The sequence below is a fragment of the Oreochromis niloticus genome, linkage group LG10 (assembly GCF_001858045.2).
Source record: "Oreochromis niloticus isolate F11D_XX linkage group LG10, O_niloticus_UMD_NMBU, whole genome shotgun sequence".
NCBI classification, from domain to species: domain Eukaryota; kingdom Metazoa; phylum Chordata; class Actinopteri; order Cichliformes; family Cichlidae; genus Oreochromis; species Oreochromis niloticus.
This window is the reverse complement of record NC_031975.2, coordinates 520,793-592,881: the sequence shown is the minus strand read 5'-3', so window position 1 is coordinate 592,881 and position 72,089 is coordinate 520,793. Positions and strand designations below refer to the sequence as shown.

Below are 72,089 nucleotides of genomic sequence, written 5' to 3'. Positions count from 1 at the left end.
ATATAAAACGAAGTGGTGGCCGCCATTGTTCACTCTGTAGAGGCGTGCTATGAATTGTGGGATATGGAGTTTTCAACACAAGGATAAAATCTTTTCGGCTGTACTACTCCCGGTATACCACTAGAGAGAGCCAAGACACCACAAATGAAGTCTGTTTCTATGGTGCCAAAAGCAGAATCTTTCTCAGGAGCCTAGAAATTGGCCTAAATTTGCACTAAAATCTAAATATTTCAAAAACTATAAAAGTTATAAACACCAAAAGTCACACCATACTAGCCCAGCTCCAGCCGCACAAAATGATGTAACATATGTACCCCTATTGTCAAAACTGTTTGGCAGAGGAGCGCGGGAAAATTTTTACTAAAATATTAATATTTAAAAAACTATAATATTCATAAACACCAAAAGTCATAGCACACCATTCCAGATCCAGCCGCACAAAATGAGGTAACATATATGAAGCTTGTCCAAAAACTGCGGGTCGAGATACACTGCAAAATTTCAGGCGGAAAAAGGAAAATAATAATAATAATAAGAAGAAGAAGAATAATAAATCCGAGGAATAGTAATATGTGTGCCTCTTGGCATAGGCACACATAATAATAATAAATCCGACGAATAGTAATATGTGTGCCTCTTGGCATAGGCACACATAATAATAATAAATCCGACGAATAGTAATATGTGTGCCTCTTGGCATAGGCACACATAATAATAATAAATCCGACGAATAGTAATATGTGTGCCTCTTTCCATAGGCACACATAATAATAAATCCGAGGAATAGTAATATGTGTGCCTCTTGGCATAGGCACACATAATAAAGAGAAACAGGAACTCAATAGTGTGGAAGCCCTTTAGGGCATCCACACAACTAGAAAAATTTGCATTTCCTGCGAAAATGCAGTGTGGATGCCTTAATGCTGAAGCTGTCTGCTCAAAAACTGAAAAAGATGAAAAGTTGCAAAAAGTGGTATGGTGGTGAAAAAAAAAAAACCATGTCGCCCTGAGCAGGATTTGAACCTGGCCCTCCTGGTCTCAAGGCAGCTATTCATCTCACTGAGCTAAACTCATTCTCACAATGAAAAGGTGGAGAGACTGACAATTTTGCTGAAATGAGCAGAAGCGGCTGAGAATTGTGCTGATAAGAGGTGAAAAGGCTGAAAACTTTGCAGAAAAGAGGTGAATCAGCAGAATTTCTGCTGAAAAGAGGTAAAGAAGCAGAAAGTTCCACTGAAAAGAGATGAATCAGCAGAATTTCTCCTCAAAAGTTTTTTCTGAAAACAGCTGAGATTTGTGCTAATAAGAGGTGAAAAGGCTGAAAATTTTGCAGAAGAGGTGAATAAGCAGAATTTGGGCTGAAAAGAAGTGAAAATTCTGCTGAAAAGAGTTCAATCAGCAGAACTTCTGCTGAAAAGAGGTGAATGAGCAGAATTCTGCTGAAAAGATGTTTTTGCTGAAAACAGCTGAAAAAGCTGGTATTTGTGCTGAAAAGTGGTGAAAAAACTGAAAATTTTGCTGAAAAGGGGTGAAAAAGCTGAAATTGAGTTAAAAAAAGTTTAACTGTTAACTGAAAGAAATGTTGCCATAAGCGGGATTTGAACCCGGGCCTCCCAGTCTGAGAACGGATGCTCATCTCACTGAGCTAAAACACAGGTCAACCCGGCAAGGAAAATCAGTGAGGCCACTGATGATATGGCAGAAATGGGCAAAAAATATTGCAAAAAAAATTCAATATCTCAAAAAGTATAGAAGTTATGAGCACCAAAAGTCATAGCCGGCATTAGCAGAAATAGCAGAATTTTTTAAAGTTTTAATGGCGAAAATCGGATAAAAACTGTGGAAGTAGTTAAGTGCCAAAAAACGTACGGAAGCAACTAGATTATAGTGGAATAAAGAATAAAGAGAAACAGGAACTCAATAGTGTGGATGCCTTTCAGGGCATCCACACAATAAAGAGAAACAGGAAAACAATAGTGTGGCAGCCCTTGAGGGCATCCACACAATAAAGAGAAACAGGAACTCAATAGTGTGGAAGCCCTTTGAGGGCATCCACACAATAAAGAACTAGAAAAATTTGCATTTCCTGCGAAAATGCTGTGTGGATGCCTTAACGCTGAAGCTGTCTGCTGAAAAGCTGAAAAATATGAAAAGTTGCAAAAAGTCGTATGGTGGTGAAAAAAAAATGTCACCCTGAGCAGGATTCAAACCTGGACCTGCTGGGCGCAAGGCGACTACTCATCTCACTGTGCCAAATTCACTCTCACGAGGTAAGAGATGGAGAGACTGACAATTATGGTGAAATGAGCAGAAACTGCCGAGAATTGCGCTGATAAGAGGTGAAATGGTTGAAAATTTTGTAGAAAAGAGGTGAATCAGCAGAATTTCTGCAGAAAAGAGGCAAAGAAGCAGAACGTTGCGCTGAATAGAGGTGTATCAGCAGAATTTCTGCTGAAAAGATGCAAAACAACCTGTTTCTGCTCAAATTCACCAATCAGAGGTACTGCCTCTGTCTGCTTCATCAGGTGGGTACTTGTATGTATTTCTGCCATGGAGCGTTAACAAGAATCTGAGGTCCATATTAGAAAAGCTGCTAAAATCATAAAAGTTGCGCTGAAAAGAGATGAATCAGCAGAGTTTCTGCTGAAAAGAGTTTTTTTTTTCTGAAAACAGCCAAAAAAGCTGGAATTTGTGCTGAAAAGGGGTGAAAAAAAAATGAAAATTTTGCTGAAAAGGGGTGAAGAATCTAAAGTATACCAAATCAAAGTATTTGTGCCAAAACATAGTGTTTCTGCCATATTGTGGTACTACTACATTACAACATGAATACGGATTAAAGATGAAAGAAACTGGCAACAAATTCCTCCACTACAAACCAGTCTGATACCACTTCTTTGCAGTGTTCACGTTTACTAAGGCACTCCCCAAAAGGCGCCACAAGAGGGCACTCCAACACAACAGATGACCTATGTACACTGATGCACTTAGTAACAGTCAGCCTCCTTGAATTGGCAGAAATACTGTGATTTAGTAGTAATACTATAACATAACAGAGGTGTGTGGTCGCCTGCAGTGCCACCACCTGCGGCTCCCACGCCGTCACCTGCAGTGCCATCACCTGCGGCTCCCACGCCGTCGTCTGGTCCAGCTTCAGCGTCGCCTGCAGCGTCACCCTCACCCGGTCCGGCCTCCGAGTCTTCGCCTTCGTCTGGTCTGGCCTCGGCTACAGCTTCGCTTGGTCCTGCCTCGGCCACGCCGACGTCCGGACCACATCCTGCACCTCTACAGCGCCGGCCTCCTTCCAGGCCTCTGATTACACGTCCTGGGCCTGCTCGTCCTGTCCGGCCTGCTCGTCCTGTCCGGCCTGCTCGTCCTGTCCGTCCTGCTCGTCCTGCTCGTCCTGTCCGTCCTGCTCGTCCTGCACGTCCTGTCCGGCTTGCTCGTCCTTTCTGGCCGCTTTCCAAGCCGATGATTGGGCGTCCTCGCCGTCGTGGACGGCCTCCTTCCGGGCCGATGATTGGGCATCCTCGCCGTCGTGGACGGCCTCCTGACCTGCTCCGTCGCCGCCGGTGCCTCCCGCCCGGCCGGCCTCCTGAACTTTTTTCTGGACTCTTGGGTCGTCGTCCTCCGGGCCGGCCCCCTGAACTTTGTGTGAATTGTTTTTCCTGGCCGCCTGTGTGTTTTGTTATGTTGCTTTCTGGGCTCCGTTGTTTGCGCTTTTTTTTTGTTTCTGGCTCCTTGTTTGGTTTGTTTCGAGCCCTCCGAAACTGTGATGTTGCAGACATAGTATGTTTTTGCATTACTCATTTGTAGTGAAAAAAATTAGCAATATAAATTACAGGTCTGTGATAGTGTCTAAATTTGTAGTGAAAAAAAAAAAACATGTGGACCAAGGTGGGATTGAACCCACGACCTGTGAGCTGCAGAGCCGTGTCATTACTGATTGCGCCACCTGGACAGGGGGTGGCTGTCTGAAAAACAGATTGATGACCAGTCACAATTAGATCGCGGCAGGGGCGATTTTAGCCCATTTTTGGGGGTGCTTCAGCACCCCCAAAATGAATCAAAGCACCCCCAAAGATTTCTTACTTTTTTTGGACAATATTTGCTGTCTGTGTGACACACTGCTAAAAATATAAAAACCATACAGTACTTGGTTGAAACATAACATTTTAACAACAAAAGTATAGATAACACCCCCCCTCCCAAAATGGTTTGTTCCAGCTCGGCTCTCCCTTACTCTGGCTCTAGCTCTGTTGCTGCCAGAGCGGCAGCAGACGCAGCGGAGCGGAGGTGTAAGTGCCTGGCTTAAAACAGGACATATTAGCTGCATTTAACCTTCAGTTACTCTTTATATAGTTAGGTAGGAGTCAGGCCATGTTTCTTTTTAGCTGAAAAACATTACACCAGGTAACCTGCAGTGTTGAAAACATGTTTTCCGACAATGTTTGCTACCCTACAATCCGTCCTACTCTGTAGTAAAATCAGCGACATTTGACCGTCCTGTTGCTCCCATTGAAATTTATATAGCATATTTAAAATCTAAAACTAAAAATTGTCCGTAGCCTACTGTTGTTACCACTGTCCTGTTTGAAATGGATACTAACTAGCTAACTGACTGGATGCCCATTAACCTTAAAACTACGGTTGTGTGTGTGTGTGTGTGTATGTGTTTGTGTACAGAGAGACAGCCAGGTTCATAAGGGATATAAGGAAGTTTTTTCAAAAAAAGGAGCAACATTCAGGTAAAAGTGTAAGAACAAATGATCCATTAATAAAGGATAATGTTGGATCAGTGTTTCAATATTTATATCTTTTATTAGATGTTCATGTGGTTTGGTTATTTGCCTTTTGGTTGAAAGTACACTGAGAGAGGACTTTTTGTTAGTGATCTTAATAGTATTTTTTCATATTAATGTAATTTTTCATCTAATTGAATCCAATCTATTTGTGTATGATTGTCAGTCCAAAGAGGGAGAGAGGAAAGAGGGAACGTCAGGAGAAAGTACAAGGTCAGGAAGAAGCAGGTAAGAAAACAGACAGGGAACAAAACAGAAACTATTAAACTGACAAAGAGAAAAAACCTGATTTTACTCACACAATCAGGAAGTTGTGTCTCCCTATATTAAAGCTGCTATACAGAAGCTGCAAAACAAACTGGGTTGAAACATTTTTGACCCTCTTTAACAACATTCCAACATTATCATTGATTGGGGAGATTAAAATTAATGATCTATTTTTATGTGGTTCAGCCACAACTCTACTAAAACCTCAGCCAGTAATAGGTGGGCCAACTTTTGGACTGTCCAGTTGTCTGTATGACTGCTGCAGTACAGTATCAGAAAGTGCCAAACAGCCCTGGTGGAGTGAGGAGCTGTAAAGAGAAGCAGATGCTCTGTTTATATTCTAAAAGTGTTTTAAGCTTGTTTCAAAGATTCTGTACAGCAGCTTTAAATGTTTTCCAAAAGCACACATGCACTTATCAGTGTTTCTCAAACTTTTTACAGTGTGTACCACCTGAGAAAAATGTCAAGCTCTCCCAAGCACCACTATGAAAGCATGAAACTCATAAATCTTACAACACAAAATTAGTATTATTAAATTAGTAAAATTAGTATCTGCAGTAAAGATTTTTATTTGTAATAATTTATTCTGTTTTGGGAGTGTTTTTTATGTATCTGTATTATATTATACATACACATTAAAAGTGAATCTCTGTCCAAATGCACTCAGTTTACTTCTTACTCACTATGAGCATCATTCATTATTCTCCCCCAGTAATTAATGTTAGGATATGTATTTTTTTTTATCCCAATCCATTCTTCTTTTGCAGCATTTAAATAACCTTGATCAGATTTGATGGTTTTGTTACAGACTTTTCAAAAAAAGTGTTTTGCCTTTCTTTCTCAAATGTGGGATTAAATTGTGTTAAAATGTACAAAACAGTGATGTCATGTTTTGTGACGAGGACCCAGGCACAGAGAGACTTGTTGAATTTAAGAATCTTGTGATTTAAGAAAGAAATTTGCAGACTTGCACAGAGATGGTAAATTATGATGACTGATAACGGAGATGAAGACAACAGACGATGAGGACAGGGAGGAACAGGGGTTTAAATGCACCAAGGAGACAGTCAGAGAGAACTCGGGACAACTGGAGACATTTAAGGATGCAGGGACTGACAGAGACAGGGAAGAAGTCTCATCGTGACGTGTAAAGTTTATCTTGCCTGGCTGGGCAGCTCTCTGGGTGCTCAGCACCCCCAAAGCTCTAATCCTAGAATCGCCCCTGGATCGCGGTGAGAGGCGAAAAACGCCGTTTTTTGGAGTTACAAAACGTCGTGTAACTCAAAAACTAGGAGGGCTAGCAGCATAATTCTTGTACTGGGTGAATCAACGGACTTTGGTGTACTTTGACTGCGATTTTCATTGCTCTTTGTACCTCCGTCGCGGAGATATGACGAGAGACGAAAAGGCTTCATTTTCGGAGTTTGAAAACTGAGAGGAGGACAGATTTCCACCCCTCAAACAAACGTAATTCATTGCTCAACGGTAAGATAATTGTAAAAACTGCTTCCACTGTGAGTGTCAGCAGTGTCTGAAGATATATTGGCACAAGCCTCATGTCCTAACTTTGCTTTGTTAAAGAGATATGGCGATTTGAAAATGCCTCCCGTTACAGAATTTCAGCTCTGAATTTCAAAACCTCCCCATAGACTTTGAATGGGGAGTTGTCAGACCTTGTGTCACTCCGAGGCAAACTGCGAAAAAACGGTAAATCTCACAATAAAGATAGTGACATTGTCTGAAAGCCAGCAAAAATACCTACGTTTTGATGTATAATTTGTGGGGGTTGAGTGGAAATTGAGCGAGTAGCAAGAAGTTGTTTAGACATGAAGAGAAAATTCAGAACAGACCAGCACTCACTCTGACTTAATTGCATAGCAACCATAGCAACGCATGTATTTTCTGAAAAATCACAATTTTGCAACTGAAAACTTAAAAGAGAGATCAGATTAAAACGGTAGAAGATCTGAAAAAGCTGAATCAGACAGGAATAGCCCAATAAGTTGAGAACATTTTAAAGTTTCAATGGAGTTTCTAGGTGAAAGTATGAGGAAGTAGTTAAGTTTCAAAAACAAACAAGTTTTAGCAGAATTGTGGAAGTTTCCCATTCGTTTCAATGGGACAAATTAAAGGAAAAAAGTGTAATATTTTAAAAAGTATAATAGTAATAAACACCAAAAGTCATAGCTGGAATTAGCAGAAATAGCAGAACAGTTTAGAGTTTGAACTGAGAAAATCGGCTGAAAACTGAGGGAGTAGTTAAGTGCCGAAAAACGGGGGAGCAACTTGAAGAATAAAGTTTAAAGAGAAACAGGAACTCAATAGTGTGGATGCCTCCAGCATCCACACAATAAAGAGAAACAGGAACTCAATAGTGTGGAAGCCCTTTTAGGGCATCCACACAATAACTGTCTGATTTTAATTGTAAGAATATCTCACTGGAACATATGTGTGTAGATTGATAAAAAATCGGTGCATTGATCATTTATTACTTTGACATCAATTTGTTGTTGGCCTTTTTTCACACTGGTGTGATGAAAAGAAGCATGAACGTAAACACATGTTAAACATCTGGTTACAAACACAAACCCTACAACCTGCCCTGTGTGAAAACATTACCTGCGGTGTATCACATCTTTAGAAAGCCGAATAGCCACACCCAGACGTGATTATTACCACACCTGTGCTCAATCAAGAAATCACTTACATAAGAGCTGCCTGACAAAGTGCAATAGACCAAAAAATCCTCAGAAGTCAGACTTGCTGCTGTGATTCAAGAAAATTCAGGAACAAATGAGAAACAAAGTACCTGAGCTCTCTCAGTCTAGGAAAGGTTATACAGCCATTTCTAAAGCTGTAATAATAATATACAATATATAATAATATAATATATATATAATAATAAAATAGAAAAATAAAGATTACAACAACAATACTGTGAATGCTTTTCAAGCATTCACACTAACTAGAAAGTGCATTTTCTGAAGAAACTGCAGTGTGAATGCTTGAATCTGAATGTATGCACTGAAATGAATTAATTGCTGAATTCTAAGTTAAAAAGTTTCAATGAGATAAAAAGAAACAGAATTTAATCTGAAAACAAAAGTGCTGATGTGCTAAAAGCTGAAGTTTACACAGAAGAACAAGTTGGAAAAAAGCTGAAAATGTTTTAATTGTAAATTAGAAAAACCTTAGAAATGAGAAAAGAAAATTTAGAGTCAGAAAACATCTGAATGAATATTAAAAGTTCATATTCTTTGAATCACTTAATAACTAAAATGTGATCCCTCCACTTGGATCCACACAGTTTAAAAATTTTAAATGTCTGAGCTTTGAAAGACATGGTGTTGGAAAGAGAACAACGATGGTGACGTTTTGAGGGTAAAATGATGGCTGTAGAGCAAACACTGTGGACACAGCAGCAGTTGAAAGAGAAGTGTTTAAGATGAATCTTGGCAGAGTGAGAGACAGAGCTCATTAGGCAGGCAGGTGTGAGCCTGGTTGCTATAGTGACTGCACCCACTGGCTCCATACACACGCGCACAGACATGCACCTCACTTTTGCTGCTTAAAATGAACAGAAAAGTCAGGCCGAAACAAATCGCTCCCAAATGAAAAGTACAGGTCCTATTGACAAAATTCTTTCACCGTGAGTGACAGCAAGGTCCAGTCTACCTAATTCTCAGTTTTCATGCTTGTGGAGTTTATTATATGGACGTGGTGACAGTGTAAAGACAGCCTGTACTTCTGGTTTTCAAACGAACCTTCTGAGCCATTTTAACATTAGAGTCTATGGAGGAGTTGGAGGGAGGAGGCTGTGCATTGGTGACATTTATGAAAGAACCACAACACCTAGTACAATAGTAAACACATTGGATGAAAGAGGACAGCGATGGCTACGTTTTGAGGGTAAAATCATACCTGTAGACCAAGCACCGTGGACACAGCAGCAGTTTTAAAAAAGATTTTTAGATTAATTTTTTTGCTCCTCTCACTCTAGCAGTTGAGCTGTCTCACTCTAGCCCCAACATTCCGTCCCATACACACCCATTATAAACTCTGAAACGGGTGAAAAATCATCATGAAACCTAAACTGGAACTGAAGAAAAAGTATAATAGATATTGAAAAGATAAATACAAGTTGAATAGTTGAATGTCTTGTCTTCGTTTTAAAGTTTGAATGGTGGCTCTATGTCAATGTATGTGGAAGTAGATACAGTTTAAAGAGGAGTAAGTTGAAGGAGAATTTGAAGGGTCTCCCCATTGAAATACATGGGAAATTTTTGTTGAAAAAAGTTGAATAAAATTAAAAATATAAATGTTAAAAATGAGAAAAATAGAAGCAGTCATGTCCAAAAGAAGAGGAATCTAATGGTGTTTGAATGGTTTTTCAAAGTTGAACGGTTTTGAAGGAGATAGACTACAAAAAACGTACGGAATAGATAATAAAATAGAAGAACTAGAAAGTGCATTTTCTGAAGAAACTGCAGTGTGAATGCTTGAATCTGAATGTATGCACTCAAATGAATTAATTGCTGAATATTAAGCCAAAAATGTTGAATGAGCTGGAGAATACAGAGTTTTTAACCTGAAAACAACAGTGCAGAACTTTTGAAAGCTTATGTTCACACAGAAGAAGCAGGAAAATAGCTGAAAATGTTTTAAATGTAAATTAGAAAAACCTAAGTAATGAGAAAAGAAAATTTAGAGTCAGAAAACATCTGAATGAATATTAAAAGTTCATATTCTTTGAATGACTGAATGACTAAAATGTGATCCCTCCACTTGGATCCACACAGTTTAAAAAGTTTAAATCTCTGAGCTTTGAAAGATATGGTGTTGGAAAGAGAACAACGATGGCTTCGTTTTGAGGGTAAAATGATGGCTGTAGAGCAAACAGTGTGGACACAGCATTAGTTGAAAGAGAAGTGTTTAAGATGATTCTTGGCACAGTGAGAGACAGAGCTCGTTGGGCAGGCAGGTGTGAGCCTGGTTGCTATAGTGACTGCACCCATTGGCTCCATACACACGCACACAGACATGCACCTCACTTTTGCTGCTTAAAATGAACAGAAAAGTCAGGCCGAAACAAATCGTTCCCAAATGAAAAGTACAGGTCCTATTGACGAAATTCTTTCACCGTGAGTGGCAGCAATGTCCAGTCTACCTAATTCTCAGTTTTCATGCCTGTGGAGTTTATTATATGGACGTGGTGACAGTGTAAAAACACCATGCTCTTCTGATTTTCAAACGAACCTTCTGATCCATTTTAACATTAGAGTCTATGGAGGAGTTGGAGGGAGGAGGCTGTGCTTTGGTGACATTTATGAAAGAACCATAACACCTAGTACAATAGTAAACACATTGGATGAAAGAGGACAGCGATGGCTACGTTTTGAGGGTAAAATCATACCTGTAGACGAAACGCTGCGGACACAGCAGCAGTTTTAAAAAAGATTTTAAGATTAATTTTTTCGCTCCTCTCACTCTAGCAGTTGAGCTGTCTCACTCTAGCCCCAACATTCCGTCCCATACACACCCATTATAAACGCTGAAACGGCTGAAAAAACATCATGAAACTTAAACTGGAACTGAAGAAAAAGTATAACAGATATTGAAAAGATAAATACAAGTTGAATAGTTGAATGTCTTGTCTTCGTTTTAAAGTTTGAATGGTGGCTCTATGTCAACGTATGTTGAAGTAGATACAGTTTGAAAATGAGTAAGTTGAATGAGGATTTGAAGGGTCTCCCCATTGAAATACATGGGAATTTTTTGTTGAAAAAAGTTGAATAAAATTAAAAATATAAATGTTAGAAATGAGAAAAATAGAAGCAGTCATGTCCAAAAGAAGAGGAATCTAATGGTGTTTGAATGGTTTTTCTAAGTTGAACGGTTTTGAAGGAGATACAGTACAAAAAACGTACGGAAGAATAAAATATAATAATAACTAGAAAGTGCATTTTCTGAAGAAACTGCAGTGTGAATGCTTGAATCTGAATATATGCACTGAAAAGAATTAATTGCTGAATTTTAAGTTAAAAATGTTGAATGAGATGAAAAATACAGAAATTTTCACCTGAAAACAAAAGTGCTGAACTGCTAAAAGCTGAAATCCACACAGAAGAAGTTGGAAAAGAGCTGAAAATGTTTTAAATGTAAATTAGAAAAACCTAAGTAATGAGAAAAGACTATTTAGAGTCAGAAAACATCTGAATGAATATTAAAAGTTCATATTCTTTGAATCACTGAATGACTAAAATATGATCACTCCACTTGGATCCACACAGTTTTAAAGGTTTACATCTCTGAGCTTTGAAAGACACGCTGTTGGAAAGAGAAGAACGATGGCTTCATTTTGAGGGTAAAATGATGGCTGTAGGGCAAATACTGTGGACACAGCAGCTGTTGAAAGAGAAGTGTTCAAGATGAATCTTGGCAGAGTGAGAGAGAGCTCGTTAGGCAGGCAGGTGTGAGCCTGGTTGCTATAGTGACTGAGCCAGGGGCTCCATACACACGCACACAGACATGCACCTCACTTTTGCTGCTTAAAATCAACAGAAAAGTCAGGCCGAAACAAATCGCTCCCAAATGAAAAGTACAGGTCCTATTGACGAAATTCTTTCACCGTGAGCGGCAGCAATGTCCAGTCTACCTAATTCTCAGTTTTCATGCCTGTGGAGTTTATTATATGGACGTGGTGACAGTGTAAAAACACCATGCTCTTCTGATTTTCAAACGAACCTTCTGAGCCATTTTAACATTAGAGTCTATGGAGGAGTTGGAGGGAGGAGGCTGTGCTTTGGTGACATTTATGAAAGAACCATAACACCTAGTACAATAGTAAACACATTGGATGAAAGAGGACAGCGATGGCTACGTTTTGAGGGTAAAATCATACCTGTAGACCAAACACCGTGGACACAGCAGCAGTTTTAAAAAATATTTTCAGATTAATTTTTTCGCTCCTCTCACTCTAGCAGTTGAGCCTTCTCACTCTAGCCCCAACATTCCGTCCCATACACACCCATTATAAACTCTGAAACGGCTGAAAAAACATCATGAAACTTAAACTGGAACTGAAGAAAAAGTATAACAGATATTGAAAAGATAAATACAAGTTGAATAGTTGAATGTCTTGGCTTCGTTTTAAAGTTTGAATGGTGGCTCTATGTCAACCTATGTTGAAGTAGATACAGTTTGAAAATGAGTAAGTTGAATGAGGATTTGAAGGGTCTCCCCATTGAAATACATGGGAAATTTTTGTTGAAAAAAGTTGAATAAAATTAAAAATATAAATGTTAAAAATGAGAAAAATAGAAGCAGTCATGTCCAAAAGAAGAGGAATCTAACGGTGTTTGAATGGTTTTTCTAAGTTGAACGGTTTTGAAGGAGATACAGTACAAAAAACGTACGGAATATATAATAAAATATAATAATAATAATAATAATAAAGATTAGAAGAACAATACTGTGAATGCTTTTACAAGCATTCACACTAATAATAAAGATTAGAAGAACAATACTGTGAATGCTTTTACAAGCATTCACACTAATAATAATAAAGATTAGAAGAACAATACTGTGAATGCTTTTACAAGCATTCACACTAATAATAACTAGAAAGTGCATTTTCTGAAGAAACTGCAGTGTGAATGCTTGAATCTGAATGTATGCACTGAAATAAATTAATTGCTGAATTATAAGTTAAAAATGTTGAATGAGCTGGAAAATACAGAGTTTTTAACCTGAAAACAAAAGTGCAGAACTTTTGAAAGCTGATGTTCACACAGAAGAAGTTGGAAAATAGCTGAAAAGTTTTTAAATTAAAATTAGAAAAACCTAAGAAATGAGAAAAGAAAATTTAGAGTCAGAAAACATCTGAATGAATATTAAAAGTTCATATTCTTTGAATAACTGAATGACTAAAATGTGATCCCTCCACTTGGATGCACACAGTTTTAAAGGTTTACATCTCTGAACTTTTAAAGACATGCTGTTGGAAAGAGAAGAACGATGGCTTCGTTTTGAGGGTAAAATGATGGCTGTAGAGCAAACACTGTGGACACAGCAGCAGTTTTAAAAAAGATTTTAAGATTAATTTTTTTGCTCCTCTCACTCTAGCAGTTGAGCTGTCTCACTCTAGCTGTCTCACTCTAGCCCCAACATTCCGTCCTATACACACAGAAGAAGTTGGAAAATAGCTGAAAAGTTTTTAAATTAAAATTAGAAAAACCTAAGAAATGAGAAAAGAAAATTTAGAGTCAGAAAACATCTGAATGAATATTAAAAGTTCATATTCTTTGAATAACTGAATGACTAAAATGTGATCCCTCCACTTGGATGCACACAGTTTTAAAGGTTTACATCTCTGAACTTTTAAAGACATGCTGTTGGAAAGAGAAGAACGATGGCTTCGTTTTGAGGGTAAAATGATGGCTGTAGAGCAAACACTGTGGACACAGCAGCAGTTGAAAGAGAAGTGTTCAAGATGAATCTTGGCACAGTGAGAGAGAGAGCTCGTTAGGCAGGCAGGCAGGTGTGAGCCTGGTTGCTATAGTGACTGCACCCACTGGCTCCATACACACGCGCACAGACATGCACCTCACTTTTGCTGCTTAAAATGAACAGAAAAGTCAGGTCGAAACAAATCGCTCCCAAATGAAAAGTACAGGTCCTATTGACAAAATTCTTTCACCGTGAGCGACAGCAATGTCCAGTCTACCTAATTCTCAGTTTTCATGCTTGTGGAGTTTATTATATGGACGTGGTGACAGTGTAAAGACAGCCTGTACTTCTGGTTTTCAAACGAACCTTCTGAGCCATTTTAACATTAGAGTCTATGGAGGAGTTGGAGGGAGGAGGCTGTGCATGGGTGACATTTATGAAAGAACCATAACACCTAGTACAATAGTAAACACATTGGATGAAAGAGGACAGCGATGGCTATGTTTTGAGGGTAAAATCATACCTGTAGAGCAAACGCTGCGGACACAGCAGCAGTTTTAAAAAATATTTTAAGATTAATTTTTTCGCTCCTCTCACTCTAGCAGTTGAGCTGTCTCACTCTAGCCCCAACATTCCGTCCCATACACACCCATTATAAACGCTGAAACGGCTGAAAAAACATCATGAAACTTAAACTGGAACTGAAGAAAAAGTATAACAGATATTGAAAAGATAAATACAAGTTGAATAGTTGAATGTCTTGTCTTCGTTTTAAAGTTTGAATGGTGGCTCTATGTCACCATATGTGGAAGTAGATACAGTTTAAAGAGGAGTGAGTTGAATGAGAATTTGAAGGGTCTCTCCATTGAAATACATGGGAAATTTTTGTTGAAAAAAGTTGAATAATTTTAAAAATATAAATGTTATAAATGAGAAAAATAGAAGCAGTCATGTCCAAAAGAAGAGGAATCTAATGGTGTTTGAATGGTTTTTCTAAGTTGAACGGTTTTGAAGGAGATAGAGTACAAAAAACGTACGGAATCTATAATAATAAAATAGAATAATAAAGATTACAACAACAATACTGTGAATGCTTTTACAAGCATTCACACTAATAAAGATTAGAAGAACAATACTGTGAATGCTTTTACAAGCATTCACACTAATAAAGATTAGAAGAACAATACTGTGAATGCTTTTACAAGCATTCACACTAATAAAGATTAGAAGAACAATACTGTGAATGCTTTTACAAGCATTCACACTAATAATAATAAAGATTAGAAGAACAATACTGTGAATGCTTCCAGCATTCACACTAATAAAGATTACAACAACAATACTGTGAATGCTTTTACAAGCATTCACACTAACTAGAAAGTGCATTTTCTGAAGAAACTGCAGTGTGAATGCTTGAATCTGAATATATGCACTGAAAAGAATTAATTGCTGAATTTTAAGTTAAAAATGTTGAATGAGATGAAAAATACAGAAATTTTCACCTGAAAACAAAAGTGCTGAACTGCTAAAAGCTGAAATCCACACAGAAGAAGTTGGAAAAGAGCTGAAAATGTTTTAAATGTAAATTAGAAAAACCTAAGTAATGAGAAAAGAAAATTTAGAGTCAGAAAACATCTCAATGAATATTAAAAATTCATATTCTTTGAATCACTGAATGACTGAAATGTGTGATCCCTCCACTTGTATCCACACAGTTTAAAAGGTTTACATTTCTGAGCTTTGAAAGACACGCTGTTGGAAAGAGAAGAACGATGGCTTCGTTTTGAGGGTAAAATGATGGCTGTAGGGAGAACACTGTGGACACAGCAGCAGTTGAAAGAGAAGTGTTCAAGATGAATCTTGGCAGAGTGAGAGAGAGCTCGTTAAGCAGGCAGGTGTGAGCCTGGTTGCTATAGTGACTGAGCCAGGGGCTCCATACACACGCACACAGACATGCACCTCACTTTTGCTGCTTAAAATGAACAGAAAAGTCAGCCCCAAACAAATCGCTCCCAAATGAAAAGTACATGTCGTATTGACAAAATTCTTTCACCGTGAGCGACAGCAATGTCTAGTCTACTTAATTCTCAGTTTTCATGCCTGTGGAGTTTATTATATGGACGTGGTGACAGTGTAAAGCCAGCCTGCTCTTCTGATTTTCAAAGGAACTTTCTGAGCCATTTTAACATTGGAGTCTATGGAAGAGTTGGAGGGAGGAGGCTGTGCATTGGTGACATTTATGACAGAACCATAACACCTACAATAATAAACACATTGGATGAAAGAGGACAGCGATGGCTACGTTTTGAGGGTAAAATCATACCGCTAGAGTAAACGCTGTGGACACAGCAGCAGTTTTAAAAAAAGATTTTAAGATTAATTTTCGACCTGCTTCCACTCTAGCAGTTGAGCTGTTTCACTCTAGCGGCAACATTCCGTCCCATACACACCCAGACAGCTACAGGTACCTTGGTGTTCATCTGAACAACAAACTGGACTGGACTCATAACTCAGACGCCCTCTACAGGAAAGGGCAGAGCAGGCTGTACCTGCTTCGGAGACTCAGGTCGTTTGGAGTGGAGGGCCCACTCCTGAAGACCTTCTATGACTCTGTGGTGGCCTCAGCCATCTTTTATGGTGTGGTCTGCTGGGGGGGCAGCATCTCTGCTGGGGACAGGAAGAGACTGAACAGGCTGATCCGAAGGGCCATCTCTGTTCTAGGATGCCCTCTTGAGCCAGTGGAGGTGGTGAGTGACAGGAGAATGGCGGCTAAGCTGTCATCCCTGTTGGACAACATCTCCCACCCCATGCATGAGACTGTGACAGCACTGAGCAGCTCCTTCAGTGGGAGACTGCGGCACCCACGGTGTGGGACGGAGAGATTTCGCAGGTCTTTCCTCCCCACTGCTGTCAGACTCTACAATAAAGACTTTTGCAGCTGATCAAACACACAAACCCACACATGTGCAATAAGACTGCTATACGTGCAATTCTTCTTCTGACGAAGTTGTTTTTGTATTTTCCTACTCAGTTGTATATAGTATTTGTATTTCTATTTTATTCTATTGTATATATTATTCTATTCTATTTTATTCTATTGTATATAGTATTTTATTTTATTTTATTGTATTTTATTGCATTCCAGTGTTTTCTAATTTCTGCTACATAACTTTGCACTTTTGCTGTAACAAAACAAATTTCCCACCTGTGGGACTAATAAAGGCCATCTTATCTTATCTTATCTTATAAACTCTGAAATGGCTGTAAAAAAGGATGAAACTTAAACTGGAACTGAAGAAAAAGTATAATAAATATTGGAAAGATAAATACAAGTTGAATAGTTGAATGTCTTGTCTTCATTTTAAAGTTTGAATGGTGGCTCTACGTCAATGTATGTGGAAGTAGATACAGTTTAAAGAGGAGTGAGTTGAATGAGAATTTGAAGGGTCTCTCCATTGAAATACATGGGAAATTTTTGTTGAAAAAAGTTGAATAAAATTAAAAATATAAATGTTATAAATGAGAAAAATACAAGCAGTCATGTCCAAAAGAAGAGGAATCTAACGGTGTTTGAATGGTATTTCTAAGTTGAACGGTTTTGAAGGAGAGAGTACAAAAAACGTACGGAACATAAAATAGAATAAAGATTACAACAACAATACTGTGAATGCTTTGACAAGCATTCACACTAATAAAGATTAGAAGAGCAATACTGTGAATGCTTTTCAAGCATTCACACTAATAAAGAGAAACAGAAGAACAATACTGTGAATGCTTTTCAAGCATTCACACTAATCAGACCATTTAGAAACAGCATTTTGTTTACTTGTGTTCTCTTTGTCTAATATTTACATTTGTTTGATGATCTGAAACATTGAAGTGTGACAAACACACAAGAATGAGGAAATCAGGAAGGAGGGGCACACTTTCACGCCAGTGAACTCATAATGTATATACAAATAAAGTTAATAACTTTATTAAAATAAAGTTATTAATAAATATTATTGTTCATACATGACACTGTAACCAAAGCATTTTAACATGAACTTGGATTTATGGTAAATGGACTGATTCTTATATAGCGCTTTTCTACTCTCCCAAAGTACTCAAAGCGCTGTATACAACATGCCTCATTCACACCCACTCATGCAAGCACTTCTAAACGCAAGTGCAAACTAATCTACATTCACACTCTGATGGATGCATCAGAGGGCAACTTGGGGTTAGTATCTTGCCTAAGGATACTTGGCATACAGACTGGGGAAGTCGAGGATCGAACCACCAACCTTCCAGTCAGCAGCTGATCTGCTCTACCACCTGAGCCACAGCCACCCCAATGAATGACAAACGGCTTTGATTTGTTGATGTATTTCTTCATCAAAGAATAGGAAGCATTTATTGAACCTAACTTTCTTCATATAACTACAATCTTTGTCTGTGGTGTGATGTGCACAAAATAACCAAAAATGTTTCACATTTCATTTAATTGGTATCATTGCCAACTATTTTGCATGGCTGACAACAAAGATTGAGTTGCATTTCTAGTAAAAGTCTAACAATTCAACGATTTGTGGTGAAAAAATATAGTGTTAAAATTAATTTCCCATGAAATAACAGTGTCACATGGGACTGGTGCCTGTCCAGCTGTAACATGGTGACAGGTACATCCTGGACATGTCACCAGTCTGTGTAACATAACTGGATGGAAAATGTAGATGGCACCATTTTTATGGTTTTGTTACTACATTTCTTGACTTTTTTTTTTTTTTTTAAATTAAACGCCAAAGGAGACATTTCCAAAAACAGTGACTTTTAGTTCCAACTAATCTTTTCTGAAATAACACTTTTATGCTAATTGTATGCATGTATTTGGATGTACGGGAATATCTCGCTCTCTCCCTCCTTCATTAACAACTTCAGCTTCCTTCCTTCTCTCACTCTTCTGTGCAGAGATCACAAGTTTAATTTTCTAAAAGTATTCAAACATCACCAGCTTTTGCAGTGCGAGTGGAAATGGGAGAATCTGACACAGACGAGTTTTATTGGAAACAGCAGGGCACAACCTGCTGCTGCACATCACAGCTCTCTGGACAGTCATTCAGCTCCAACGATACAAGTCTGCATCAACAATGGTGATTGAACCATCATATGTTGTGTTCATCATATTGACGCAGACCGCGTGCACACTGATCATCGGTCGGCTTCATCACGTCCTCCTTACAGCAGCTGATGGACCACGACAGCTTCAGCATAGCCGCTGGTAGCTTGTTAGCACGATGAAGCATGACATATGGAAGGACATGGACAGGACAGAGTCACTTGCGTAAAAGCTGGCAGGAGAATATGAAGAACCTGAACACTCACTGTGAATGACTGACTTTATTTAAGGACTGTAAACAAACGCGACACCGAGACGTTCAAACTGGATGTAAACAATGCTCCATTAGATCACCTGGATTATAATTAATGCAGTCATCCCGTCGGACAGCTGGCAAAATGCAAAAACCCGAAGAGGAAACCGAGATGATTTTCGCATAGATGGCGGTAATGCGCCCCGCCGCTTGTTGCTACCTACCACTAAAACCAAAGAAGAAGAGCTGTAGCGTTAGCTTCACGGCTGTGGACGCATATAGCAGCGATGCTTCCGAGTTGGTTTCAGTTGAGGAGCCACCATGGGCGCTCGGTGCGCAGCCTAACATGCTCATAACGCTGTGCTACGTCTACATGTGGGTGCGCTTTCACAGGTGCTACTCTGCGCTGATCCGGAGCAGTCTGTCCCGGCTGAACAGCAGCAGCTTCAGCTTCAGCCTGTGCTCGCGCCGCGCCACGCGCGCGCGTTCAGGCTCGCTTCAGCTCGAGGACAACGTGTTTCTTCAGCGGGGAGATAAGGCCGTGTATGTTAGCGAGCCTCAGGTTGGTCACCGGACACACGCTTACGTCATACCGTGGCGAGCGAGTACTTCCTGAACGCTTTAAAATCCTACTAACGGCAGGTTGACGTGTGTGTGTGTGTGTGTGTGTGTGTGTGTGCGCGCGCGCGCGTGTGCGGTGGGCTGTCACACGCGCAGGTCCCCACGGAGCCTGACCTGAACAGCACGCTGAACACCTTTCTGAAGCTGTGCCGCAGCTAAACGGATGGAAAGCTGCGAGTTAGGCTGGCGTTCACTCAGTGATACTGTGTGTGTGTGTGTGTGTGTGTGTGTGTGTGTGTGTGTGCTGCAGCAGCAGCAACACGAAGCTCCTTGTGCCATTGGTGTCTCATTGTAGTGTCACTGGTGTCTCACTGTAGTCTCACTGGTGTCTGTGAGCTGTGCATGGCTGTGCTATATAGAAGGTGCTTATGCTGCTCTGAGTCTATGGCCAGACCCTGGTGCAGTGCTACATCCTACTTTTTCATTGGCTTGATTGTGTGGATTTGAACTTGCAGAGTAGTGCCAGAATGGCAGAATTTACAGGCAGTTATGCAGCTCTATGACTGGGTAACAGCAGCATCTGTCAGAATAAAGGCAAACACATTACACAAAACTACAAATAAGTTCAAGAAAACTGAAATAGAGACATATTTTCAAATACATATGGCATACAGTCACAGGCACTTTAATAGGTACAGCTGTTAAAGAGCCTGTACTCCATTCACACAAATCTCTTATCGGCCAGTCAAATGGCAGCATGCAGATGTGGTTCACCACTGGCTAAAGTTCAAAGCGATGATTACTAGGTGCTACCCACAGTCATCTTTCTGTCAGGAAAGCACCTGAAGCAGCTCCCACTGAGAGTGCAGGGCACTGCTGACTGACATTTGACCAGGTGGCCAGTACATCAGACACACCAGCTGTCAGCTGGTAAAGTGCAGTAAGCGAATCATTCCCGGGAATTGGCTTGGTTATATTCCAGTTTATTCTGACAGCAAGACTGGTTCAGTGTTTTTTGTTTTGTTTTTTTGTTTGTTTTGTGGAATGTAACATTTGTAGACTGAGACGTAGCTCATTTGGTGTTTGCTGTTTTCCTTAAGCCACTATGCTGGCACTAATCATGGCAGCACAGGAACAAGCTGTGAGCACAAGAGCCATAGAGGCTGGGGTCTATCACACCAGGCAAGACCCCAGGTGCAGGCTGTGTAAAGATGCCCCTGAGACAATCCAGCACATAACAGCAGGGTGTAAGATGCTAGCAGGCAGGGCATACATGGAACGCCATAACCAAGTGGCCGGGAAAGTGTACAGAAACATCTGTGCCAAGTATAACTTGGAAGTCCCGAGGTCAAAATGGGAGACACCCCCTAACCAACTGGACATAGTGGTGGTAGACAAACAGAAGAAGATGGCCGTAGTGATTGATGTAGCGGTTCCCAATGAAAGGAACATCAGAAAGAAGGAACTCGAGAAATACCAAGGGCTCAGAGAAGAGCTGGAGAAGATGTAGAGGGTGAAGGTAACAGTGGTCCCAGTGGTAATCGGAGCACTCGGTGCAGTGATTCCCAAGTTAGGCGAGTGGCTCCAGCAGATCCTGGGAACAACATTGGAGATTTCTGTCCAGAAGAGCCCCTGCAGGATAGACCGCCTGCAGGGGCGAGCGGGGAATTAAATTTTTGTGTGTGTGTGTGTATAGATAGATATCTCCGCAGGCCAGTACCTCAGGTCTGGCCTGCGAGACTGAGTAATGTAGAATATGTAAATGGAGCATGGTGAAATGCTGAGCAGTGTTAGAATCAGGATCCACCCTTGTATGAAAACAGAACGAGGTGATTGTAACTACCACTCGTGTCTTGCACAAGCATGGGAAGAGTGAATGCAGAGGAACAGGTCAGCTGTTACAGTATGAGGGACGAGTCTTTGCATCGGAGCTTTAACAGCTGGTCATGCTGAGGCCATTCCCACAATGAAATAACTCTGTTACTAAAGCCATCTTAGCCCAACACTTTCATATCGGTCACATTGTACACCACGCTGATACCATACTTGATAATGGGGCAGTCAGAAAACATGTGACTATTGTTACTAACTACTTTATGTTTAACACTTTGTAGTGTTTGAACTTGTCGTCTGTTCTGTCTGTACTTTCCCAGGTATGTGAGGACCTCAGCCAGTGGACTGTTCTCCTGCGGTCCTCTACCGTTTATGCTCCACGAATAGACAATATTTTTTTCATCATAGAAGCTACAGAACATAAAGTGGGCTCTCCTTCTCATCGGCCGTCTAATAAGAAAGTAGGCACCGTGCTTTCTTAACTTCTGTTCTCATTATGAAATAACAAGCTTGTGTGTGTGTGTGTGTGTGTATGTATATGTATATAAATATAAATGAAACACTGACTGGGTGACTGGCTCCAGCACAGCTCAGGTGTCTAAGAAGAGCGCAGTCCTGGGAACAGCAAAGATACTGCACAGGACCCTAAAGCTCCCAGCCTCTGGTAGAGGACCCGAGGGATAAAGACAAATGCCAAAATTAAAATATAATGAAATGAATAAAATTTGGATTTTGTTTTGTAAGCTCAGGGGAAAAAAGGTGGAGGTATCTGCTCATTTATTCAATAGTTTCTCTTGATCGCAGCTTTTCTGCAGTGTAAAACAAAACTTTATTCCTCAAAGTAGTCATCCTCTGCCCCTGACAGATTGGACGCTGTAATAATGAAACTAATAACAGGAGAGTTGCTCCAGGAAAAGAAGCCCAACAGTGCCCTTTACTGGAGACGTTCATCAGTTACTACACTGAGATACTTTTGCAGTCTTTCAATAAAAGTTAAAAGGTCCCATGTCATGCTAATTTACAGGCAAGATTAAAACAACAACAGAAATGCTCCATTTCTTTCAAAGAAACTCATAATTTAAACACCATGTTTGTCCTCACCGTTGCTCACCAAGAGACTGTAACAACGTTTAGTGTCCAAATAAGTAAACCTACTTCACTTTGTCAAATTCAGAAAGTTCCCTTAATTGTAGCTGAGGGCTTAAGCTTATGTGAATGCTGATGTTTGTCAGTGACGTGGTTCTAAAGTGATAACAATTTTCTTTTAAATGGCTTAAACACATTGGCTGGTTGTCACTTTTGTCCTAATGAGCTGGCTCTTATTTTATGCTTGTTCCAACGGAAAGAAAAACAGCTGAATGTAGAGTTGGCTGTACTTTAATACAGAACTATGAAGAGAAGGGAGCATCGGCCATACGTAACATTAGCTACCCACCATGCTAATGGGACGATCCCATTGTTGTAATGTTGCCGTCACAAATCGGAGTAATTTACCAGGTCTTTGTACTTAAGTGTGTTTGTAATACAAGCGTCTGTAGCTAGCATGCAGCTGGCAGGTGCTAACGTGACATCAGTGTAAATGAGGCCGTTGTTTCCTTGTGCCTCTTTAAAACACTACACTGAATGAACCGGCGCACAATGCAGAATGTGGATACTAATGGTTTTGGTGGTTATGATGGTTTTCATATTTAGTATTTTAGCAATGTTAAATGTAACACACCGAAAAATATGCATTTAACAAATATGGGATAAAGTATGTGTTCTTCTGGTTTGTGCTGATGGAGCCGTTGATGCTGTTCAGATGATGCTGTGGTTGTTATTAGTTTAGTTTTTATGAAGTGAGGTTAAAAATGGACACGTGACCATCATTACAGGCTTATAACATTGTTTCTGTTCCAAACCCCTCCTGAACACCAGGTGATGATGTAGTAGGCGGGGCATGCTGAACTCTAACACGTGTCACTGTGAGTTGTGTTGTGTATGTGTTGTGTGCAGGTGCTGAAGTTGTCCGACTGCTGTCTCCCTGTGGCGTGTTGCCCTGGCCAGCCGTTCAGGGCAGTCGCTCGAGCCACCGTGGAGAGCTACAGCCAGCTCGGGATAGCTTTCATAGAAGATCGCCTCCAGCTGGACAATGGACTTACGCCCTCAAAGATAGTCCGTATGTTGTCTTCAAGTAGATTCTCTACAATGTTGTTGTTACATGGTATCACACCTCAGTTCCTTACTCATGTCTCGTTTGCATTGAGTATTATGTTGATCAGCGTGATTAATAAAGCCCAACAAAAACAGCACTTGGAAAGTTTCCGCTGCCAATACCTTTATCTTGTCACTGTAGAGAAAGCGATGAGGATCGTACTGAAATTCTGTTGGTCAGGTCTTGCTCCACCCCTCTACCAAACGTCCTAGTTTACGTTTCCAAGATAAAAAGAAGCGTGTTCTCATCCTGAAGTAGCTTTTTAAACTCAGCCTTGCATCCAGCAGCAGCAGGAAAGTGCTTTCACTCACAAAACCTCATATACAATGTTGAGCTTACAGTTATAGAGCTGCACACTTTAGTGCACAGTTTAAACTTAAACTGTCTCATGACCCATTGAAGAGTTACAGACATTTTTTTGACTGTATTCAGGAGCTCAGGTTTAAATAATGGCACAAACATGTTTTCTGTCATCTGTGAGGAAGCTGTGACCTGTAACTGCCCGACGTGTGGAACTCTACAGCCACTGAGCCTCTTACCCCATCATGACATGAGCTGTAGCTTCAGAGGTAGAGCAGGTCATCTACTAATTGGAAGGTTGCTGGTTGTCAAACATGCCTGCATGCCAAATATCCTTCGGAAAGTTGCCAGGTTGCTCTCTGATGCTTCTATCGAAGTATGAATGTGTGTGATTGTTACATAGAAAGATCGATAAGATAATTCTTTATTGTCATTGCACAGTCATCCATAGTACAATAGTAAAATGAAATTGGAGAACTGTCTACAACACAAAACGACACAACACAGTAACTTAATAAAAATGAGAAGAATAAGCGTACGTGTATTGCACATTGTTATTGTTATTATTATTATTGCACCTTGTTGTGAATATAAATGTTATTGTTGTTACCCCCCCCAAAAAAGTCCAGGGAGGTAGCCAATCAGGTCAGCTGTTTGCTTTGATTAGGGCTGTTGTCCTGTTGTTAAAGCTGTCCTTCAGTCGGTTTGTCCGCGACCTCAGCAGCCTGAATCTCCTGCCAGACGGCAGCAGCTTAAACACCCAGTATAGCACTTGTATACAAAAAGTACTTGTGTGAGTGGGTGCATAGAAAAGTGTTTTATAAGAAACAATGGGTTTACCAAAGAACACGTGACATGTTCTGGAAGGACTTCATTGCTGCTGTCTTTAGTTCTTCTTAAGTGAATTGAATGATGAGGCTCAGAGTTTTGGACTTCAGTATCATCCTAGCCACTTTACTACCTTTACATGACTTTATCATAATACGACACAGAAAGCACCATGAGGTGATGTCATCGGGAATAGGGCTGGGCCATATTATACTGTTCACGGTAATACCGGTACAATGTTAGGCAACGATAAGAAAATCAAATATCACGATAGAATATGGGTAAAACGCGCATGCGCAGTGCATTTGTTTTCATACGCACATGGCCGAAAAAACATGGCGGCAATGGAGAATGAGAAGGGGGGAAAGTGGATTGTTGAGTGAAACGGATGAACCAGAATTGGTTTGTAAAAATGGTGCAACTTCAGTGATGTGGAACTGGTTTGGTGTTTGTCCGTCAGATACACAACAAAGTTTTTTTTTTGTTTGTTTTTTTTTTGTAGAACATGCAAGCGGGCCGTCGTTATTGCCGTATTTGTAGGACTAAGGTGCTCGTAAATCTGGGAGTCACCTGGGTCCTAAACTCCGTCCGCTTCAGGTCCCAAAGTCAAACGAACACTGCAGCATTGTTGCATGTTCCATTTTCTAGGGCAGAAATACCGTGGTAACTCGCACATCTCATGGAGGAATAAACCACATACACGTTGTTAGAGTTTTACATCAGAGGCACACGCCTTCCTTTGCGCCATCATTTATTGAACACACACTTCCGTATTTATACCTTTCAGATTAAGAGCACATACATATATGATAGGGCAACACCCCCACTTGCTCTTAACACTGTACATTACACATTTACATGATATACACATATTAACATTTATGTTCCAAACAAAATATGCGTAAATTTATCTATTTTCACTTTACTTACAGACTTAGTCATGATGTCTGCTACCATGTCTTCTGTTGCACAATATTTAACTTGTACTTCCTTCTCAGTTATAGCAGACCTAATAAAATGATACTTGACATCAATGTGTTTACATCTTTGACAGTTTATCGGATTTTTGGACAATGCAATTGCACCTTGATTGTCTGCAAGAATGGTAACTGGTGAATAGTGCCTTTTAATGTCCATGCCATTAAGTAGCTGTGAGAGGTATAAGCTTTCTTGTACTGTGGCGGCCATCGCCATGTACTCTGCCTCGCACTTTGACAAAGCTACTGTAGCTTGCTTCCTGGTTTTCCAACAGATGACTGGCCCATTTTTGGATAGTACAAAACAATAACCCGTTGTACTTCTCCTGTCACTCAAATCTGTGGCCCAATCTGCATCGCTGTATGCTATAAGATTTAGGTTTCCTTCTGTCCTTTTATAGCACAGCTCTTTGTTTAGTGTCCCCTTAAGGTAACGTAATACATGTTTTGCTGCTGTCCAATGATGCTCTTTTGGCTCAGACAGAGATTGTGACAGTTTGCTCACTATCCAACTCAAATCTGGTCTTGTACATGTCATTAAGTAAATCAAACTGCCCACTAATTCTCTATATTTTCCTGAATCAACTGATTCACCATGTGCATCAAAGTCATTTTTGAGTTCACAAGGAGTAGAACGTGGCTTACAGTCAGACATTTTGAACTTTTCCAGGATTTTTGTGACGTACCGTGTCTGGTTTAGTCTTATCTCATGGTTCTCTTGTATACAGTCAATACCCAAGAAATGTTTGAGCTCACCAAGATCCTTCATTTTAAATTTCTCATTCAACATTTGTTTCACGTTTCTGATAGCGTCTTCACTGTTGGCAGCTATGATTACATCATCAACCCAGATGATAAGAATCACTGTCTCACTCGCTGTCTGTCTGGAATATACACAATGGTCTACAGGATTTTGTTTGTAACCTTTTTCACATAAATGGTTATGTAACATCTTATTCCAGTTTCTGCCAGATTGTTTCAAACCATATAGTGATTTGTTTAATTTGCAGACCAGTTTTTCACCTGTGTCTGATTTTACTTCAAAACCTTCTGGTTGCTGCATATACACCTCACAATCGATTGGGGCGTGCAAATAAGCAGTCTTCACGTCCATTTGATGGAGTTTAAAGTTGTACTGTACTGCTAATTGCATCAGAGTACGCACTGATGTCATATCTGCAGTCGGCGAAAAGGTTTCTTTGTAATCAATGCCTTGAACTTGGCTATAGCCATAGCCTTTAGCAACATATCTTGCTTTAAATGTTTTAGTCCAATTCGGGTTCTCTTTTATCACATACACCCATCTCCCTCCCACTGCATTTTTACCTTCCGGCAGCGTGGTTAGAGTGAACGTATTATTGTCTTTCAAGGATCTCATTTCATCTTCCATAGCATCTGACCAACACTTAGAGTTCGATGACTGCATAGCTTCTTCAAATGTCTTTGGTATGTTATACATCACCCTGTAACAGTAATCTACAGTCAGCGATGTTTGGTCGTCTTCTGCAGTTTGGACATAGTCTTTCAGGTAATCTGGCCTTCTCCTGTTTCGTTTAGGATATCGTTCAGACTCTGTTCTGTCACTCTGTTTGTCTGAGTTTTGTGTGTCATTTATGCCATTGTCTTGAATGTCACTTTCAGGTTCAACGATCATACTTTCATTTGATCTCTGGTCATTCCCTGTTTTGTCCATTCTAGCGGGGTACTTCAAGATGTCCCCTGGAGTCAAATCATTATCTCCATCGTCATCATCCTGAATAGTCTGGGTTTGGTGCTCAACTACACTTTTAGTGGGGAACTTGACCAACCTATGTCTAAGAACTCGTCCTGTTTTAGGGTAGTAGATTAGATACGACGGACTGTTTTTATCGTAACCCACAAAAACTCCTTCGTCGCATCTCGCATCTAACTTTTTTTTGTTGTGTCCGTAACCGTAGCAAACTGATCCAAAAATCCCCATCCTCGACATGTCTGGCTTCTTTCCTGTCAGCATGTAATAAGGGGTTTGCTTTGTGCGTCTGTTGTAACACCTATTACGAATTACTACGGCAGTCATAACAGCATAAGTCCATAATCTCTTTGGCAGGTTACTTTCAATCAACATACACCGTGCCATTTCAAAAAGTGTTCGCCATTGTCTCTCGGCAGTCCCATTCTGATGAGGTGAATACGGCGCTGATGTCTCATGCTTTATCGTGTTTTTATTTAACAATGCCTGAAACTCTCTAGATGTAAATTCAGTTCCATTGTCTGATCTGATTCTCTTTACTTGCCCATAGGGGGCGACGTCTGCCAAAAATCTTTCAGTTGCTTTTACGGTGTCACTTTTAGCCTTTAAAAAGTACACAAACATTGTGCCTGAGTAATCATCAGTAAATGCTAACGTGTACCTGAACCCGTCTTTAGCTTCTGGTTCTATCGGTCCAGCTAAGTCGGTGTGCACTAGCTCTAATGCTTCTTCTGCATCAGTTACGTGTTTAGCAGTAATCTTCTTTTGTCTGCGACAGTTGCTGTCCTTATGCGTTGAGCTTTTGCAGTAACCGCACCACTGCTTCTCTTTCTTCCAGTTATTTGCCTTCATCACATTATCTTCAGAACATGTGGCCTTTTCGGTGCTCTCGTAGCTTCTTAATTTAGCTTTAAATTCACTGAATGTCATTGCTTTGTCACTGTGGGTTACGTGTATGGAAAACGGCTTGAAAGATTCAGGCAACCCTTTTAACACCATTGCAATAAGCAGTCCATCACTTAATGTCTCTTCTGCATTCCTCAGAGCTGTAATGGCAGTCTCAGCCCTTATCATATAGTCTGTGACGCTCTCACTGGGCGTTTTCTGTAGCGACGTTAGCTCCGTGTACAGGCTAATCACACATGGTTTCCCCTTACCGGCGTAGTGCTCTCTCAGAATTTTCAACGCTTTCCGTCCGTCATCCCTGGCATCTCTCATCACGAGTGAAAGACTTCTATCATCCAATACTTGGATTAGCTCTGCATAAGCTACTTCATTTTTTTCATCCAAGTCCTTGTCTCCTTCCTCCGACTCGCTGGGCTCGTCCAAAATGGCGGCCTTTAGCCCAAGTAGCCGCAGGTATCCCAGGAACTTTGTTTCCCACAATTCGTAGTTTCTCTCGTCTCCGTCGAAGCACAGATGGTTCCACCGGCTTCCCACATCCCTTCTGGGCCCATAACCTGTTGCATGTTCCATTTACTAGGGCAGAAATACCGTGGTAACTCGCACATCTCATGGAGGAATAAACCACATACACGTTGTTAGAGTTTTACATCAGAGGCACACGCCTTCCTTTGCGCCATCATTTATTGAACACACACTTCCATATTTATACCTTTCAGATTAAGAGCACATACATATATGATAGGTTTTAACTCTCAGTGATGCTTGTTGCCCTATCTAAATTCTTTCATCTTTAATAAAACGATCAGCATTGCTGCTTTACCAGGTGTAACTATGAGGTTTAACATCCTGGCATCCATGAAAACAGAATTTATTACATTTAACGGAGTTAGAAGTTAGCAGGAAGTTAGCGGAAGTTAGCTCGCTAGTTTCGCTAGTTACCTAAGCATGATATAGCATGTTCTGACTGAGAGATTTCTGAAACATTCAAACGTACAGCTCTGCTATCACCTCCAACATAAATGAAGACAGGAAACTAAACAGCAGTGACGTTTGTAGGGTTACTGAAGTTGGGCTAGCTGGTATATAATGATGTGCTACGCGATCGCTAGCAACACAGCTATGTTAGCATAACATAAACACAGTGAAGCTGGAGGATGAACGCTAACTTTTTTCCACTCGATAAAAGTTAACGTGAAGGTTCCTGATGGTTAGAGACAAATGCAATCGCATGGCAGGATGCTGTAAACGGACCAAACTTCAGTCAGGAGAACAACTGAGATAATCCATCCACAATACCAGGTTAGTCATTAATATATTGCAACAACATGGGAATAGAGCAGCTGTGATAGAATAACAGCATTAACCTCCTAAGACCCGAACTCTTCCACGACATGCATTTTTAATTTCTCTTGGATATTTGGGCATATTGGGGCCCAATGAATGTAAAAACAAAGAATTTCCAGATTTTTTTTTTTTTTTTTTTTTTTTTTTATCTTTTGTTTTTAAGAAAAATGGGAGCCACAAATGAGGATATTCATTTAAAATTTTGATAGGACAGTAGCAGTATAATGTCCTCGTAAGTGGATATCAGGCCCATGTAGAGCAAAATTTAGTATTTTGGTCTAAATAACGCAATATGTGATGTCCACATATGTGGACGGCAGGTCCTAGGAGGTTAATGAATCAATGGTACAGAAGTGGAGGAAGCAAGAAGAATGTGTTGAATAAAGTTTGATTTATCTGACTGCTTTGTTTCGCTTAATGTGCCTTATAATCCCGTGCACCTTATGGTCCGAAAAATACGTATTTGACTTTTTTTATTTGGCACACTGCACTTTAATGTTGCAAAGCACCTCTTTTTAACTTAAGTGGATATTATACATGGGCTGACATATCCTGAGCATAACCATTTCTACTGGAAATGCCTTTTGGTTAAACTTTCAGCAAGGAATTTGCATTTGCACTCTTAAATTTTTATATAGCTTTAATGCACATAAAAAACAGCTGCTTGTTTAAGTGAAAATAAATGATGGTTTTTTTTTTTGGTTTTTTTTTGCGCTAGTAAAGTTGTGGGGTTGTATTTTGTCTCACAGAAATCATATCGTCAGTTATATCATCTTTGCAAATTTTCAAATCTATATCGTGATAAATATTTTTGGCCATATCGCCCTGCTCTAATCGGGGAGCAACCCATCGAATCCACAGAGAAATCAGACCGTACACAAGTTATGTTTATTCATGATAAGCGACACAGGTAAAAAGTATTGAACACATGACGAAAGAGAGGCCTGGAAAGTCACGACACCAGCTCTATTAGTAGTTAGAGAGCAATCCTGCCACTTAGTGAAAATTAATATCAGACCTGACTGATGACCTTTCACCTCATCACCAAGGTGGCACAAAAGAAACGTCTCATTATGGGTAAACCAGTGAGTTCTCTCAAGACCTTGTAAAGCAAAACATACTGATGACAGTGGTTACTGAGCCCTCTGGACGCCATGATACACAGCATGTTTAGAGGTCAAAATGTGCTACGTATCGCGGATGATGAAGATGAAGCGAGGGTGAATGTTTCAGCCAGACAATGATCCCAAACATGAAAGCCAAAAACAAGCCCCGGAAACTCTCTATTTTCTTTCCCTGAAACCAACAAAGCTGCTAGAAAGGCCCAGCCAATCAGCTGACCTGAATCTGACTGAAAATCTATAATCAAAACTAAAGCTCAGAGTTCATCGGTGTTCAATGCTTCCTTTCCCTGCTGTATTTGTGTATAGGGTTAAGCCTTTATACCTGGGGTGTCCAACTCCAGGCCTTGAGGGCCAGTGTCCTGCAGGTTTCAGACCTCACCCTGGGTCATCACACCTGAACCACATGATTAGTTCATTACCAGGACTCTGGTGAACTTGAAGCCATTTAAATCAGCTGTGTTGGATCAAGGACACATCTAAAACCTGCAGGACACCGGCCCTCGAGACCAGGACCTCCCCACCCCCGTTTTATACCTCTGTGGTGTAGCATAGCTGAAATGAAAGGTTTCAGCAGGTCTGAGCTGTTTGTTCTCCGAAGCTGCTGGATACAAGAAGTGTACCAAAGAGCTTACATTGTTACTGTTTTACTGTTCACTAGTTTAGTGGTTGACAGAAACAGTTGTTTGAAGTTTGAATACAAAGACAGATCAGTAGATGGTTCTGATATTTTTGTGGTGTGGTTGTATTTCCACAGCTGTCCTCCTGCAAGAATCCACTCTGAGTGCGCTGCTGGACCAGCAGTGTCCACAGAGCCTACGGGCACAGTCGTCACTGCTTCCCTGTAGCACTGAAGAGCCTATAGCTCGCCACCATCATCTGCAGTGTCGTAGAGGCAGCTTCCTTCTCATCCCAGAGGTAAAGAGGAGGTTAGAGGACCGGCGAGGGTCAGAGCCACTCCGCAGCTCCCAGGTTTTGGGATCTCTCGGTGACTTGGAGGAACACTCCCTGGGGAATCATCACCACATGGAGGGCCACGGACACCACCTGCATCTGTCCAGCTGCCATGAATGTCTGGAACTGGAGAACAGCACCATACTCTCTGTCAAATATGCCTCCGCTGAGAATATTCCAGACCTCCCGGATGATAACTCGGTTGGAAATGAGCATCTCGATGAAAATCATTCCCAAGGGGTTTTTGGTCAAAGCGGTGGCAAACCCCCAAATGTTCTCGTCTACACGGGGGGCTGTCAGGAGCGTTTTCAGACAGTTCGCCAGCTTTTATCAGAATGTATAAACATGGAAAGTAACATCATCTATCTGCTCCAGCCAGAGCAGGCACTGAATGATCCCTGGCTGGAAAACACAAGACTCCTGGTACTGGCAGAAGAGGAAACCCTAAGTCCCCAGCTTCAGACCCGCTTTCTCACCTACCTGAGCCAGGGGGGCAAGGTCCTCGGGCTAGCCTCTTCTCTGTGCCCTGCAGGACTCTGCCTGGAAGTCAGGCAGAGCCAGTACATGCAGGTCAACAAGCTGAATTTCACCAGGGAAGACAGCACAGAGCTGAATCTGAGTATACTGGCGAGTGGGAAAGTCTACATCAGGGATCCTCGGGGGGGAGGAGAAGTTGAACTGTGGGGGGAGCTGAAAGGGGATGTCCCCCATAAGGATATGGTTATTGTACGACTGACCCACGGAAGGGACGGTGGAGAAGCTGTCCTTTGTCAGGTAAACCCATGTAAACGTCTTCCTTGCGGACAATAAATAGCATGCTTTTTTTGAGGCACGCAGTAGTGCTAGCATATGTGGGACAGTAAACCTGCACGCTGTTGTATTTCTGTAGTGTCAGATCAAAGCAACAGTTGCCTCACACATAAAGACCATGTGATGTTAGAGAGAAAAGCCCAACATTCAGGCGATCCCACGTCCAAGGACTTGGCGGCAGTTGGAAAATCTCTTAACGGGAAGAATGAGGTTCAGATGTATGAGGTCTCAGTGACTGACATGAGAGGAGTGTGAGTGGCTCAGTGGGTACGCCCTACGACAGGAGTGCAGCAGCCTGGATTCAACTCTGATGTTTGCTCTTTCTCCTGAGTTTCCATCTTCAGTGCTGCACTGTCCAATAGAGGCAAAAATGCCTTCAGGTGAAGGATAAATGCATCATGGGATGTTTCTAGCAGTCTGAGCCTATAGCAGCAGATCTAAGAGAAGATCCGCTGATCCAGCAGTCTCCCTATAACACACGCTTCCTTTATTAATGGTGTAGCTAGCAGTAAATTAACTGCCACAGCAGCCTGAATCTTCTATAATCCAGGAACTGTCCTGTCCTTGTTTTGCAGTCGGGTCTAGAAATAATGATGTTGTTGTTGTTGTTGTTGTTGTTGTTATTAGTATTAGTATTATTTATGCATTCTGAATGAATCCAGGTGCTGACAGTGGGTATGTGGTGCTGCTAACTGTTGGGCTAGTAAATGAAGCCCGGTGTCGTGTGATGTCTACATTACAAGCAGATTTATTAGGTGCAAATATTCGCAGTATAAAATAAATGATACTCGTTTTTGCTGCCACATTAATGTTTCATGCATCCTCTGATGTTTTTAGTGCTATACTTAAACGTGTATATCTGCAGGTCCACTTTGAAATTGCTCCCAACTCTCAGAATTTGCCATTGGATACTTTTGATGAACTGAAGGTCAACAATGCCTCGCGGTATGAAGTCTTGACAGAAATCCTCACCTCTCTAGGCCTCAAATGTGAACCAAGTCAGACTCCAAGTCCAAGTGCGGTACACCTGCTCGCTATCTCTCAGGTAAGATGCTCAGCGTTCTTGTGTTCAAGACTAAGAACAGCTTCATGTCCTATTGACTCATCTCTCCATGTGAAAAAGGTTCGGTGAGTGCCTCCCACCTGATCCCCTTAAAACACTGTGTTAGTAAGTACAGTAGCTTTGCTTCATTAAATATGCTACATTTTAAATATGAAGTACTATAGTTACTGTGAGTTACAGGGTTAGGATAAAGTTACTCTCTCTTCTTTCTCTGGCATTTTTGAGACCTCATAGCTTGTTGGGTAAGGGAGCTAGCCCACATAATTTTGGGGACTGAGCCTTTGTTGAAAACTGCAACAGAATCAAGTTACATCACGTTTTCTATCACTTTGATTAAATTGTATTAATGCTCATTATAATTAGTGTGGATGCTTATTAAGCATCCACAGTATTGTTCTTCTACTTTTCATATTCCATACGTTTTTCGGCATCTATCTCCTTCAACACAGTTTAACTTAGAAAAACCATTCAACCACCGTTAGATTCTTCTTCTTTTGGACGTGTGCTTGTATTTTTCGCATTTTTAACTTCTATGTTCTTTAAATTATTCAACTTTATTCAACAAAAATTTATAATGTATTTCAATGGGAGAATCTTCAAATGCTCATTCAACTTACTCTTGTTTCAACTCTAACTACTTCCACATACGTTAACCTAGAGCCACCATTCAAACTTTAAAACGAAGACAAGACATTCAACTATTCAACTTGTATTTATCTTTTCAATATCTAGTATACTTTTTCTTCAGCTCCAGTTTAAGTTTCATCCTTTTTTTTCAGCTGTTTCAGAGTTTATAATGGGTGTGTATGGGACGGAATGTTGGCGTTTAGAGTGAGACAACCCTAACTGCTAGAGTGGGAGGAGGGAAAAAATTAATCTTAAAATCTTCTCTTTAAACTGCTGCTGTGTCCACAATGTTCGCTCTACAGGTATGATTTTACCCTCAAAATGTAGCCATCGCTGTCCTCTTTCATCCAGTGTTATTATTGTACTAGGTATTATGGTTCGTTCCTAAATGTCACCAATGCACATCCTCCTCCCTCCAACTCTTCCATAGAGTCCAATGTTAAAATTGATCCCAAAATTCGTCTGAAAATCAGAAGTACAGGCTGTCTTTACACTGTCATCACGTCCATATAATAAACTCCACAGGCATGAAAACTCAGAATTCGGTAGACTAGACATTGCTGCCGCTCACGGTAAAAGAATTTTGTCAATACGACTTGTAGGTTTTTTCTTGGGAAGCATTTGTTTCACAATCACTTTTCTGTTTATTTAAAGCAGCAGAAGAGAGGGCTGCTGTCTGTATGTGTGTGTGTGTGTGTGTGTGTGTGTGTGTGTGTGTGTGTGCGCGCACGTGTGTGTGTGTGTGTGGTGCCACAGACTGGAGTCGCTATAGCAGCCAGGCTCACACCTGCCTGCTTAATGAGCTCTGTCTGTCACTGCCAAGATTAACCTTAAAAACGTATGTTTCAACTGCTGCTGTGTGCACAGTGTTTGCTCTACAGCCATTATTTTACCCTCAAAACGTAGCCATCGTTGTTCTCTTTCCAACAGTGTGTCTTTCAAAGCTCAGAGATGTAAACTTTATAAACTGTGTGGATCCAAGTAGAAGGATAACCTTCTAACTGACCCATAGAAATACATTATATTTTCAGTCAGGAGTTTATCTCAACAGCAGGAAAGAACCCACTTTTTAAATCACTCATGTGACCATATTTTTGACACCCCAAGGATAAAAGAGACACTTCTGTGTAGAACAATTCCTTGGGATCCTCACAGTTCAAAAGCTGTTTTGATGGGAGTTAGGGTCCTTGATTTAGATGCAGTTTCTCAACAGGTGCACCAAGGCAGATTTGACAGGGTTTTCCCACAGAATAACAGTATGCCAGTAGTTAGTGCAGGCCAACTAAATAGGCTATTCTGATTGGCCTGTTAAATTCAAGCTTATTGTTCACTGGTGGATTTGTCTTCTGCACACAGGTGATTCAGATCTGGGCATTTGGCGTCAGTTCATGACTTTTAGAATCATCGTTTCTGACTGAATGATTAAAACTTACAGCATTTAGCTGTCTGTAGTGGATTTTCCCAAATTTCAGTCATTCAGTGATTAAAATAAAATGAGGTTTCAATTTTTTATTCAGATATTTTCTGACTCTAAATTTTCTTTTGATATTACTCAGCTTTTTCTAATTTACATTTTAAACATGTTCACCTACTTTCCAACTTCTCATTCTGTGTGAACGTCAGCTTTCAACATTTCTGAACTTTAGTTTTCAGGTGAAAAATTCTGAATTTTTCATCTCATTCAACATTTTTAACTTAACATTCAGCAGATATTTCATTTCAGCTCAAAACATTCAGCTATCAGCATCCACACTGCAGTTTCTTCAGAAAATGCATTTTCTAGTTAATCATAGTTTTTTAATAACATGGTAAAGGTGTCCTTTGTTTCATCCATAGAGCAACATAAAGCTCAAGCACAGGTATCCCCACCCCGGTCCCCAAAGCCACAAACCCAGTAGCCAATTCAAAGTTAAGGTGAGCTTTATTGCTGCACCAGCTTGAACTCCGGGGTGAACCATGGCCAGAATAACCAACAAAACAAGCTATTCCAAAGAAGTGCTACCTAAACCCTGTGTGAAAACTGAACCAAACCCAAACTCTAAAAGTTAATAAACAAGACAAAACGTACTAAAATGAATGGTCAGTTTGCTCTTTCTGCTTCAGTGCTGTTTAGAACAACGTATATAAAACAGAACACACACCCCGGGTAAATGGCCCTGAGGCCAGACTCTGTGATCAAATCATTTTCTTTTAAACACTCACTGTGACTGTACATGTATCCTACATGTGGAGAGGTTTGCTTGGCATGTTTAATTTTTGGCACAGCTGTTGCTGTCAGCTCGCAGCAGGAGATTCCCGAGTTTGAATGCCGGATTGGCACATTTGTACGTTCTCCCTGGATCAGGGACCAGGTTCGCATGGTTCTCTCCTGGTACTCCGACTTCCCTCTCCTTTCTCCACGTTGATGTAGTTCCCACATTATACTAGTGTAGATCCAGGATCAACATTGTAACTGACCTACCACACTGCAAAACTATGACATCATAACAACGTGGGGAAAAAGGCAAATAAGATGCCTTTGTTTAATCTGAACTTGTGTTAGGGAACAATAGTAGAAGGTAACTCTTGTCTGGTAGACTTCTGTGGAAGGATGGTGCTGCCAGCAGGGCGGGATTGCCAGAACATTTTAAATCTACCAAGATTGTCCATTACATGTTTGACACAGCGTTTATTCCGTTTGGCAATATTACAGCAGCAACAGGCTAACACGGATCATCTATGATTTAGATGTAGAGAATGAAGACACCCATCTAACTTCATGAATAGTTGTTTTCCTGGGCTTGTAGAAGAGGGCTAGGTCACACAATGACACCACTGTTCACAACCCAACGATGGAAACACAGAGTTTGAAAGCACCGAAGGCTACAAACTTGTTAGTGCTGAATAATTAGAAAATGTCTTTGACGCAGAAGGAACCTCGTCTAACAGATGAAGCTGATTTGTGCTGGCGTCTGCTGCAGCCTCTTTCAACCATTCACCATCCAACATGGTGACATGACCTTTGAAAGTTCACCTAACATGCTCCTTTTATGGTTTGAATATGGAATTGTGGGCACATATAGGGTGCACAGTTGAACTCTGGGTCCATTGTTAAGTGCCATCAGGTCCTTAAATAGTGACAGCTGTGTCCACATCCTTGGGATGCTGTTGGACTCCACCTGTGGTTGTCTCTGATTCTAGGCCATACGTGTCAAACTGTTCAGTGCTGCCCAAAGTAAGGAACTTCAAGTATCCTGTGGTTCTGGAATCTTCATAGGATGATGGAGCGTGCCATGGATTGGTGCAGACTCTGCAGTAATGGCACATTTACCAGACTGTAAATGGACTGGTTCTTGTATATCACATTTCTACTTTTTATATAGAAATGTTTCTCAGTGTTTAGCCTGTATCCAATGGCTTAATCCCTCTGAGTGCCGGTGAGATTCAGCTGATTGTAACTGAATCATTGACAGCACTGTTACAAGGGTGTAACTTGGTTTACTGCAGTAATCTGAACTGTCCAGCAAAGTGACCAATTACATTAGGACCCTGCTTCTTTTAGGCTCTGCCCTCCAAACAGTCAGAAACCAGTGCAGGATTCAGGTTGGAGAGCGCAGCGTTACCACATAGTGCTAATCTGCTGCAGCCCTGATAAAACAAACAGTGTTGTGTGAATGATGTCTAACTCACAGCTCCTGAGATATTTACTCACAAGTAATTTCATTTTTTTTAATGTAAATATAATCTCCTTAGTTCATTTAATTTGATTGGTCTCTTGGCTCATAGTGAGGAGGACACTTTGGCTCTTCGTCCAGGACAAAAAAAGGTGAAACATCTGAATAACTGAACTTTCCCATTCTTCTGAGTGCTGTCAGACACTGTCACTGTGTGCTGTACAGTCATCCTGGAAAAACTGGAAATATTCATGCCGTGTGGGGGGAGTGGATTTGGCGCTGGGAGCTTATTTATTTTTAACCCCTAGGGGGCGTTGAAGGTCCACATTGCTCAGTAGCAGGAGCCCTTCTTCACAGCAGCTCTATGGCTGAGTGTCACATTGAAAAAGAAATCTAATTTGCTGATGTCAAATGCAGTGTCTGTATTGGCTGTAGCTCAGGAGGTAGAGCAGGTCACCTACCGATCGGAAGGTTGGTGGTTCGATCCCTGGCTCCTCTAGTCTGCATGTCAAGTATCCTGGGGCAAGATGCTAACCCTGAGTTGCTCTCTGATGCATCGGAGTGTGAATGTGTGTGAGAATCGTCAGAAAGCACTCGGATTACAGAAAGTGCTTGTGAGAATGGGTGTGATTGGGTGAATGTGGCATGTTGTATAGAGCGCTTTGAGTACTCCGGGAGAGTAGAAAAGGGCTCTATAAGAATCAGTCTATTTACCATTTATCAGTCCATGTGTTTGGTATGCAGTACACCATTCATTTTGCCTTAAATGGGCAAAGTCATTTTCTCTCCCTTATCCATATCTCATACATGATCAACTACTCACATTAAATCACTGGTATGATAAAAATAAAGCTAAGTGGCACTACCACTTTCAACGTGGTGATGAGCTGGGTTTACTCCTCAGTGGGTGTCCCTGAACTCTGCTTATACTTTACAAAGCTTTTTTTTTTTTTTTTTAAACTATCTGAGAACAGTTAACAGTTGGTGCAGGATCATATGGACTGGGTGGGCTTTAACCAAACTTGAACACTCTGTCCAAAGAACAGAGGTTATAAAAATAAGCTGCACTAAAAAAATTACAAGCTGTACACCAGGCCAACAAACCACCACCACACGATAAGTTGAGATGGATGGATGTATGTGTATGTGTATGTATGTATGAGTGTATCTGTATGTATGAATGTATCTATTAGGGGTGCAATGATACACAAAATTCTCGGTTCGGTTCGATACTTTGGTGTCACGGTTCGATATTGTTTTGATACAAAAAAATGTTCATGCCTTTTTAATTTGTCATTTATTAAAATTATAAATATATATTTTAACTCAAAAGTACAGTTTTTACATTTAATGTTGCTGAAACAACAAAATAATTAAAAAAATAAATCTATCTGATTGAGAAATCACTCATCTTTGGAAAAGAGAGTTTATTACAGAGAAATGGCTCTTTCCAAAATAAAAGCTATACTATACGCTTCTTCTGGGGTATATTCTCAGCAGCATATTAAACATATCAGGTCCCCATAAGGAGAATCATGTGCTAACGGCTGTCTAAATGACGCGGGCAAAGTTTGTAGCATGCGTGCTTGTTGTTTTTGTCTGCTTCCACTTGTCTTTGCACTAGGATGATGTCGGCATAAATGTGCAGTCATATTCGTTGTGTTCCCACTAGTGCTGTCAGCGTTAATCTCGTTAAAATGACATTAACGCCATAACACGGCAAATCTCCGTTAACGAGTTACCGCCGATCGCCCCGTGCATGGGGCTGGACGGTGTCAACACGTTAACAAGCTAACTGCGCGAACGCACTAGTTCCCACCAATTGAGCATTGCGTGGCACATCTGACATACTGTTTTACTTTTGTCCATGACGCGCTTACCATCAGGGTCATGCTTCACATGAAAACCAAGATAGTTCCAAATGCCAGATCTGAATGAGGGTGGGGGAGGCTCAATTGCCATGTTGCAACGAGCTTAGCTTCTGTCTTGCTAGCTTGTGCTGCGCTCAGTGGATCTGCACTCGACAGTGCAGCCTAGGCAGAGTAGTCGAACGCAGATCCACTGAGCGCTCAACACAGACAGCATCGTCAGAAGAAAAGTTGACAAAATAAATTAAACGTTTTGTATTGTTCGATACATATGTGTACCGAACCGAAAGCACTGTATCGAACGGTTCAATATCGGTACGAGTATTGTTGCACCCCTAATAAGTGTGTGTGTGTGTGTGTGTGTGTGTGTGTGTCTTTGAACTTTGATAACAGCACATAAAATCAAGTTCATTTTAATAGTTTCTACTCAAGGCCAGAGCAAATAAATATCGTCTTAGTTAAATCCAGTTTTCCAGGGTTCTCTATTGGTAACAGTCCATTCATTCTTAGCTTTGTATAAAGGTGTTCTGTTCATTTTATTGGTTTTTACTGTTGGTAATAAAATCTGCCTCCTGTAGCCTGTCTGCTAGAATATTCATGTCTGTGTACACTGAAATCTTTATACAAAATAATTACAATCTTTGTAATATATAAAATAATATTTCTAAAAATGTCAGTAAACAATAAATGAATGTGTTTTTTAGTCAACCAGTTAAGACATTTATGTGTTGTTCTACTTGTCCTGAAGGATTCATATGGCTCTGTTCTGTACCATCTGCAGTTTCTGACCTGATCACTCTCCTGGATGATATCAAGACGAGATTATATTCATTTATAAAGCACAGCAACTATCACCTCAAGGCACTTTTTATTGTAGATTTAAAAACCCTGCAGTAATAAAGAGAAAAGCCCAACCATCAGACCGAACCCCTATGAGCAGGCACTTGGCAACAGTGGGAAGGAAAAACTCCCTTTTAACATGAAGGAACCTCCAGCAGAACTAGTCTCGATCATCATTCTCTGGCTCTGCAGGTGGTGGTTGAAGCTTTCCTTGCAGACAGGGCAGAAGAAGACGACCTTAGTGATAGATGTAGCGATACTGAATGAGTGCAACGTCAGGACGAAGGGAAGAACAGAGGGCTGAGAGAAGAGCTCGAGAAGATGTGGAGGGTGAAGGTAACAGTGGTCCCCGTGGTAATCGGAGCACTCGGTGCAGTGACTCCCCAAACTAGGCAAGCGGTGGTGTCTCGTTCACTCGTGGCATACAGCTTGATGTCATCCATGTAGAGGGAGGTGATTGACGTTCTCACTTGAGGGGGTTGGGCCTGTGCAGAACAGTAGTGTGGACAAAGCATCTCCTTAGTAGATCTGCACTTGATGGTGACTTGTGCCCTTCTGGGTGTGGCTGATCCATTAGGAGCTTGTTCATTTGTGCTGCCAGACGCTCGTGAAGTTCAGTCAGCTTCTTCAGCCATTAGGCGTGAACCATGTCGGGCCCTGGTGCTGTCTAGCTCTTCATACTGGAGACCCTTTCTTGGATATCTGCCACTGTGATGGTTACTGGACCCTGTTCAGGGAGGTTGCTGTGGTCTGCCCTCAGATCCACTAGCCACTGAGCATTGCTATTATGGGTTGCGTCCTTCTCCCATATGCTTTTCCAGTATTGGTCCGTCTCCAGCCTTGGTGGTGCTGTTCTCCTGCTACTGAGAGTACACCTTGGCTGGTTCTGTGGAGAACAGCTGGTTTATTCTCCTGCCTTCTATCTCTCTGGTGTACCTCTTCAAGCAGCTGGCCAAGGCTGTGAGTCTTTGCTGTACTTCTTAGGCACCTTCTTCATTACACCTTTCTGCAGCTCTGATAGTTGGCTAACCTCCCTCCATGCTTTCTTGAGCTTGGCCTCTAGTCTCCTTCTCCATGGAGGGAACTGCTCCTTGTGGCTGTTAATCTTGTAGCCAAGCATCTCACTGATCACTGCTGCCGTAGTGTAGATCAGCTGGTTATGGTCGGTAATGGTCGCAGTAGGTATTAAAAACTAGTGAAAGTTTTGGTGCTAGTAAACTATGATGAGACAGGCTAATAATAACCTAAATAAGGCATTTCAACAAAACTTTGTATATATATTATTCTAAATTTAGATGTGAAGAGTTTTAACTATAAAAATACATTTTCTCCTTTTAATAACTATTTAATTAAAATGTACTGATCAGTCTAACACTCACTTGTTCTCATGGACTTCATCAATAGGCACACTGTTAAACTGTAAAACCTGTAAAAGTGCACTCTTGTCTTTCTTCTTCTATTCTTTACTGATTGTAAATTCTTCGTGGAACACTGTACCCCATTCATATCTGAAATTGTCCTCTTTATTTTTTCAGCTTTTTCAAATAATCCCTCATGCATAACAATCCAACTGAAATGAAACCGTAACATTTGATTTTTTTTTTTCAAATCCAGCAACTCAAATCCCAAAGTCCAGCAATACAGCACCAGCCATTTTCATTTATTCTGTGTTTCCTAAACAATCATCTGTAGCTGCAGGACATGCCTCCCTATAAGGATGTTCAATTCAGTCACAAAAATAAAATTTCCCTCCTCTTATTGAAGACAAGTAGCAAACTTATTGGACACCTGTCCACTATAACATTGTTTACTGGTTTTTCACAGTGGAACTATTTTACCAGTTTTCTGGGCTTGTTGGTATTTTCTTTCAATAGAGCTTCAGTGTATTTGAATGTGGCAAATGGTCGCAGTCAAGCCAGTCAACACCTCGAGGCTTATTTTCCACAAGTGTAAATTTATTATAATATTATAAGGCAATTTTTTACCAGGTTAAAATTAAAAATACTATTTTTATCCGTGGTTTTGTTCTTCAAGATTTGATTTTTAATTAAATATTAGGGAGACTTTATGTTTTATCCTTTAATTTGTCACCAATCTGTAAACTGTCATTTAAAGCTAAGGTAGCATCCATCTAGATGTCTTTCTTACACCGTTTCATAAATAATATAGCCAAATAAATATAGAATGGTCATTCATACAAACGCTGGCTCCATAGCAGTAGTAAAAAAAAATCAAAAAAAAATCAGACTTTTGTAAAACCGCATTTGTTTCCTAGAATCAGAGTCAACTCTGTCGCTTAAACACACTTCTCAACTTAAAACGGACCTGAACAATTTAAAAGATATACCACTGTGCTTGTGCAGTTTAAACTACTGACAGTCTGTAAAATAAAACCAAACTGATGTCCTCTCTTCTGTATTCAACACAGGAGGCCAAGGCCAGATTCCTGAAATGGCTCCAGGCTCATGTAGAACACAACGGTGTCCTTACGTTGTCCAAGGCCTCCCTTGTCGTGACGTCTGGTTCAGACCTTCAGGATGCTCTTTTGCTGCCTAAAGGCTCTGTGGCCCTGGTCACTAATTCTGCAGAGTCGCAGAGCTGGGCCCACTTTAGTATGGAGACCTACAGCAAGAACCTGAAGACCAAGCTGCTGGGTCACACTGTTCTGTTTGCCGAAGTTGTCACTTCTACCATGGATCTATTAGAAGGGTAACACATGTTTCTAAGAATCTGTTTAATGTTTGAAATGTGGACTTGGGCCAGCAGGAGTTTATTCTAACAAGGAAATGTCCAAGTAGCTCTGAGATGAGACTGCGGCAGTATGGGCCGACAAAGCTGTAGCTTTACACCAGGGGTGGGGAACTCCAGGCCTCGAGGGCCAGTGTCCTGCAGGTTTTAGATCTCACCCTGGGTCAACACACCTGAATCAAATTATTAGTTCATTACCAGGCCTCTGGAGAACTTGAGGAGGTCATTTAGGCATTTTAAATCAGGTGTGTTGGATCAAGGACACGTCTAAAACCTGCAGGACACCAGCCCTCGAGGCCTGGAGTTGCCCACCCCTGCTTTACACCGTATCATTCACTGCATTTGGCTTCAAATGGGTGAAATAACAAGCTGATCTTATTTAGAATACTCGAGACCTAAAAGTACAAACTATGGAGTTGCATTATGTGTAAAGTCTTCTCCGGCACATCCTAGAGATCCATCTTGATGGAGGCAACGTCCAGCCAGTCCATGTGTTATAATGTGTCATGCTCCCTGACATGTCCTTTCACAGGATGAGCCTGATAAATCCTGCCAGTGACCATAACACTGCCCTACAGGTCAGCTGTCCAAGATCTTGTTCTTTACCCTGTTATGTCCATCAGTGTGGAACAGGCTAAATCTAGACTCATCACACCACATGAGTTTTTGCCACGGCCCAGTCGTTATGCGCCCCAGCAAACTGAAATTTGTTTCCAATAAGTCTTACTGATAGTTTTTGTACGGCAGTACAACAGTTCGGTCTTTGTCCCTTGAGTTCTCGGCACATAGCTTTGAGTCCTGTATCAAGGTGTTTCCAGGTATTATTGCATTGGACATTTCTTAACTCGTATTTAGTAGAGTCGGTTTCTTTCTTTGCTTGATGCAGGCCAGTAATTTGACCCATCTGAAACAGCTCAACATTTTTCCACTAACAGGTTTTCCATGAAAACATGTTGGGTTGTTTAAGGAGTGAGAAGTTGCTCATTTCCTTGTTTGGATAAATCCAAACAAAACATACTACAAGAATTAGTAGTTCTTATTAATTTGCTTGGTTAACTCCAGCTGGTGACTTGTTTTGGGGCTGGGCAATGTTGGCCATGATAATGTAAATGAAGTGCTAGTTGGGGCACCTTCATTCATTAAATGTTAATAAATAGGCAAATGAAGCAGAAAAATATTATCACAGCGGTTGCTGGAAATTCATATACAAGCTCGTATATGGAAAGTGAGATCAGGTCTGTACATGGAAATTCAAACATGGTTTGAAAATCTTTTCTTGTTACTGAGCCTGGAGTGATTTACAAACACATCAATCCCAGAGAAATCCGTGGTTAGTGTTAGGGTTGTCTTTTTTGGCTAAATTGGTAAATAGATTTCAGGGTACGTTGATGCACAAATCTGCATATTTGAGAGAAAATGGGTATTTCTTCCAACCTCGCTTAGAATTCTTGATGGCAAACCCAAATTTTCAGGAGCAAGTAGTCATAGAAAGTACAGAACCTTTAGATTACATTTTAAATCACAAAAAATAATAAAAATACCTTCTGGTCCCTAGCAGGTCATGAAATTTATGTCAATACAATATCAGAGGAACACCAACACATCACGCATTTGTTATTATGTCTATTCATTGTCTTTTTTTCATGCTTGGGGCTGTAGTCTATCCCAGCTGTCAGTGTTTATCTGACAGCTGGGATAGATAGGGGCAATCGTGGCTCAAGAGTTGGGCGTTCGCCTTGTAATCGGAAGGTTGCCGGTTCGAGCCCCAGCTTGGACAGTCTCGGTCGTTGTGTCCTTGGGCAAGACACTTCACCCGTTGCCTACTGGTGGTGGTCAGAGGGCCCGGTGGCGCCAGTGTCCGGCAGCCTTGCCTCTGTCAGTGCGCCCCAGGGTGGCTGTGGCTACAATGTAGCTTACCATCACCAGTGTGTGAATGTGTGTGTGAATGGGTGGATGACTGGATATGTAAAGCGCTTTGGGGTCCTTAGGGACCAGTAAAGTGCTATATAAATACAGGCCATTTACCATTTATCTGACACAAATTTACTCAAAATGTAGAAAAAATGTGTGAAAACCTAATAACTTCTTTTTACATGTCCAAGCCTAATAGGCATTAAGAGGGTAAGTAGCAGCCAGAAATCAGATGTGCTAATTGCTAATCAAATGCATTAATTGATTATCATCAGTTTGAGCACTGCTATTGTTAGGAAAAATATATTTTCTAGCGCTTCTTTGCTGTGTATTTTGCAGGAGCAGGAGTTTGGGCAGTTTGCTGGTCTCGAGCGAGGTGTGTTAACACATTGACAAGGAGGAAGAAGGCCAGCAATGATCTTAAAAAGTAACTCTCTTCTGGGAAGGGATATAAGGCCATTTGTAAACAATCTACAAACAATCTTTGTAAACATCCCACCGATGTCACCCTAATCTCAGACCATGAAACACTCAGAGAACATCTCAGACTCTACAGGTATCAGGTAGCATATTAAAGTTTATTATAGTACCATTAGAGAAAGATTTAACAAGTTGGGCTTGTTTGAACGGGTTGAAAGCCTCTTCTCTGTAAAAAGAACAACACCACAGCTTAGGCTCACAAAGTTGCACCTGAACGAACGACCATACTTCTGTACCAATGTCCTTTGGATGGACGAGACCAAATATGAGATGTTTGAGCGTAACGCACAGTAGCACATTTGGTGGAAACCAAACAGCGTACCAGCACAAACACCAATGGTGTCAGTGGTGAGCACAGTGATAGAACGATGATGGTTGACCTTGTTTTGCAGCCAGATGGCCTGGGCACCTTGCAGTTATTGGGTTGGCCGTGAAGCTGTTTGTATACCAAAGTGTTTTGAGTCTAATGTAAGGCCATGTGTTTGACAGTGAAAGACTGGCCAAAATTGGTTCATGCAGCAGAAAAATAATACCAAGGATGGCAGCAAATCTCCCGCTGAATGGCTGAAACAGAAAAGAATCGAGGTGTTGTAATGGCCCAGTCAGTGTTCAGACCTCAGCCTGGATGAAATGCTGGGGCCTTAGAGGTTAAGTTCATTTACAAATGCCTGTGAACCTCAATTAACTGAACCAGCAGCATAAAGACGGCGGGGGGCAGTCATGTGGGGAAGAGGAGAAAAAAAAAAAAAAGGTAAATGGCCTGTATTTGTATAGCACTTTACTTAGTCCCTATGGACCCCAAAGTGCTTTACACTACATTCAGTCATCCACCCATTCACACACTGGTGATGGCAAGCTACATTGTAGCCACAGCCACCCTGGGGCGCACTGATAGAGGCGAGGCTGCCGGACACTGGCGCCACCAGGCCCTCTGACCACCACCAGTAGGCAACGGGTCTTGCCCAAGGACACAACGACCGAGACTGTCAGAGCCGGGGCTCGAACCGGCAACCTTCCGATTACAAGACAAACTGCCAACTCTTGAGCCACGAAAGACTGTTGTTGTACAGAACATGATTACTTCAAGTTATTTCTGCTTCAGGTGGTTCATACACGGGTTCTGCATTTGGCTGAACTTTTAAGTCAATAATGACTTGTGTGTTTTACATCTGAGGTTATATTTAAATAATTTAAGCTTATGCATGAAAGCTTAGAATTAAGACAGTGTACTTCCTTTAAACCAGGGGTGGGCAATCTCAGTCCACGAGGGCCGGTGTCCCTGCAGGTTTTAGATGTGTCCTCGAACCAACACAGCTGATTTAAATGGCTAAATTAGCTCCTCAACATGTCCTGAAGTTCTCCAGAGACCTGGTAACAAACTAATCATGTGATTCAGGTGTGTTGACCCAAGGTGAGATCTAAAACCTGCAGGGACACCAGCCCTCGTGGACTGAGATTGCCCACCCCTGCTTTAAACTCTGTGCATGTTTTTTCTGTCATGGTGGTTTTGCACAGAATACACCCATCCAGCTAACATTAAAACCACCAGCTAGTTGTGTGTGTAGCTCAGTTTGGATGTTGCCTGCAGACATGGGCACTGAAGCTTTGCTGGTGTGCTGTGGGGTGTGCCAGATTGTGGGTGGATTCTCTGTGGATCAGATGTACCTGCAATTCCTGTGTATGCTCAGTCAAACTGAAGTCTGGGGACTTTGGAGGTCAAGATAACACCTTGGGCTCATTGGTTTCTGCAGCACACATGTGGGGGTTTTTGACATGGCAATGAGGCATGTGTTGTTTTTGGACCAAAGATTAGGTGAGTGATACTATCATAGTAATATCAGCATGATTACCAGGACGCAACATGCTATTTGTTTAGAGTTGCCAGTGCTTCCAGTGTTGTGGCTTACTGCTGAAGATCCTGTGAACACAAGTCAAAGCTTTTCACTCGCTCTGTTGTGACCTGACTGAGATTAGGAATCAATCCCTGGCTAACAACACGGCACTAACTGTGCTGACATTTAATATCAGCTGTTATACACTAAAAATACGTCTTATAGTGCAGACAGCTTTATGGAAGGCCCAGACCACCAACCTTGCACATGCATATATGCATGTCATGCATGTTGAATAAGCAAAGGGATAATGGAGGACAGACCACTGGATGTCACAGTCTCTCCATGATGTTCACTCACTAGCTGGTCAAAGTGCCTCTCTATGAACATTTGACAGCAAACAACGGAAAGAAAAAAGATAAGACAAAGTTTTCAAATGCATGTAGTGTTTTGTACTGGAACTGGGCTGGAACTAATTTAATGCCCAAGTGACCTCACTGGAGCAAAGGCAAGTTGCACCTAATAGACTTCTTTGTCTGCATCCACACATGTGAGTGAAAGTGGCCGTTGAGCGGGTCGATGAGGCAGCAGGTGGGAGCAATTAAAACTGTCATAAAGTTTGAAAAATGGATCGTAGAGCAGCGCTGAGCTGATTGGAACAGACAGTGTTGTCATTAAGGTTATGCAGAAACTAAAGCAGGGTGAATAAGTAGGCCATACAACCCCAAACGTGTTGCTGCAGTTTGATTTCACTGCTAATGTTTGAGTTTCCAGATGTTTCTCTGGAGTGGCCTTGATTAATGTTATTATTAAGGAATGCCTGTTCTATTTCTCCGAGCATTTATGTTTTTTAAGTAGTCGTGATCCTTATTATTTCAACAGAAAACCACTTTTTGAGGGGGGAGAACAGACAGTTTTAAACAGTTGTAGAGAAACATGGGTAAACTGGTCTGGAGCCTCCATGGATCAGGCTTTCTCCAATTCAACACAGACTGGTGGGGACTTTGTGTTCCTCAAGCTGTTCAACTTTCAGTTACTTTAAAGTAGATCTCAATTAGAAAGCAGTCTCTGCTTATTCAATGGCACATCAGCCGTGTCATTTTGTCTGTTGCATCTGTTCATCTGGTGATAATTTTGCTTTGCCATCAGATGACATCTCGTTTAACTCCCTTTACTAAACCTTAGAGGTTCAGGATTGTCTTCATCTGTGGGCTCATTGGTCCCGAGGTGCTCTGTGTTCAGAACTCTTCTGTGTGCTCAGGTTAAAAAACCACCAAAAAACTCTACATCAACAGTGGATTTTATATCAAACAACCACGACGTGATTGAAGACTTTGAGCTTGAGTTTAATAAGAAGATGTTTACGGATCACAGACATCTTTATGAGGGGCTCAGAGGTCATTGGAAAAAGTAAGAAATTTTAAATATAAGGATTTGTTTCAATAATTAGATGAATGAAGTGTAGAACCCACTACATCACCAAATACTGCATTTCCTGCTCGGAGATGTTCTGATAGATCTTTATTACAGCACCTTCAGTTGCTCCTCGTTTTAGGGTCTCTTTGTTGTGATCATGACTTGGCCACTGGAAAAACACCATTTTTCTTTGAGTTGAGACGTGTTACAAATGTGTATGGATTGATACACAAGCTTAAAGTAACAGTTACTTCTGTGTGTCATTTTTGAGGACTCACAAGAGGCCGTAGCTCAGGTAGAGCATCTACTGATCACAGAGCTGCTGGTTTGATCCCTGCCTGCTATAGTTGTATATTCATGTTAGATAGAAAACTCTTCAGTAAGACAAAGCATAGAATAAACTGCTTGTATGAATGGCTGTGAATGAGTTCAATTCAATTCAATTCAATTTTATTTATATAGCGCCAAATCACAACAAAAGTCGCCTCAAGGCGCTTTAAGTTGTATATGGTTCTTAGTAGAAAAGCACTGTATAAGAAATCAGTCTGTGTGCTTCAGTCCATACAAAGCAATCTGACTACAATGAAAACAGCTCTAGAAATGCATCTAAACCTGAACAAAAAGTGATCATTTATACAAGTTCAGCTTCACAAATCTTTCAAAAAGCTTCCTGTGCACACAGATGTGTAAAAATACTCATCCCGGTCAAAATGGCACATCTGGGCTTCCTCTGTGTCGCTGCCTTTTTTCAAATGAAACAGACGTTTTCTTCTTATTTGGTTCTTTTATAAATAAAGAGAAAATCCCGTCAGCATAGCTTCTCCATAGCTTTTACTTCCCTTTGTTAGGCTACAACTACAATCGTAGTTTCATCAGTCCAGACTGTCAGAAGCTTTTATAGATGGTTTCTGACCTGAGCACTTCAGTCACATCTTTATAGTTTGATCTTCATTAACCTGTGAATTTTATTCAGAATCTTTATGCATATTTATGTTATAATATTAAAAATGGATCAATACCATAATTCTGAATATATTTAGGTGAAGTGTTAGAGCAGCACACAATGTGTTTTTTAATTGTTGCATCGATGAACACAGCTGTAGATGTTGTTTTTCACAGTAAGCTACGTTTTGCTCCTGGACGTAGAATAAATGGAGGATAGAAAATGAGCCTGGCATTAAAAAAGTGAACTTTCATATCCATCATTTATGGTGATGTCATACTTGAAAATTTACCTGGAAGTTTTATCAAGTAAATTGGTAGCAAGAAATCACAATTACTGTTTGCTGCCAGCAGAGTGCTTTACACTCACACTGCACACAGTGTATGCTGTCCACTCTGGAAAAGAACAGTTCATCGATTGACCCCAATTTATCACAAGCATCTGTGAACTTTTGATCACAACTGTATGTTTGTGTGATTCTAAACTGCAAAGGAAGTTTACCTTTCAGACCTCAGCTGTTACCAGGTGGGCCATCAGGTGAGTCATCATCAGGTGAGGGCCACCCTTCCTAGATGTTTCACCTTTTTAATCCAAGGACATCTTTGGGTGGTGCAGCAGCGACAGTTTGATTTATACAGCGACAAATCACAACAACAGTCTCTTCAGGGCGCTTTATATTGTAAGGTAGACCCTACAAAAAAAACCCACAATCATATGACCCCCTATGAGCAAGCACTTTGGCGACAGTGGGAAGGAAAAACTCCCTTTTAACAGGAAGAAACCTCCGGCAGAACCAGGCTCAGGGAGGGGCGGGGCCATCTGCTGCGACCTGCAGCTAGCCCTGAGATCTTTAATTCCTGATGATTTCTTCTAAACAGCAGCCATAACCTCCTGTTCCATGCCCCTTCACCCAAATCCTTTTTTTTTCTTTTTCTTTTTTTGTGCTTGGACCCAGTGACTCAGAGGGCCTGTAGCAGTGGTTGACGGGATTTCCCAGCATGTATCCAACACTTCCACTGTGCTTCAGGTACCTTTTTTGGGCCTTTTTCTGGCTTTATTAGATCAGGATAGTGAAGACTGACAGGAAGACATACGGCAAAGGGCCGCAAGTCCGCTCTCAGCCATACAGCATGTGGTCACCTGAGGTTAACAGGCGCCCCTGTACTTCAGGTATAGGTCATCTCTGGGGCTTGGCAGGGTGTTGTGTCTGAACCTCCCCTCAATCTTGCCTTTTGTCAGCCCAAGGTATCAAGTTATGGTTTTGCTTCCCAGTTTATCCATCTTCTTTTCACCAGCTCTTTTCTCCCGCTGGTTCACCCAGGAACCAGCGGGAGTTACTTCTGTATCCACCACCTCTTTCCTTTCTTTAAAGCTTTTGACCACATCTTGGGGTTGATTCCCGCCCCAGTTCTGACTATTTCCCAATGCTGTAGTTGGCTGATAGCTTGGACAAATACTTGCTCAGCTCTCCATTTGCACCCCTTTTAAATTATGCCTTGGCTGGTTGTATAGTTGGATCAGGTCAGTCTTTAAGCATGAGTCTGACTTCTTCAGGTAAACGGGTATAACTAACTGTTTTTGGATGTGGTTCTTTTCCTTCTCATCCATCCTGTACTGTTGCAGTATTTTTGCACAGCGTCAGAGGTTTGAACGACCCACCGCTTGGTCTGTACAGGACACATAGGAGTTACTGAAATAGGCAAACCAGTTGTTTGATGCAGGAAGGCATATAAAAGAAATTAAGCACAAACATAGTCAGCTGTGGAACGCACATGTAGGCATTTTCAAGATCTAACTAAACCACATGGAAATCTAGCTTCCTGCATTTGTAGTTGGTTTTGGTCCCAGGGTATGGCATAGTGTTTGACACAACCAGGGCAAAAACATCTGCTCTGTTCTCCTCACATTGGTAAGTCTGGCTCTCAGTTGGTCCTAGAAAGCTTCACGTCGTCCTTATTGCTCCCATGTACTTACCGGAATACTTTGTGGAGGTGTCATCCGCCTTTTATCAGCGTGAGGTTCCTCAGTCTCTCCTTTCTTTTGCTTCAGGCTGCTCATCTTCTCGGGCATTTCTCCTCTCCCTTCTGGTTGCTGGCTCATGGTGTATCCCTTGTGATTGGACTCACTCTCACTGTTTTGTGGAGATATGGAGATGTTTAGGAGAGGGAGTTTTTAACAAGACTGTTGGCAATATGGTGCCAAGAGAGTAACTGAGTACTGCATCAGGAAGTCAGGAGTGGCAGAGAAGTGAGGGCTGTGGAGAACATGTAGGAGTGACAGGGTGGAGACAAGTGGTCAGAAGGATCGCAGCAAGAGTGAAAGGGAAGGTTTACAAAATGGTAGTGAGATGTGAGGCGTGTATGCTGCGAACAAAGCTCAGCACATCCAGGCTTTCTTTGAATTAGCGAAACCTACGCTGTTTATTTCTGATCATCAGAGCAGTGAAATTGGAACTGGACCCATTGAAACATTAAAGCTTACTGTCCCACAGCGATTCACATACATGTTGTTTGAACATGGTGTGTTCCAGGTTTGTTCTTTAACCGTTAATATTATGAGTTTTTTGCACTGTTCAGGTCATAATCAAAACATGCTGAGCATAGATCGTAAAAAGTAAGAAATACTTGTATGTAGTTCAGACCTGAGTGAATAACAGTCGGTGGTTACAGAAGCGAGAACCTTCCATGTGTGTTTAAAGCAGAGCTGCAGCTGTAGTCTGCTGAAGCTTTCAGACACTGATTTACTTTGTTTGGCTAGCTGAGTATTTTTGCACAGATATATTGTTGTTGTTCCTGATGTTTTATTGTACATGATAAGAAACTTTAGCTTTATGGATTAGTGAGGATATTAAGGGACTGGTCTCTCATTTCTTGCAGGTGTTTGTTTAACAAAAGTTTGAAGAGACGAATTTCAGATATTAGAGTCTTTGAAGTGACAATGACTGAGCTTTTCTTCTGTCAGAAGGAGGATTATGCGTTGCCACAAATGCTAATTGACACAGACGATCTAAAAGCAAAGTTCCTGCCGGTCAGCGCTGCCTCAAACTGAATAGCTGATGAAAACGCAGGTTTAGCTGCTTGAATGAAGAGTCTTGAAGCTGAGGCTCAATGGCTGGCAGGCTGTGTGTTTGTTCAGGGTATTAATGCTTTGTCTGGCTGTGAGCAGCTAATTATAGTCAGCACTGAGACACAGGACGGTGTTCTCACAAGGTCACCCCACACTGGAATCTCATTGTGTGTCAGTGAGAAGCTTCACACTGCAGTTTCTCTTTTAATTTCACTTTTGAATTTGTTTATAGACTTTTATTAAAGGGAGGGGTGGTCGTGGGAAGATGTTTTCTGGTAGGAAATGACATGAAAGTCTCACTGATATTATGTCACCTTTGTTTCATCTGGCAAAAACTAGTGTAAAAATGTGCTCTTTTATTTACTTGTTCCTCAGCAGTTTGTGAGTGTTAGTTTGACATTTTTTACATTTTAACAAAAGTTTAAAGCTTGCAGTTTTGGGGAAGAATAGAGAGAGATCAGTAGATCGTACGGTCACACTGTAGCCTCTCTGAGTGAGAGACTATCTCTCGAGTCCGTTACATCTTCCACATGTACGGGGTATGACCCCGCTGGGTCATGGTGTGTGGAAACTTCTTTAAGACACTCCAGCTAGACTGGACACGGCCCGCAGCTTACGTATAAAACAGCTGCACAGATGTGAAACCGGTGATGGTTTGATCGGAACTCGCTCGGTCTCCGAGTGGCCTGAAGGCAGAGAGAGAGTTTCTCACTCGGAGAACCAAGGTTACAATGTAACCGTATGTTCGCTATCATATCGAGGCTATCTCTCCAGCCCGTTACATCTTCCACATGTACGGACTAACTCTGTAAAACACCAAGCGAGGAGACAGTGCAACCGAACCCAGAGTGAATGTACCAGTGAACTATTTACAAATGTGCGCACACACACACACACACACACTCTCGGTCACACACGCTCACTTTCAAGTAGAGCTCAAACCATCACCGGTTTCACATCTGCACAGCTGTTTTATACGTAAGCTGTGGGCCGTTTCCGGGTACTGGCACTGAGCCTGGTTCTGCCGGAGGTTTCTTCCTGTTCAAACTGAGTTTTTCCTTCCTACTTTTGCCAAATGCTTGCTCACAGGGGTTCATCTATTTGTTGGTTTTTTCTGTAAATAAAAGGAGGAGTAAAAGTTTAAAGATAAGATAACTCTTTATTGTCATTGCACAGTCATACGTAGTACAATAGTACAATGAAACTGGAAAACTGTTGTACGTAGTGCCACGTCGGCACTACGTACAACACGACACAGTAACTTAAGTAATAAATAGAACAAGAAGAAGTGAACATGAAAACATGAACTGTTTAACCATTGCAAACCTGCATTGTAAGACTGTGACACTGGAGGAGTTCTAATCAAATCAATATAAAGCGCCTTGAGGCGACTGTTGTTGTTATTTGGCGCTATATAAATAAAATTGAATTAATCAAATCTTCCGCTCGAGCCGTATGCTGTTTCCTGTCAGTATTTTCCTCATAGTTGATTTTTAGTGTGAGTGTTGATGGGATTGGTGGGCATATCAGTAAGCAGTTGGTGTTTTGTTAAGGTTTGTTAACGTGCTGAAGTGTTTATTGGTGGAAAACATGAGAGACTACGAGAGGCCACTCAGCTAGCCTAGAGAGCATAATGATTCTTTTCCTGCTGTGCTGAACTTGATCCCTGTGTCTGCAGCAACACTGACTACATGTTCATGTCTTTGTAAGAACTTGGACATGAAAACCCAAGGGTCCACTTTTTGCTCTTGTATTATATTTCCCCTTATTTTTCAGTCAAAAACTGGCATACATAAATGAAGAGAAGCAGTAGTGGATTTGCACTTGTGGTCATAAAGAGTCAGTTTTCATTGTTCTGTGAAACATATTTTTGAATAACCCAGTTTAAAACCATTGGCTTTGTAAAAAAAAATACTGTGAAATTGCAGCCTCCGTAAATAATGTTAGAAAATGGTGTTTTGCTGTTAGAGTCACACAAATAGGAAAATTCTGTGAACAAAAAAAAAACCAACCTTATGAGGTTGTTTTTCCAGTTGTCCACTCACCGTTTGTTTGGACAAGCAATCAAACTTCCAGGCTAACGGGGTGTGTGTGTGTGTGTGTGTGTGTGTGTGTGTGTGGGGACGAGGTCCTGTTTCCTGTGAACAGTACACACTGCACAGCGGCTGTGGTGGAAACAACATGGATTCCTCTTCTGTGGCAACAGGTTAGACCATAAAAATCAAATTGCCCTAGTTGACCTTGCATGCTCTACCTGCAATTATAAAAAATTGGAAGCAGATGCCTAAATGTCCTCAGCGTCGTATTTGGAGAAACATATGGAGGCGTGTTTGACTCAGTCCTGTGCTGGGGACTCCAGTGCAACGCAGGCCATCCTGCAGGAAAGATGGTGGCACCAAGAAGCTTGGTGTTCCTTAAAGAAATGCTTATCAGGCTCTTTGTGATGATTCTGAACAAAAACAATGGCTGCACTAGTCAGTGATGACAGAAACAGAAATGAGGAACCACTGGAGGGTCTTTGAGTTTAAACAGAGGTCAGCTGCAATTAGCTGTTCCCACACAGCGCCACTTAGGTCATGCTTTACACAGTGATGACGAAGGCATGCAAAAGTCCGTTTCAGTGATGAAGTCAAAACAGCACCAAACCTGCAGAGGAGGTCAGTTGGTGTGTATGTCCTACACTACTGTGTGTGAAGCACATAGCTGTGCATGGAGCAAATCACCTTCTTTGGTTCATGATTGTAAACTCGTGTCTGTTGCATCCATTTAAAGCATGCAGCAGACACGAGTTTGCAGTGTGTGAGTGCAAAGAAAGATAAACTCCAGACTCTGAAATCAATCTGAAGGTAAAAACTAGCTACGGGTAGAGTCGCGTAGTCCAACATGCTCTTTATGTTCCAGAAATGCGCTCCATTTTGACATGCTGTGTACAGACTGATTTGAATCCCATTCATTTTAAGGCGCTGACTCTAATGGATTGTTGAGCATTGCTGGCCTTTCCACACCAGGCAGTCAGCAAAGCAAGGTCGTGGGTGCCTCAGCTGGCCGCTAGTAATGGAGCAGCCCTCTCTCATTGATCACTTCCAATAATGCTATTTGGAAATGATAATTTCTGCTGCTCCAGAGTATAACGGATTAGCTCAATTAATCACATTTACAGATTAGTTTGTCCTCCCTTATTGATCATCCCTTTGTTGCTGCACCAGCATCAATGCAAACACGTTTATCTACTGCAAATCCTTTTTTAAAAATGAGCATTGATGGCAGGAATAATCTTTTCATCTGGGATGTTTTAATCTGGGAAGTAAGTGGTGAGTGTTTGTGGACCTGGGCGGCTGGTGGCAACGTTGGAAGATGCAATAATCTCTGTGTTTGGAAAGTCTTCATCATGTGTGTTTTAGGACACATCCGTGCTTTGGATGGACGTGAAAGCTGTTCAGTAAAAACCAGACTCCACTCTTCTCTTTGTTTGCTGCCTCATAGCTGTGTGTGAAAGATGGCATGTAGCTCCTCATCACAGGACGACTCGGGTGGCAGCCGTTTATCCTCCTGACCTACGGGGTCTGATGGTGACCCCCGCGGCTCGGCTGCCGCCTAGACAGAGTGCAGAGCATGCTCCTCCTCTCTGTGTGTCAGATGTGCTGCTTTGTATGTCTTTGTTGTGGTGTTTTTTGAAAGAGTCCCAAAGGTCACAGCGATCATAGATAGCTGATCTCAGTAGTGGGTTTTGATCACATTCCTGCTGTGCTGCTGTTGCATTGGTCAGTAGTGATTAGAGTCGATCAATGGCAGACTATTATCAGAGTGTGAGATTTGAGTACGTCATTGTTAGTTTGGTTCAGAGGGTTGTGGTTCGATCCGGAGCTTCTCCAGTCTGCATGTCAAAGTATCCGTGGCAAGACCACATGGCCACCATGCAGTGCGTGCGTGCGTATGTGTGTATGACAGAGTGTCTGATTAAACATGAAAGCGTCTAAGTACAGTAAACACTGAGTTGTGAGGAGGTGAATGTGTGAGGCTTCTGGTAAGAACGTGCTCTGAGCGCTCAGATACTGTAGAATAACTGTTGCAGATCCACAGGGTAAAGTATGGCAGCGGGATTTAACATGAGGTGTTTTTGAGTTTTAAGCTGTCTTTAGACTAGTACGTCCCAACTGCATGCACTGATTCTTATGTAGTGCTTTTCACCCACTGCTTACTATCTAACATTGACACACATTCATAACTGAATTTCATTCAATACGTGCACTCTGCTGTGGTTCAGACTGCAGCAGTGGCGTGTAGCTGTTTAGGTTTGACTGCAGAAAGCACGCTGCTGTCTTGTCTGTTACACTCAGCTCTTCCTGGCTGCAGACAGCCAGCTGGGCCCGCTGTCTCATTCTCCAGAGGCTTCACAGTCAGGGCTGATTCTCTGCTGGTCCCTTCAGAAGGGTCCTGCTCCCACTGATGTTGTCAGTCAGCTAGCAGGACAGCCACTTCGAGCCCTCCCCTCTCTGTGTACTTAGCGAATTATTTGGTGTCGTAGTTTAACCATTTCTACTGCAACTTCATTTAAATATAAACACATCTTCTGCATATGTCACAGACTAATACCAGTTTTCAAGACTTTTTAGGAGTGAGCACATGGTGCCTTACCTGTTTTTACCCCTCAGCCTTAAAAGGCTGATTGGCTGTATTCATCACCCAACGGGCGGGTGGGCAGGCAGCACAGACACCCACCTGTTGTGAAAGCAACAACTCAAGAATGAGGCAATGTAGCATTTTGAAACTGACTGAATTTCAATGACCTCCAGCTCAAGGTCAAAGTCACAGTTTTCTGAAAATCTTGTGACTGCATTAACTCCAGCATGAGGCGACATTTTTCAGATCACCACTGCAGCGATGACAAAGGGTTTGAAAACCCCTGTGATCCAAACAAACGTGTCTTTAAAACAGGGAAAAAGATTCGGCTACATTCTTCCTCTTTAGTGTCAGCTCATGATATCCAAAAGATATCCTTTCAAGACTGACGTAAATTTTGCTCTTGCTCCTGACCTTCAGTGGACAAAAGCCAGAGGAACAGGGGTGGGGGGTAGGGGGGATTCATATGAGGCCCTGTCACTATTATATCTGTCCTACAACATATATCATAATCACCTGTACCAATGACCTTGGCTATGAGCCTAAAGGCCTATGAATTCATTGCTAACGTAAATTACAGTGGAGGTTACACAGCCTGTTCTCTGTGTAACCTCCACTGTTACTCCAATTTCGGGGACCGCTCATATAAATGATTAGTTAACTTGCGTTATTGGATTTAATCTTTTTGGTCACTGTCCTGGATCTCAGTTTGGAGTGGCCAGGTTGGGAAAAATAAACACATATTTAGTGAGATTGTTGGATTTAGTAGAGACTGAATTAAGAGAATTCGTCATTAGTGTGATAAAGAATATCACTTTCACCGAGTGTCTTATAGAAAATGATTAAAGCTATACAACACTCTTTACAGTAAGCTGAAGAAATGTGTCTCTGTGCACAGGCCTGCTGTGGCTCCTCTGCTGTGTTATCCAAAGCAGTTAGAATCAGTACAAACACACCAAGTAACTGTTTCTCTGTAAGAGCGTCACACACATCTGTTCCCAGGATAACACTGGAAGAAGTGTATAGATGAAACTCGCAGGATTGCCCCGTCGAGCAGTCGCATTCGTTAGACGTTCACTGTGTTACTTTTGCTTCCTTGTGAGTAAAATAAACATGTTGGAACTCGCTGCTCTGTGTGTCTCACTTCATAAGAGAATTTTTGAAACATGTCCCACAGAGACACTTTGACACATTTCTGTCTCTCCTCAGGCTGACTGTACACTTACCAAGAGACATGGGTTTAATAGTAGTAGCTACTCAACAAAGCCAGGGAAGAGGTCAGTGCATTCATTTTTTATTTTCATTTTGTACATAGACTACCAGTCCAACGTTTGGACACACCCTCTTATTTAATGTTTTTTCTTTATTTTTACTGCTTCCACATTGTAGATACCAACTGAAGACATCAAATATATGAAGCTAGATATATGGAATAATGTAGCAAAGAGAAAATGTATAAATAACTATGGGAGGACTATATGTCTTATATTTTAGATTCTTCAAAGTAACCCTTTGCTTTGTTCTTAATGACGCTGGGACCACTAGTTGTGCAGACATCAGGTTGGTGCACAGCTGACAGGCCTATTTGACAACTGTTAGAATTCATATTATGGCAAGAACCAATCAGCTAAATAAAGAGAAACAACAGTCCATCATTAATTTAAGAACTGAAGGTCAGTCAGTCGGAAAATTGCTAAAACATTGAATGTGTCCCCAAAGTGCAGTCACAAAAACCATCAAGACTACGAAACTGTCTCACATGAGGACGCCCCAGGAAAGGAAGACCAAGAGTCACCTCTGCTGCTGAGGATACATTCATCCGAGTCACCAGCCTCAGGAATCACCAGTTAGCAGCAGCTCAGATTAGAGCCCAGATAGATGCCACACAGAGTTCCAGCAGCAGACGCATCTCTACATGTTCAGAGGAGACTGTGTGAATCAGGCCTTTATGGTCAAATAGCTGCTTGGAAACCACAACTAAGGAAAAGCAACATTGAAGGCAAACTGAACCAGCATGGCTACCACAGCATCCTGCAGCCACATGCCATCCCATCATTTATTCCTCAACAGGAAAATGACCCCAAACACACCTTCAGGCTGTGTCGGGGCTGTTTGACCAAGAAGGAGAGTGATGTCTGTGCCAGATGGCCTGGCCTCCACAGTCAGCTGACCTAAACCCAGTGGAGATGGTTTAGGATGAGATGGAGCGCAGAGTGAAGGCATAAAGGCCAACAAGTGCTCAGCATCTCTGAGAACTCCTTCAAGACTGTTGGAAAACCATTTCAGGATACGACCTCATGAAGCTCATGGAGAGAATAGCAAGAGTGAGCAAAGCAGTAATCAAAGCAAAGGCTGGTTTTGAGAGTTATTTCACACTTTTTGTTTACTACATAATTCCACGTGTTCGTTCATAGTTTTGATGCCTTCAGTGAGAATCTACGATGTAAACAGTCATGAAACTAAAGACAAACCATTAAATGAGAAAGTCTGTCCAAACTTCTGACTGGTAGTCTATTTCACAATATGCTTTAGATGTTTGGTAAAACTTGCTGCTTGTGTTTTGTGCTGTAGGTCGGGGCAGGAATGCCTGGCTCAGCCCTCTGGGTTGTGCCATGTTCACTCTGAATGTCCAGATTGAGCTGAACTCCAAGCTTGGACAGAGGATTCCCTTCCTGCAGCACCTGGCTGCTCTTGCTGTAGTGGAGGCTGTTCGCTCACTTCCTGGATATCAGGTATCCCGATATCTCCATAATAACATTAAGACATCCGACTGTTTAGCAGTCCATCGTCTTATTACAGCATTACTACCAATTAATGTCACTGTATTAAAAGCATTTTATTCGAAGCACTGCAGCATTAGGGCCTTTTTCCTGCTTAGATGTTCCTATATTGTTCTAAAAGATGATTGTGCTATTACTGTAAGTTTTATTTTATTCATTTTTTTAGGTTTTTCCTCATATACCCTGTGTTTATTCCCCCATCAATAGGCTAGTGTTTACCCAAAAGGTTGACTCTGTTCATCTGGACGTTTTCAGTGGGAGAAACGTTTCGTCACTCATCCAGGTGACTTCTTCAGTCTCAGCTGACTGCAGGTTTCCAATCTTATAAACAGTACATTTGCATAATGACTGAAACCAGCCCACTGAAGGAACAATGTGCTGGGAGGTCAGTTCCTTCATCATAATTATCCAAATTCTCATGACCATTGATCAACAACCACTGATCAATGGCCGTGAGTCCCATTCACAGAGAGTTGGGGAATGGCTGCAATCACAGCATTGTAAGATGGTGACAGATGGATCCTTAGGCCCCCTCCTCCATTCAGAGATGGTCTTCCCCTTTTCACGTAAATGGCCTCCTCGACTCCGCCCTCAAACCAGCGTTCTTCCCTGTCCAGGATGTGTACATCCTCATCAATGAAAGAGTGTCCACTGGCCTGTAGGTGTAAATAGACTGTAGAGTTCTGGCCTGACAAAGTGGCTCTTCTGTGTTGTGCCATCCTCTTAGCCAGAGGTTGTTTGGTTTCCCCGATGTATAAATCCTGGCAATCCTCCTGGCACTTAACAGCGTACACTATGTTACTTTGTTTGTGTCAGTGTTTGGAAGAAATGCATCTGAACTGTTCCGATACTCCTGACGCGTACGGGATCTCTACGGGTTTTCACTTAGGCAGCAGTTGTAGTGTCCTGATGATACCCAGTTTGTGCTCCAATGGATGATGAGAGTCAAACCTTAAATACTGATCCGTATGCATAGGTTGATCAAGGAACTGACCTCCCAGCCCATCGTTCATTCAGTGGTGCAAGTTTCAGTCCTTGTGCAAATGTCCTGTTTATAAGGTTGGAAGCCTGCAGTCAGCTGAGACTGAAGAAGTCACCTGAATGATGACGAAACGTTTCTCCCACTGAAAACGTCCAGATGGACAGAATCAACCTTTTGGGACAGCATACATGAAGACAGCATAGTATTTACCTCATAATGGAAATTTCTCTCTAACACATCCAAGCATGGTCATTAACATGCAATTACTTGGTACCATAACCTTGTTAATTACATGGAAATGTTATTAGACTATTTTCACACATTTTAAAGTATAATAAAGTTCATTGTGTTGGTATTAAAGTACATGTAAGACAGATGATGTTTAACCTCCTTTAGGACATAGATCTGAGGGTGAAGTGGCCCAATGACATCTACTACAGTAACCTGATGAAGCTCGGAGGAGTGCTGGTGACTTCCACAGTACTGGGACCAACTTTTCATCTGCTCATAGGTGACAATCTGCACGGTTCAACAGACACATATCACTCATATCAACATGAAGCCATTCCTCACATGGCTAAACTAACATACTGCTTTTAAACTTGTTAACGTAAGAGAGTACCTTAACGTAGCAGTATACAAAGTTTTATATGAGAATGGGCATCTGATTGGTTAAAACTGATGAGGAGAAATCCTAGTTTACATTTATTCTGCCTTCGTTGGTGCCCCGAGGTGCTCCCAGCCCCTCAGCACTCAGTCTCATCCACTCCTGAAGAGCAGCACCTAAAAGGGATGGCCCCTACTCTGCTACATGGGTACTAGATGTTTTTCCCTGTTTTCTCACCTTTCACCTAATCACTTGTTGTCTTAGTGAGCATGAAGGCCACCCTGGCTGAGATACTGGATATTGTTTTTGTCTCACGCGGTCCAGATGACCCACCTTATCATAGGACTTCGTGTCCCTTCACCTTGAAGCTTCTTCACTGTCACCATTTCTAACTAAACACTGTCTAGACATCTAAATTCTTAAGCTGTTATTACCTGTAACACTAAATAGTCCCTCCTTTTACACCTGTTAAGGTGTAAACTTTTATCTCACACATTGTCTTCCCTTCTCCATTGTACAGGGCATCTGTGGTGCCCTGGAGCTTCAAACCTTCAACACTACACTTGCTTTTGCCCTCAGAGGCCTTTACTCCCTCCTGTTACACCTACTCCTCCTCGTCATCCTCTGACTCCTCCTCCACTCGGAACAACAGCAACTGATACGGTGTAGAGTTCTTCTCCTTAGACAAAACAGCTACGATCAACCTATCCAATAGGCGTCTAGCACATGGAATACAACAACAATCGCAGGAAAGTGGAATAGCTAGAAAGCACGCTATTTATACTAACAAGGACATGCAGTGGTTTAAGCGTTTCTGTCGGCTGTCTGTCACCGGTTTCTGCCAGATTAGTCCTCACCTCGGCCAAAGTTCGCGAGGGTGGTTGTGCAGGTACACAGTGTGTCAGGTGGTACCAATTAGCTCCAGCTTTACCTTTACCTGGACTGCATGGGTTATACATTGAATCACCTGGGTTCAGTCCTGGGTTCAAGCCATTTTCTCTTGTGAGCTTTCACCCATGCCCACTCACCAACCTTTACTGCTCGTTTGGAGTTGCCTCGGGCACAGCCAGCTGCACCTGCTTAGATAAAACCCGGGTCAGATTAGTCAACGCTGTCATATGTTCATCACGGCTCACCTGCCAAACATCCAGAGAGGGCATATGACCTCCCTCTGATGGTGGGCCAGGGCACCTGGGGAGGTTCTCAATGACATGAGAACAATGGGGATAGAGTCCACCCCCATCAGTCTAGTCTTCAGAGTCTTATTTGCTCTTTCCGCCAGCCCTTGTGAGGCAGGGTAGCAAATGGCCCTGAAACTGTGTGTTATACGTTGAGCCTTTTTTACCCCTGCCAGTTCGTTATTTGAGAAATGCGAGGCATCATCAGAGTATATGCTCCTCGGGACCCTAGACCAGGGTATTAACTTGTTTTTCAGCCACTTCACTACGGTCTGCGCTGATTCATTTTTGCATGGTATTGCTTCCTTCCAGCTTGTGAACCATTCCACCATCACCAGCAAGTACCTGACCCACTCCCGCATCAGTAAAGTCAATTGTGATATCTTGAAGTGGAGCCTCTGAGACTGGAAACCTTCCCACTGGGCATTTGTAGGGAGCCCTTGGGTTGTGCCCATTGCATATGTGACAGCCCGTGACGTAGTTGACTACCAATGCGGTTATGCGGGGGTCCCACCAGCAGACTTCAGTGTTCATCTGGGTCCTCTTCTTTCCTTCATGGGCAAGCCATGAAGCTTGTTTCAGTAGCAGGTGGTATAGTTTCACTGGAACTACTATTCTTCCATCATGAGACCTCCAGAGTCCATTCTTTTGTGTTGCTCCTTTTCATAAGGTACACCCTCCCTCCGATATAGTCTATTTTATAATCAATAAAACTGTTTTTTGTTTTTTTGTTTTAATGTCTTGCTGCATTTTGTACAAATTCATTCTAAAATTTTAAAAAACAAAACACTAAAGCTATTCTGTTATACTTGTATGCAAAAAATACACTGCACCCAAAATATTTAAAAGTTCAGCAATAATGATCTTTTTATTTAAACTTTTTAGCAGAACTTTAAATCTAAGTATTTAAAGTAAGATTCAAAAAGTAATTTAAAATGCAATTTTATGCATATTTCCAAAACTCTTTGGTTTAACCTGACACTGAATCTTGTGTAACTTCTATACAAAACTTAACACAAGTATAAAAAAGTGTTTTTCATATTTTTTTTTTGGTTTGGTTGTTTTTTTGTTTTTGTTTTTTTCGAACCACGAAACTGTTTAGCCAGCTGTCGTGCCAAGGTAGGTCTCCCCGACAGAATTAGTTTCCCCTGCGTCGGGAGCACGCGCTGGGCTCTCCAAATCATGGACAAACAGTATCCCACATTCTTGATTTTTAGTTCACAAGCACTTCTTATAACGACTAACTGCTCCTGAAACTTTGGAGGTTTTAGCTCTTTATAATTCAATTCAATTTTATTTATATAGCGCCAAATCACAACAGCAGTCGCCTCAAGGCGCTTTATATTGCACAGTAGATCCTACAATAATAGATACAATCATATGACCCCCTATGAGCAAGCACTTTGGCGACAGTGGGAAGGAAAAACTCCCTTTATACAGTAAAGTTAAAGGAGGATAAAAATGATTATCAGGAGAAATGTCCTTCGTTTGCTAAAATAATCCCGTCCGATACCACATGAGAACAATAAATATATAATTTTCTGTTTTAACCCTCACACACAATGGTAATGTAACGACACTCATTTTTCACAACACTAAAACATCACTTCCATGTCTAATTGTAATGAAGGCGGAGTAAACTGCACTCCATGCCCAGCAAATGCTCGCGATGCAGGGGGAACAGATTTTGTTGGGGATACCTACCTGGCACAACAGCTGGTTTGGCAGCATGTAGCGAGGCTCCAGATGCTTTCAGTGTGAACTACAGACCGCCCACAGGTCTCGCACACAACAGCCGCTTCATCACGTGACGCATACTGCTCCGACGTGCCAAGGTCACTACCTGGCTTATGCCATGTCGCAGGTTTTGTGAGGTGCTTTTTTTGATATCTAATTGATCGGATTAAATTTTTTATTTCTCCCCGATATCCGATCCAGTCATTTAGGTCAGGATCGGACAGAGACAGATACTGTGGCCTGAGTCGGCGTCTGGGTCCCGTCAATACTGTTCCAGATCCCAGACCTAGGATGGCATCTGATTGGGGAACCTTGGCCTTGGCGTTCCTTCATACTGTCTCTGGTTGGACACTCGTGCTCCTCTGCCTGTGAATGGGTTTGGAAAAGAGGGATAAGGCTCCTGAGGCCCTGGTTGTGCCTGATTTGGCCATGCCATCACACAGTCTCCAAGGTGTCCACAGTTATGGCCGGCTCCATTGCCACGACTGTATTTTCTTTTCTTTCTGCGTCTCCGACGCTGTCCGTATTACAGTCAGTTGGGTATTCCTTCCTTAGAAGGGTTAGGGTTACCCTGAACCTGGGTTGTTGGTTGTTTCTTTCAAGTCATCTGGATCCTCCTCCAATTTTCCATTTGTCTTGGATCTCGTCCTCCAATCTGAGTCCTCCTGTAGGGCTGACCCTCCTTGGAACTGTCTTAATATGCAGCCTCTCAATGGCATGGAGGGCCGGCTGGCACTGGTTTGTGCTTCATGGATAATCCTTTTGGTGTGGAGTCCGAGGGGGCTCGTGAACCCCCTGTGCTAAGTAAAAAAAATGGCCTGTATTTATATAGCGCTTTACTAGTCCCTAAGGACCCCAAAGCGCTTTACATATCCAGTCATTCACCCACACATTCACACACTGGTGATGGCAAGCTACGTTGTAGCCACAGCCACCCTGGGGCGCACTGACAGAGGCGAGGCTGCCGGACACTGGCGCCACCGGGCCCTCTGACCACCACCAGTAGGCAACGGGTGAAGTGTCTTGCCCAAGGACACAACGACCGAGACTGTCCGAGCCGGGGCTCGAACCTGCAACCTTCCGATTACAAGGCGAACTCCTAACTCTTGAGCCACGATCGCCAAGTGATCCTTCTTGGTTCAAGGTAAGCTCAGCAACGGCCTGCTTCAGTTCATTCACCTGCCGAGTGGATTGAATTACCACCTTTACCGCTGTGTCTGCCATTTCCGTCATTTCCCTGTGAAGTGTAGCATTTGCCTTCCAATCCGAAGCCTCATCTAGATCCAGGACACCACTGTTTACTTGGAACAGTGGGGCTTGTACTGTACTGCCCCCAGCATCAGCATAAGGGGGTGGCCTTGTGGGCAAAGCAGGTAGAGTCTGGCCGCCTCTCCTTTTTCTTCAGAGTTCCCTTCTCCACCTTTCTGTTGCTTTTTCTTTCCTTTCTTCGCTTACTTCCCTGCTGCTGATATCCTCTCACACATTGCTGTGCTAGTGACTTCTTTGTCCTTTCATTTCTTCAGCTTGTATAAGATGGGCCCCATTTGTGGCCACCTGAGGCCTTCCAGTCTCCCTCAGTTTCTCTCTGTGCAGCAGCTGCTCCTGTGGCGTTGCACATAATCCCGGAATGCCGTCTCCGGGTTGCTGGTGAGGGAGACCCTGCTTTTCCCATTTTTTTTTTTTTTTTTTTTCCCCACAATTTCGCTGCGACTTGTTTTGTCTTTTATCTTTCTCAGTGGCATTCTTGGTTACCTCCTCTATCACCCAGCCCTTTACTTGACCATTTGTAATGCAGATATCTTCCATCATTACGCACTCCTACTTGACAATCGGGGTTAGTACGTGTGTGGGTGTGTGTGTGCGTGTGTGTGTGTGTGTGTGTGTGTGTTATGGTCTTTGCCGATCATTTTCAAACTGGTTTGGCTGGAAATAGCCATTCCTGTTTATGTGATTTCTTTGGTCCTCACAGCTTGGTTGATTTATTTGTTAGACACGACAAGGAGTTTACACTAGCTGCCCAGTACACACTGTTTACATCCTTGGTTTTTTTTGTTTGTTTGGGGTTTTTTTTGCAACTTCTGTCCAAATCTAAAATGAGGATGGGGCATCCTCGGTTAGCATGTCACAGCTGACACATTAATGCGAAGTCAGTTAAAGAATAAAAAGTTAAAATTCTAGCAGAACGGATAGTAAGGTTTTATCAGGGAAAACCTTGGTATGCTCGCCCTTTGCTCCTATTGTACCAAAACACCATTATTCTAGCTTCTTGGAGTTCACCTTTCATAAACAATGCCTGAATGACCCTCTCATTTCTACACCAAAGTCACTGCAAATCAGAGGTGTTAGATACAGCTCTGTTGTATTCTCATCTCTGCTTCAAGGAATTTGTTTTTGCAACGAAACTATAATCTCTTTAATAAAATGGCATGAAAATAACGTACATAAGGCACTGGGTGAACGTAGAAAACAAGCAGCAGAATTTATACCTACATTTCTGCTGTATATTCACATATCACACATATTCTATCTATCCATCCATTCGCTTCCGCTTATCCTTTCCAGGGTCGCGGGGGGCACTGGAGCCTATCCCAGCTGTCATAGGGCGAGAGGCAGGGTACGCCCTGGACAGGTCACCAGTCTGTCGCAGGGCTAACACACAGGGACAGACAACCATTTGCACTCACATTCACTCGCACATTTACACCTAGTGGCAATTTGGATTATCCAATTAACCTATCCCCACAAGCTGCATGTCTTTGGACGGTGGGAGGAAGCCGGAGTACCCGGAGAGAACCCACGCAAACACGGGGAGAACATGCAAACTCCACACAGAAAGACCCCGGCCTGATGGTGAAATTGAACTCAGGACCTTCTTGCTGTGCAGCAACAGTGCTAACCACCGTGCCAGTTAAACATTTTTGCGTCCTCACCCTGGGCCTGAAATTGCCTACAGTGTGTTCACTCATTGGTGCATGTTAAATGTTAAAGTTCACGATGGTACGATTGGACTGAAATTGTTTGGAGGAAAGCCCCTTTTCTCAAAAATGATCTTGGTAGCATGGCTTGGGTTTGCATCTGAATAAACCAGAAGATTTCTGGAACAATGTCCTTTTATAGTAACACGAATTCTGTGAGGACAGTAGTGGGGAGGTGATGGTTTGGGCTTTTGCTGCAGTCCATCATGAGATATTATATTTAACTGTAGAACAGCAAAGTATTCTACAGTCAGATGTGAGGCCATCTGTCTGACAGCTAGCTAAAGTTTGCCAAAATTGGATTGTCCAGCATAACAACAATCCCTCAAGTACAGCAGCAACTCTACAACATAGTGGCTAAAGAGGAAAAGAATCAAGGTGCCATAATGACAAACCCAGGTTATCTCAGAATATTGTAATTATCTCTTAAACGTGTTCTTCCCTACAGGCTGTGGGTTTAATGTGACAAACAGCAACCCAACAGTGTGCATCAATGACCTGATCCAGTCGTACAACTTACAGCACAACTGTAGCCTGCAGCCGCTCAGCTGTGCCCAGCTCATTGCGAGGACTGTCAACTGCCTGGAGGCCCTTATTGACAGCTTCCAGCAAGGAGGCCCAGAATCTGTCCTGCCCACCTACTACAAGAGATGGCTCCACAGGTGTGTAACGTAGACAACTCTTGATGCTTTGAACTAAGATTTCACTTTTACTTAGGATCACACACTTTCTTTCAGCAACATGGAAACAAGGATTTAATGGGCGATTTTCAGTCTAGAGATGCACTGACCGGATTCAAATCAAGTATCCTTATGATACCACTTCTTATTTTTGCTTTTACTGACCCAGTCTGTAATACAGGGAAACTGTAATGTCATATATCTCACTCATTACAAATTACATAATATTTAACAATCTCTTGTGTGGATACAAATTGAGGCAATTACATGTGTTCTCTTTATCTTGTGATTAAATCTCATTCAGTCATATTTAACTTTCTTTTTCTGATTCGCCTGTTAATAGACTTTTAATCTTTTATGTACATGTATCCTTCTCAAACACTAGTAAAATGCAGTCAAATCTAATTTATATTCCATTGGGCATTCAGAAGTACATAACATGAACAAAACTGTGTTTAAAAAAAAAAAAAGGAAAAAAAGAAAAAAAAAAGGGGCACATAAAATCCTGAAACAGAAGACATGTTTTGTTTTTCATGTAAGAGTAAAGTGGCTCTGGAGTTGGGTTTTAACCACTGTTGAACTTAATTAAGTTTACTAGACACCACACTCACATTTAAACTGTAAAAACTGCTCTCTTTGTTCTGACCTCAGTGGAACCTGGGTGCGTCTCTGGAGTGAGGACGGCCCAGAGGTTCAGGTGATGGGTCTGGACCACAACGGTTTTCTCCAAGTGCACAGCAAGGAGCAGGGTGTGGTCTCAGTGGAGCCGGATGGAAACTCGTTTGACATGCTGAAGAATCTGGTGGTCATCAAAACACATTAGGACCAAATTCATAAAGCACAGACTCATCGTGTGTGTGTGTGTGTGTGTGTGTGTGTGTGTGTGTGTGTGTGTGTGGACCATGTTAACCAGATGTTTTTATGTTGGTCAGGTTACTTGTTCAGAAACATACAGTAGTGACAAAGAGAGAAAAATCATATAGAGATCTCTACATTGGTAATGACTGGTGCGCGGGTTTGGGACTACTAAATGATGTTAATGTCTTACAATGTATATTCATTTTGTCTTTCAAAATAAATCTTGTACCTGTCACTAGAACAATTCCATGAAAACAGTGAACAGTGCAATTTGGACTGTTGCTATTTTCAGCAAAATAAAGATTTCCACACACGTTTTATGTCAATTCCTTTTTACCTAAACTATTTCCTGGTTAGACCCTTTTTTCTGTAATCATGATTTTCAGGGGAAGCTTATAATGTTCCGGCATATGGAGGACCCTGGAGTGTCCTGAAAGGCCTGAGGATAAAGATGTGCTGAAAAGTCTAGCAAGTCACTGACAAAGCTTTTCTTTGGATGTTAGCTGCTTTTTGTTCATTTTTTTGATCCCCCCACTGCTTCAGTAATGAGCTTCAGCATCTGGGAAGGCCATTCCAGGACTGTCAGTGTTCCATTGTATGTTTTTCCAGGTATGCTTTAACTGCACTGTTTAGGATCATTGTCCTCTTGACAATCTCTCACACTCACTGCACCACTCTCCTGACGTCCTGCATTCGTGTAAATGACTATTTGAATAAAAATTGTCAAACAAACACTCCATTTGACTCAGATAATGGTCTTCTGAATTGCTTTTTCCTCCACCACGTTAAAGTTGCGATTCACGGAGGGGAATCTCAGTTCTGTAAAATTTTAATTCACGTCAGCAGTAATGACACCCACTTATGTCAACTGGACATCACTATTCTGTTTCAGTTCAATTCAGTTTATTTATATAGCGCCAAATCACAACAACAGTCGCTTCAAGGCGCTTTATATTGTAAGGTAGACCCTGCAATAATACATACAGAGAAAAACCCCACAATCATATGACCCCCTATGAGCAAGCACTTTGGCGACAGTGGGAAGGAAAAAACTCCCTTTTAACAGGAAGAAACCTCCGGCAGAACCAGGCTCAGGGAGGGGTGGGGCCATCTGCTGCAACCGGTTGGGGTGAGAGAAGGAAGACAGGATAAAGACATGCTGTGGAAGAGAGACAGAGATTAATGTCTTTAAGACATTCCTGCAGTTTAACTAATTGGTGTGTGTTATCTGGCTTCATGAGTAGATAGGGTTAATATTAAATCAGTGTGTAACTTTGCCCCCAAAAAATGTGGGCCCGTAGTTTTCTGTGGTCCCCTCCCCAACGAGTGACATGTTTAGCTGCATGTTCTCCTTCAATTGGTGGCTGTCTGAGTGGTGTCCAAAAACCTGTGTGGGCTTTATTGACTCTTGGGAAATCCACCCAACTCTTCCAAGTTTGTTTGTTTTTTCTTATCAGATTCTCCTTTTTGCAACACCCTTTCAGCATCTTTATACTTATCACCACACTGTGCTTATCTCCTAGAAAGATAAATAATTTCCTTGTAAATAAAAACATCATAACTCATCTTCCCAAGGCATTTTGTAGACTGTATAGCAGCAGTGGCAATCTCCACAACATTTTTCTTGAAATGGAATTCCACCTTTAATCTCAAAAAGATCAGTTATATTTTTTTCTTAATGGGACCCCAATACTCTGTAGAAATTATTAGACTCAATTATATAGGCTCAATGTTAGACTTCTTCAAAATACAAAAGAACCCACCCACCACTTTAATGTCACTCTGGATCTTGTTTTGACATAAAGGGTAGAAAATGAACATTTAACAGTGTTTCCTCTTTTGTGTGATTATTTCCTGATAACATTTACAGTTTTGGGGGGAATACATCACAGCAGATGTTATTCTGAAAGTGCTGTAACTAACAGTGGATTACGAATATAATCCACCCACTGTTATCTTCAGTGCCCTGTACCAACACAGAAAAGAGCAGCTACGTGAACACTACTCCCACAGAGGCTGATTATCTTGTTAATAGTATTACATCTTCACTGCATAACTCTGAATACTGTGGAAAAAGTCAGAAATACTTAACTCTGATAAAACTCTGAAAAAGTAGTTTATTTATCTATTCAGAAAAAATACCCTTCATAAACCATCTTACTCTTCATTACTTTAAGAAAAAGATCGACTCTAGGCGTCCCCTCAGCACTGTAGCCAGGGTGACCAAAAGTCTGCCAACCATTCCTTTAACCTGAATTAGACTTCATGAACTTTTCACACTTAAAGTTTTAATCATTAGATAAAAACATCCATAACCGTAACATTATGCACAGCTGCTTTTAGTAAAATTGATATTACAAGCAAAGGGTCGAATAAACACGCCGGTCCACCATGTCCATTCATGCTTTGCTTCTCCAAAACGTGATGTATACACACATGCAGGAGTTGCAGTTAGCTGCAGGAACAGCAGAGGCAGATCATCATAACCATGGGAAAGCATTTAAACAGACATTATTAACACATTTACATGTAAATACATATTAGGAGCCTAGCTTCATTGTTTCTGGCTATTAAGGACCCTGTAATGCACTTTATAAGGTTTTTGCTCACTATCGACTTTGTGGATTTAAATATATTATCTCCCCCTGTATTTCCATGACACTGGGTTGGATATTTAGTTAGACTCCTTCTCTCCAGTTTATGTTTCTGAGTTAGCTTTGATTATTCCTTCCTCGAAACCATCAGCATGTCTTTTACACCCCGTTCCTACAAGACTCAAAGAAGTCCTGCCATTTATTAATGT

At 41.6% G+C, this 72,089-nt stretch overlaps 1 protein-coding gene and 1 long non-coding RNA gene across 4 annotated transcripts; one reads left to right on the top strand and one right to left on the bottom strand.

Moving 5' to 3' along the window:
- Nucleotides 1–17,971: 17,971 nt before the first annotated feature.
- LOC102082224 (uncharacterized) lies at nucleotides 17,972–19,085 on the bottom strand. Its single transcript, XR_267699.3, has 2 exons — nucleotides 18,967–19,085; nucleotides 17,972–18,778 (listed from the first exon to the last, which is right to left on the bottom strand). It is a non-coding gene; the product is annotated as an uncharacterized LOC102082224 (long non-coding RNA).
- Nucleotides 18,715–70,023, top strand: hlcs (holocarboxylase synthetase (biotin-(proprionyl-CoA-carboxylase (ATP-hydrolysing)) ligase)). 3 transcript variants are annotated; one of them, XM_005462981.3, is made up of 12 exons: nucleotides 18,715–19,427; nucleotides 21,580–21,720; nucleotides 23,255–23,417; nucleotides 31,416–32,386; nucleotides 33,288–33,467; nucleotides 42,902–43,182; nucleotides 58,699–58,766; nucleotides 60,061–60,221; nucleotides 61,648–61,762; nucleotides 68,197–68,410; nucleotides 69,080–69,279; nucleotides 69,310–70,023. In XM_005462981.3, the coding sequence occupies exons 1-11, from the start codon at nucleotides 19,053–19,055 to the stop codon at nucleotides 69,249–69,251; spliced, it is 2,841 nt and encodes a 946-aa protein (XP_005463038.1). In that variant the 5' UTR covers nucleotides 18,715–19,052; the 3' UTR covers nucleotides 69,252–69,279; nucleotides 69,310–70,023. The 3 variants fall into 3 exon arrangements, with proteins under 3 accessions (XP_005463038.1, XP_025766504.1, XP_005463037.1); XM_025910719.1 differs by having other exon boundaries at nucleotides 69,080–69,296; nucleotides 69,327–70,023; XM_005462980.3 differs by having other exon boundaries at nucleotides 69,080–70,018.
- The last annotated feature ends 2,066 nt before the right edge of the window (nucleotides 70,024–72,089 follow it).

Coding starts and splice junctions, on each gene's coding strand:
- hlcs (XM_005462981.3), top strand. CDS start 19,053: ATGGCGGTAATGCGCCCCGCCGCTTGTTGCTACCTACCACTAAAACCA. Junction 21,721..23,254: donor ATCGGCCGTCTAATAAGAAA/GTAGGCACCGTG, acceptor TGTTGTGTGCAG/GTGCTGAAGTTGTCCGACTG. Junction 23,418..31,415: donor TACGCCCTCAAAGATAGTCC/GTATGTTGTCTT, acceptor GTATTTCCACAG/CTGTCCTCCTGCAAGAATCC.